Source organism: Calidris pugnax, unplaced genomic scaffold, assembly GCF_001431845.1.
Source record: "Calidris pugnax isolate Ruff unplaced genomic scaffold, ASM143184v1 scaffold217, whole genome shotgun sequence".
In the NCBI taxonomy this organism is placed as follows: domain Eukaryota; kingdom Metazoa; phylum Chordata; class Aves; order Charadriiformes; family Scolopacidae; genus Calidris; species Calidris pugnax.
The window spans coordinates 133,929-195,908 of NW_015090962.1; the positions used below are offsets into that span (position 1 = coordinate 133,929).

The 61,980-nt window shown below is 53.3% G+C and overlaps 4 protein-coding genes across 7 annotated transcripts; 2 read left to right on the plus strand and 2 right to left on the minus strand.

Annotated features, from left to right (window-relative positions):
• Positions 1 to 12,110: 12,110 nt before the first annotated feature.
• TP73 (tumor protein p73) lies at positions 12,111 to 41,213 on the plus strand. 4 transcript variants are annotated; one of them, XM_014952429.1, is made up of 12 exons: positions 12,111 to 12,232; positions 16,025 to 16,270; positions 32,906 to 33,092; positions 33,212 to 33,327; positions 33,897 to 34,006; positions 34,401 to 34,543; positions 35,161 to 35,249; positions 35,720 to 35,844; positions 36,068 to 36,225; positions 36,362 to 36,494; positions 37,426 to 37,519; positions 39,406 to 41,213. In XM_014952429.1, exons 1-12 carry the CDS (start codon positions 12,194 to 12,196, stop codon positions 39,724 to 39,726), a joined length of 1,761 nt encoding a protein of 586 aa, XP_014807915.1. In that variant the 5' UTR covers positions 12,111 to 12,193; the 3' UTR covers positions 39,727 to 41,213. The 4 variants fall into 4 exon arrangements, with proteins under 4 accessions (XP_014807915.1, XP_014807916.1, XP_014807917.1 ...); XM_014952430.1 differs by having other exon boundaries at positions 36,071 to 36,225; XM_014952431.1 differs by lacking the exon at positions 37,426 to 37,519 and having other exon boundaries at positions 39,406 to 39,546.
• A 3,833-nt stretch (positions 41,214 to 45,046) lies between these two features.
• On the minus strand, positions 45,047 to 53,111 carry LOC106894006 (inositol 2-dehydrogenase-like). Its single transcript, XM_014952422.1, has 9 exons — positions 52,855 to 53,111; positions 52,202 to 52,723; positions 50,921 to 50,991; positions 50,310 to 50,418; positions 49,156 to 49,286; positions 48,314 to 48,421; positions 47,295 to 47,413; positions 46,411 to 46,567; positions 45,047 to 45,637 (listed from the first exon to the last, which is right to left on the minus strand). The coding sequence occupies exons 1-9, from the start codon at positions 53,103 to 53,105 to the stop codon at positions 45,489 to 45,491; spliced, it is 1,617 nt and encodes a 538-aa protein (XP_014807908.1). The 5' UTR covers positions 53,106 to 53,111; the 3' UTR covers positions 45,047 to 45,488.
• Positions 53,112 to 53,226: 115 nt separating this feature from the next.
• CCDC27 (coiled-coil domain containing 27) lies at positions 53,227 to 56,548 on the plus strand. The gene is made up of 7 exons (XM_014952413.1): positions 53,227 to 53,459; positions 53,961 to 54,091; positions 54,311 to 54,388; positions 54,677 to 54,889; positions 55,763 to 55,867; positions 55,990 to 56,123; positions 56,415 to 56,548. The coding sequence occupies exons 1-7, from the start codon at positions 53,327 to 53,329 to the stop codon at positions 56,422 to 56,424; spliced, it is 804 nt and encodes a 267-aa protein (XP_014807899.1). The 5' UTR covers positions 53,227 to 53,326; the 3' UTR covers positions 56,425 to 56,548.
• LOC106893998 (leucine-rich repeat-containing protein 47-like) lies at positions 56,495 to 61,786 on the minus strand (the record flags this gene model as incomplete). The annotated part of the gene is made up of 6 exons (XM_014952415.1): positions 56,495 to 57,755; positions 58,689 to 58,778; positions 59,168 to 59,270; positions 60,090 to 60,205; positions 60,504 to 60,620; positions 61,328 to 61,786. Coding segments are annotated over 6 exons (1,113 nt in total), but the record flags the coding sequence as incomplete, so codon positions are not given.
• Positions 61,787 to 61,980: the final 194 nt, after the last annotated feature.

Genomic DNA, 61,980 nt, shown 5'->3' on the forward strand with positions numbered 1-61,980 from the left:
GGGGAAAGTAATTGTTATGCAAATGAGGCGCTTAATGAGAGCCGGGTGTCGTTGCCCGCCTTCCCGCGGCACCACCGCCGGCAGAGCGCTCCCCCGCACCCGGCGCTGTGCGCGGGCAGCCTCCCGCGCCCGGGCTCGGGCCCGCCGGCTAATTGCTCCTCCCGGCTAATTGCTCCTCCCGGCTAATTACTGCCAGCGACGGGAGAACAGGCGGGGTGTCCCCTAGGGTTCCCCAGCTCGGACAGAGGGCCTGCGGGTCGCGGCAGAAACACGCCAGTGAAGGGGATGCTAATTGGACTCGAATTAATAAATACATGCAGCCCCGATGGGGCGGCTGGGGGTCGGGACCCGGGTGTCGTGTGTGTCGTCCCCCCTCCAGGGGACAGATTCCTTGGGGAAACAGCCCCCCGGGGCAGTAGCTGCCAGCCTGGGTACAGGACAGAGGGTGTCTGTCCCCTAAAAATGGTCCTTCAAGCACAAAAGCTGGAGGCCACCCTGTCCCCTCGCTGCCACCCTGTCCCCTCCCTGCCACCCAGCCCTGGGGGGCACACGGGCATCCTCACTGGGTCCTGCCAGCCCGTCCCCCTCACATTTGGGGGGTGGCAGCCAGCCCCATGTGGCTAGCAGCCCAGCTCCCGTGGCCAGTGAGAGCGGCGCTCCGTCGGGAACCGACCTCTGTCTTGGGGGAGTGCAATCACAAATGCAAATCATTGAAAAAATTAAACCTCGGGAGGAGAGCGAACACCCGGGGCTTGTTTTCATTCTGGTTTAAGCATTTCAGCCCCCAAAACCACCTGGGGGTGTTGGTGGCCAGCTGGCTGAAAAACACCTGGGGCTTGTTTTCATTCCGGTTTAAGCATTTCAGCCCCCAAAAACATCTGGGGGTGTTGGTGGCCAGCTGGCTGAACGTGAGCCAGAAGGATGCCCAGGTGGCCACGAAGGCCACCGGCAACCTGGGCTGTGTCAGGAACAGCCCCTTTTGGAATATGATGTTAGTTTGTTATAATTTACATGCTTGGAAATTAACAGCATCTAGGCTCGAAATTTCTCAGCAAAATTGAGCTTTCTGACATCTGAGATCCCTAAAGAGACTAGGTGTGAGAGAGAGTTTGAAGTATAGTTCACACACACGAGGAAAAGGGTCAACAAAAACATAGGGGGCACAGCAAACAGGTTTAACAGCATTAAAATATCTGTTAATTCTTTGTCACAAAAGACTAGGTGTGGGAAAGAGTTTGAAGTATAGTTCACACGCATGAGGAGAAGAGTCAAATAAAACATAGAAGATGTACAAGGGGGCACAGCAAACAGGGTTAGCAGCATTAAAATATCTGTTAATTCTTTGTCAAAATCATTCGGGGCCTGTTTTCTGGCACTGCCCCTAAGGAAGGGACAGGAGGTGACAGCTGCTCTGCAGCCACCATCTGCCCCAGCCGGCAGCAAGTGGGTGGCTGTGGGTCTCTGAGTGGGGCCGGGTGACCCCAACAGCAATGACACCGCTCCCCGTTCCCCCCGAGCACAGGCTGTGGGGCGAGTGACCGGCGGAAGGGGGGCTTTGGGAAAGGGGTGACAGCGAGAAGGTGTGTCGAGCGTTAGAGTCTCCTGGCTGATGGGTTTTGATCAGAAATGTTCCATCTTCATGTCTTCACCCTCTGCCCCTCCATGTGCCTCCTGGCAGATGGCTTTTGATCAGAAATGTTCCATCTTCACATCTTATCCCTCTGCCCCTCCACGCGCCTCCTGGCAAACCATTTTTCCCAGCGTGGGGCACATCAGGGTGAAACGGGGGACATTGGCTGTCCCTGCACCCTGGGGGAGATGAGCTGGTCATTCTGACCAACATGAGCACAAAACCAACCCAACCCCATGAGGGGAAGAGCCTCCCTTGGAGGGTCTACGTCCTCTTCTTGCCTCCTCCATGTGGGTTAACCCCCAGCAGCTGCCTCGGCCGCAGCCGGAGCCCCCAGAGCCAGCTTGCCCCCGAGTCACTTTGGCACTGGTGACCAGTTTAATTCCCCGGCACGCTTGGCTGAGCATTCCCCACCCCCTTGCAACTGCCTCCTATTCCAGGAAGGAGCGCACGAGCCTTTGCCTCACTTTTCACATAGCTTTCAGCAGCTCCAATGTCATTGCCTAGGCGACCGGGACGCTACTTGATTGTAGGGCAGTAAATAACGTAGATCCTCAATCCCAGGCCGCTCCTGTCCACAGGAAACCTCCGGGGGAACTCGGAACGCTTGGGGAGCCAGAGCAGGTAGGAGGAAAAAAAAAAAAAAACACGAGAGGAAACCCCTTGCTATTTGTGTGTGTGAGTTACTCAGCACGACCTTCTCTGGAGCGCTCGATAACGCGGCTGGAAGGTGGTTTGTGGCTGCTTTGCTCTGTGGGCTGGTTACACAAGGTTAAAGAGTCTTGGAAAGTTTGTTCCCAAGTGCTTTAGATGGAGAGTTCAAGCACTTCTGGAGGAAAAAAGGGCCAAGACTTGAATGGGAAAAGCAGAGTGAGGCTGGGTACCGGTGGGATGCTGGGGCTGGGTACCTGTGGGATGCTGGGGCTGGGTGCTGGTGGGATGCTGGGGATGAGGGTACTGGTGGGATGCTGAGGCTGAGTGCTGGTGGGATGCTGGGGATGAGGGTACCAGTAGGATGCTGAGGCTGGGTACCGGTGGGATGCTGGGGTTGGGTACCAGTGGGATGCTGGGGTTGGGTGCTGGTGGGATGCTGGGGCTGGGTGCTGGTGGGATGCTGAGGCTGGGTGCTGGTAGGATGCTGAGGCTGGGTACCAGTGGGATGCTGGGGCTGGATACCAGTGGGATGCTGAGGCTGGGTATTGGTGGGATGCTGAGACTGGGTACCTGTGGGATGCTGGGGCTGGGTACCAGTGGGATGCTGAGGCTGGATACTGGTGGGATGTTGAGGCTGGGTACTGGCGGGATGCTGAGGCTGGGTACCGGTGGGATGCTGAGGCTGGGTGCTGGTAGGATGCTGGGGCTGGGTACCAGTGGGATGCTGAGGCTGGATACTGGTGGGATGTTGAGGCTGGGTACTGGCGGGATGCTGAGGCTGGGTACCGGTGGGATGCTGAGGCTGGGTGCTGGTGAGATGCTGAGGCTGGGTGCTGATGGGATGCAGAGGCTGGGTGCTGGTGGGATGCTGAGGCTGGGGGATGCTGGGGCTGGGTACCTGTGGGATGCTGGGGCTGGGTGCCCACTGCTGCATCCCTACGCAGGGCTGATGCTGTGCTGCCAGGGAAGGAGGGAGGGAGAGTTGGCTGGTTTAGCCTCCTGCCCCGTCACAAGCTGCCTGTCCGTCAGAGAGGATTTCTGTCCAACCTGCCTGCTCCTTGGAAAGAAAATTGTGAATTGGCTGCTGGAGCCCGAGGAGGGCTCCTGAGATTCAAGTGTGCTGCAGAAAAGCTCGCTTGCTCTCGGTCACTTTTACAAGCCTCGTTTTGCAGGGATGGATTTAATAATGGGGGAGAAATGAACAGTAGCACTGGGCAGCATTGGCACTGTGGGATTTGCCAGCATTTTGCAAATATTAACTTATTTGCTGTGGGCTGGATGAGCCTGATTGTTCTTGTTGTGCAGAGGAGGAGAGAAAGTCCAGGGACCGGTTCACAAGCAGCTTGGTGTGAGAGCTGGAAATGACTCTCAAAAGTCTTCCACTCTCAGGATGGGCCAAGAGTCTTGAGGGATGAGGAATAGTCCTGTTATACAGATTTTGTGCATTAATCTCCCTTTAAGGTGGCTGCAAAATGCCGTCACATTTCACTCTGGGCTGTCAAAGTGGCAGGGTTGGGATGAGTATGTTATTGTCACCTGAAATAGCAAAAGGTATTTTTAAGTGCCTAAAACTGAGGCTTAAGGTTAATGTTGAGATCAAAGATGCTCCTTCCAGAGCGTGCAGAAACTCAGGTGCCAGGCATCACTCTCTGCCCCTCGTTCTGCCCACGGTACCCGTCACCTTCCTTATAGTGGTGAAAGAAGGAAGTGGAATTTGTAATAATTCTAAGAATATATACAGACTGTGGCTAAAACACAAACCGTGGGCTGAATGAAGTACGACTGAATACATGCAAATTCATCTGCTCTGCTTCTCCAGAGGGTTGTTCCCCCATCTCGGGATGGTTACAATGGACCTCGGTGGGTGCTTCTCCTCTCCTTGTGTCCCTGGGGCTGAACCAGCTGCTTCAGCTCAGCTGGGGCTGACCTGGCCTTTTGATGGAGCCGGAGTCACAAACAGTGGGGAAAGACGAAGGACACTGAGTTTTTTCCACACTAATCCTTTGGAAATCACTTTGGTGGCAATTCCCAGGGGAGGTACAGAAGGAACCGGTCCCTGGAGCGACCCTGGGGGTGGCAGCCCCCACCTCAGTGCTAAATTGTCAGTGGGTGAGCTGAGCCCCAGCACAAGCAGAGGTGGTGGATCACCCTCTCACAGGCTTTGTCTCTGTATTCCCGTCCTCTTTTTTCCCCGAGTGTGGTTTCCCTGCAATGCCCTGACCAGCAACAGAGGGAAGCAGCAATCCAGGAACGGCGGAGTCGGCTGGGGAAGTAAAAATGGGCAAAGGACTCCAGCTGCCTTGGCCCTGGTTTGCACGTTTCGGTCTTTCTTCCTCTAGAAGCCCGCAATAAATCCGGTGCACGTCCTGCTGCAGGCTCCCCCAGCCACCCCGGTGACAGCCCCATCCCGCGTGGTCACACCGAGACTCCCCTGTCACCTCCCTGCTGCCTCGAGGCAGAAGGGACAGGGGACCCCTTGCTGCACCGTTCCCTAGGCAAAAAGATCTTAATTAGGTTTAATGAGCAGGTTTGGGTCTCTGGGGGTGTTAAATCCTCCTGGGGGAGGTTTGGCTAGAGAACTCCTTCTGGCAGAAGTCGGGGTGACATCAGGGGTCCTCCCTTCAGTGCTGGGAAGCGGGTGGCATCAGGGAGCTGTCACAGTTGTGGCAGAGGTGAAATAGTCCCCTCAGGGTCCTGGAAGGCTGGAAGGGGCAGAAGAGCTGAACCTGGGCTGTGGTGGATCTCAAGCTTGGCCGCTTCTGTTGTGTTGAGCCCCAGGTTAGTCACCTCCCAGTGCCATTTACGTAGCCTGTAGGCACTGGGAGGGTAATTACATCTAGTAATTCTTCTCTAGCAATGTGGAATTAGTCTCTGAGGCTCTTCCTAGTTCACCTTTAATTAAGCTGTGCCACAGAACCTCCAGTGCTTCCGATGGGGTGCTTTTACCTTCTGCTGGACCTCACCAGCTTCAGAGGTCCTGACTTCCCTGGATGTGAATGCCTCCACCGTTCACTGCATAATGGGACCCCCGACATAATGGGACTCCCAACGGGACCTTGATTTAGAGTAAATTACAGTGTCATTAGCACCGATGCCAAACCACGGAAACACAATTTGCAAAGTCTTTTATGGTTCTTTATCATCTTAGGTGCCCGCTGGCAGGCTGCCATTCTCACTGAGGAGATGCTTTCCTGGAATAATCACTTGGTACCAGGGAGTTTAGAGCCCAAGCGTGAGAAGATGCTGACCTGGCCTTGCAGTCGCCCCTTGTGCTTTCAAAGAGAAAGGGAACTTCCGAAACGCCCTTAAAATATTCAGATTATTTTTTTTTTTTCCCTTTTCGAAAACGAGGGCAGCCACGTGGTTAGAGCTGGTGTCACCCATCATGACCACGCAGCCGGGGCGGCGCGGAGGTGCTTTCTCTGCTGAAGCTCCTTCCTGAAGTTGCCGCTGCCCTGGAAGCAGCATGGAAGCAGGGTAAGGCCACCAGCAGTGGCTCTAGGCTTTTCCCTTCCTCAAAGCGGTTGTGTAGGTCGTTTAGTTTCTCCCTGTGTCCCCTCGTGGGGTGAGGAGGGATGGGGGGACACCAGCTTCTCGCTGCTGGCTGTTCTGTGATGGGACCCATGGGGCAGGAGCCTTCCTGGAGGAGCATCTCTGGATGCTGGCTCTCACAGATGCAGCAGAAAACAAGCCCTGCTTTCGTTTCACCTCCCTGCTGACTCGGGGGGGGCCCAGTTGACCCCGAGCATCACTCAGTTTGAAAGCAGCTGCCCCCGCGCTCGGCGGCTCCTGCCCCAAAAGCAGGAAGTTTTCAGGTTTTCACTATTAGATGTCGGTGACGAGTTGAAAGGAGATGCTCACGCTGGTGTGGGTAAAAGGAGTAGCTGGGTGGTGCCTGGGGCACATCCTTGGCAGGCAGGGCAGGGAAGGGGTCCTGCTGCTTCTGGGAAAGGGAGAAGGAGGAGGAGAAGAAGAAGGAAGAGGAGGAAGAGGAGGAGGACCGCATGGCGCGGAACCCAGAAGGGGCTCAAGATGGCTCCGTGACACCTTCCGCTCCCGCTGCTGGGGCCGGGGAGGTGCTGGGCACAAAGGGAGAGCTGAGGGACACTGCGTGCTCCCTTCCGTGGGGAAAGAGGCCAAAAACGTTGTCCGGGGGTGAGAGGAACAGGCCACATTCAGGATGACTCTGGCTGTGCCCACGCAGCAGCGTGAGGAAGGCTTTGGCTGAAGAATGGCCTTTCCCGAGAAGAAGAAGGAAGAGGAGGAAGAGGAGGAGGACCGCATGGCGCGGAACCCAGAAGGGGCTCAAGATGGCTCCGTGACACCTTCCGCTCCCGCTGCTGGGGCCGGGGAGGTGCTGGGCACAAAGGGAGAGCTGAGGGACACTGCGTGCTCCCTTCCGTGGGGAAAGAGGCCAAAAACGTTGTCCGGGGGTGAGAGGAACAGGCCACATTCAGGATGACTCTGGCTGTGCCCACGCAGCAGCGTGAGGAAGGCTTTGGCTGAAGAATGGCCTTTCCCATAGTGGTCCTGCCTATGGTCTGGGGTCAAGGGTGTTCAACCTCCCATTGCAGAGCAGGGGCAACATTCCTGCCTTTCATTTCTCAAGGGGTGTAACACTCCATTCAATAACACTTGCAAGCAGCTGAGGAGCGAGGAGGTCATTTTAATGTCTGAACAAGTGAGATTTAGGATATCTGCCTGGTGGCTTCACTGCAAACTTCACTATTCACCTGGGTGTCTTACCCGTCTTTGTGATTTGTGGGCATTTGCAACTAAAGCTGCCTGAGAAAAAATACATTAGCCTGTTGGCAAAGGATGTTCCTGGGTTAAAAACTTCCCCGTGCCCAAAATGGACAAACTGGGATCAGGGCTGAAGGGCTACATCAACACAGAGCACAGGCAGATGAGGATATTTCATATACCAGCATTTGGGGTGCAGCCTGTGGCCTCAACTTGTGGCGCTGCCTGGTTCAGGGATGGGAATGTCTCTCCCGTATTCCCTGGATTCGTGGAGGAGAATTGTCCCACTGAGAGCAGAGCCCACGCCGTGCAGGGCTGCGACACGGTGCCTTTGGCTCTGTTTCCTGATGCAAGAATATATATGTATATATATTATTTTTTTTCTTACCACCTCGCTTGGGGTTTCAGTTTGATTCAGAGCCGATACTCGAGAGTTTGGTTCAGAGCTGATACTCAAGAATTTGGCGTTGCTCACTGGGGAGCCCAGGCTCTCTGCCGAATGGAGGTGGCCCCGAGTGGTCACGGAGAACACTCCTGTGGAGCCTCCCTGGGGCTGGGGGAGCTGTAAACCCCTTACACAGGAGCCTTGAGTCACAGGGTGATGCTCAGCAGAGATGGGCTGACCTCCCAACACCCTGCCACTCTGGCCTTTCCCAAAATACCCATGTATTTGTAAGATATACCCACTGACAGGTGATGTCATCATCAGAAATACCACCCCTACGGGAAAATCTGGCAGTTGTATTTCATTATCTGTACTCCTGGTCTGCAGTGAAGGTGTTTCCAGCCTCCTCCTGTCCTCTGGTGTGAGATGTCACCCTGGCAGTGCTAACCCTGCTGCTTCTCTTTGTCCCTAGAGTGATTTATCCCCTGTCCGACTCCCCGTCGGTGAAGATGTCCCAGGCATCTCCAGCTGATGAAGGCACAACGTTTGAGCACCTCTGGAGCACGCTGTAAGTGGTGGTCAGTCGTTTGCTTTGAGGTTTATTCTGAGGCTCTGGCGTCGGTGTGTGACACTGTTCCTCACATTCAGGGCTCCATGGGGATGGTATCAGGGCCAGAGCACAGGTCCCCTCTCAGCTGGGACCTTTGCCTTGCCTGGGACCAAGCCTTGGAGGATGCGTTCTTACTCATCAGTCTTCGCTCATCAGGTCATGATGAGTGGCTGCCTAATTAAGATGGATAATTTCTAAAATTAAACATTTGGTCAGACCAAGACTACTTCAAGACACCTTGGCCTTTGAGCCTCATGGTCTAATTAAGTAAAGAAGAAGGACCGTGCTTCATTTCACCCTCTTTCCTCCTTGGTGTCCTCTCACTTAAGGACACCCCGAGGGGAGGGGGACACCAGAGACATTGGGTAAATGAAAAACTTCCCGAGTCTCTGCTTGCTTTGCCCACCAGGCAACAGTTTTCCTGAGCAGAGCCTGCTCTGCCACGTGGAAATAGAAGCGGCGGGTGGAGGGAGAGGTTGAGAAGGCACCAAGGTTCACGGGAGGGCAGGTTGCTGGTGGTGGTGGGGCAGGCTGTGCCGCAGAGTTGGGGGGCTGACTGTGCCATCCCCTTTCCCACAGGGAGCCAGACAGCACCTACTTCGACCTCCCCCCGTCCAACCACACCGGCAGCAATGAGGTCTCCAACCGCACAGAGGTGACGATGGACGTCTTCCAGATGAGGAGCATGAACGACTCGGTCATGGTGAGCGCCCGAATGGGACCTGCATCAAATGCAGGTCCGTGGTCCTCTCAGCGGGCTGGGGGACAGGGGGGCAGGGGGTGGGATGTTTGCTGGTGCACAAACCCAACCCAAGCCCCGTGCGTTGGGCTGTAAGAACCTGTGGTTGACGGCTGCTCCTCAGGTTTGCAGCGGATGCTTCCCCAAAAGAATGGCTACTTATTGATAGGTATTATTGCTGCAGGGGACAGTGGGGGCTCTGTGATATAATGGTGCTGGAGCTTGAGTTCCTCCAGAGGAGGGGAGTGTAATTCTCCCCGGTACAAACATGCCATGTGGTAAAAGCCATGTGTGAGCTGCTGGCGAGACAGAGCTGCTGGAGGGGCACCTTGTCTCCCAGGTCTGTGCCCTCTGGGCTGTGTAGGGAAGAGTGTGGCCAGGAGGTCAACGGAAGCCATTCTCCCCCTCTGCTCTGCACTGGGGAAGCCACAACTGGAATCCTGCGTCCAGTTCTGGGCTCTCCAGTTCAAGAGGGACAGGGAACTGCTGGAAAGATTCCAGTGAAGGGCAACAGAGATGAGTCAAGGACTGGAGCATCTCCCTGATGAGGAAAGGCTGAGAGAGCTGGGACTCTTTAGTCTGGAGAAGAGAAGGCTGAGGGGAGACCCTATTAATGCTGACAAGTGTCTAAAGGGTGGGTTGAAGGAGGAGGGAGCCAGACTCTTTCCAGTGGTTCCCAGTGAGAGGATGAGGGGCAACGGGCACAAGTTGGAACATAAGAGGTTCCACTCAAATATGAGGAGAAACTTCTTCACAGTGAGGGTGGCAGAGCCCTGGAAGAGGCTGCCCAGGGAGGGTGTGGAGTCCCCTTCTCTGGAGATCTTCAAGCCCCACCTGGATGCTCCTGAGTAACATGCTCTGACAAGCTCTGGGCAATCCTGCTTCAGCAGGGGGGTTGGACTGGATGATCTCTGTGATCCTTTCCAATTCTAAAAATTCAGTGAAATTCAGTTGCCCTTCCCTCCGAGAAGCTGCTCTGCCTCCGTCTAAGGCAAAGGGTTTGAAAAGCAGCCGAGCCCTTCCCTCTGAGAAGCTGCTGTGCCTCTGTCTAAGGCAAAGGGTTTGAAAAGCAGCCGAAGGGGCGTGCGAGATGGCCGGGTGGCTTGGGCAGGTTCAGTGCCACGAGCCTGGTGGCCTCCCAGGAGCATCCCTGAAGCGGCGCCGGCCCCGGCAGCATCTCCCTCCAGAAAGCGGCCGTTTCCCTCCTCGCCAGCTTGCGTCCCCCTCCCCCAGCCCCTTTTTTCCCTCCCTTTTCCCTGGCTTTCCCTCCCTTCCCCGGCCTTTGTCTGCGGAGGGCAGGAGCCTGGCAGAGGGTGGTGGTGCTAATTGGGGAGCTGCCCCTCACTGGGCTGGCCCTTTGTCTTTCTTCTTGTTCCCGGTGTCACCGGAGCTGAGCCCAGCGGGATTCGGAGCATCCCGGGATGTTGCCATGGCCGGGGGAGTCCTGGTCTTTGCTGGGCTGGTCACAGAGAGGGCAGAGCCAGCCTGTGCTCGGGATAACGAGCCAACAGTAATTATTTACTCTGGTCCATCGTGCCACCCAGTGATGCCCAGTGAGCCACTGGTGTCACTGCAGCTCGCAGCAGGGTGACACGCATGGAAATAAAGGCACAGATAAGGTGGTGCTGTCGGGCTGAAAGAAAGGCAGGAGAAGGGAGAGAAGAAAGCTGGGGAAGGGGGGCTGCTCGGTGTGCTCTGGGGGTCCTGCTGTGCCCAGTGTTCAGTGGTGATGGAGTGGGGTTGTGGGGGGCAATGGTGCTGGTGCTCAGGGGTGCCAGGTGGACACCCGAAAGCCCTGTCACCTGCCCTCCAGATGGGTGTGATGCTCCCTCTCGGCCACTGACCGACCTGTGTGTGGGTGCGTGCATGCAGAGCAGTGCTGGGAGGTGCAGGCTGGTTCCACCTTTCCAAACACATCGTGCTACTCTGAACCGCTCCTCCTCTTCAGCACACAGCCTTCTGTGCTGGGGTCTGGCTGAAGGAAACACCGTTCCCCCTTCTGCCTCCAGTCAGAAGGAAATCTGCCCAATCACTCCAGATATCTATATATCCATCTATCCATACCTGTCCATCTAGATATCTATCCATGTCTGTCTGTCTAGAGATCTGTCTGGCCATTTATCTCCATCTATCCATATTTATCTGTATCTATCTATATCTATCCATCCATCTCCATCTATCCATATCTACCCATGTCTATCCATCTAGATTTCCATCTGCCTCCATCTATCCATATCTATCCATCTAGATACCCATCTATCCATATCTACCCATGTCTATCCATCTAGATTTCCATCTACCCCCATCTGTCCGTATCTATCCATCTAGATACCCATCTATCCATATCTATCCATCTAGATATCTGTCTATCCATATCTATCCATCTAGATATCTCTCTATCCGTATCTATCCATCTAGATATCTGCCTAGCCTCTATCCCCATCTATATCTATCCATCTAGATATCCGTCTATCCATATCTATCCACCTAGATATCTGCCTAGCCTCTATCCCCATCTATCCATATCAATTTATATCTATCCATCTGTACATCCATCTATCTCCCTCTATCCTTACCTATCCATCTATATATCCATCTATCCATATCTATCCATATCTATTCACCTAGATATCTATCTATCCCCCTCTCTATCCGTATCTGTCCACCTATCCATATCTATCCATATCTATCCATCTATCTCCCCATCTATCCGTATCTATCCACCTAGATATCTATCTATCTCCCTCTATCCGTATCTATCCATCTATATACCCATCTATCCATATCTATCCATATCTATTCACCTAGATATCCATCTATCCCCCTCTTCCATACCTATCCATCTATATACCCATCTATCCATATCTATCCATATCTATTCACCTAGATATCCATCTATCCCCCTCTCTATCCGTATCTATCCATCCAGACAGGGATAACTCCGTATCTCGGAGCTGTGGAGCTCTCTCAGAGCCACTGCATCACCTGGTGGACACAAGGGCAGCCACCTCGGTCTGCTGGAGAAGGGTGCTGGCCGAATGGGTTTCCAGCCCAGTGGGGCTGCAAACAGCTTTCTGGGGTGAAATCCATCCGGATTCGATGATGGAGCTGGACCCCCGCTCTCCCCGTGGTGGGAATGGTTGGTATCGCCCAGTCCATCACTGGGCAAGCTGGGGCCTGCCCTGCGCTTTAATGAATAGTCATGAGGGACAGAAAGGGGTGGGCCCCCGTTTTGTTGTTGGATGCAGCCGGTTGACAGAACTAAGGGAGATGAAAAAAGCAAAAAAAGCCAACACAGGGTGGCACACGGGTGGCCGGCGCAGCATCCCTGCCGCTGCCCGCGCTGCCCCGTCCCGCCGCCCTCCCGCCCCGACTCCATGACTCCCGTGGCGGGACGCTTCCCAGCGCTCCCTCAATCCCCAGACGACTAAAATGCTGTACATCAGCGACCCGATGCAGCATTACACCACGGTAGGTGCTACCTCCTCTTTACGGGTTATCCCTTGCTGCCTCTTCTTGGCAACCGCCCTCCGCTCCGCTGCCGAGGCTGGACCTGGGCACAGCTCGGGCTCTGCTGCTGCCTGGGATGTGCCAGGAGCTCACCATGGCATGAGCCTTCCTCCATCCCATGGCTGTATGGAGGAGCTGAAGCTGCTCCAGCCCCACCGTGGACCGTAACTGGTGTGGGTGTGGGATGCTGCAGCCTCGGCGTTTCTCTCGCTTTGCTTGGTCCATTTAAATCTTTGGTGCAAAGGGTTTGGTGCCCGGGCTCCCTCGCCCAGATGGGAAGGGGATTAGCTGGAGCATCCTTCTGAGGAACTCCCTCTTATGCTGGGCACCACCAGCACCAGTTTCTCTTCCATTGGGGACCTCCTCATGGCACGGACCCCCAGCCCTGGGCATCCTTCCTCCCCTGGGCTAACCCCTCTGGGAGGGCAGAGCGGGTGAATCAGTACCTGCACCTTCATTTTTGCATTTTCATCCCCATCCTGAAGCGCCGAGGCTGCTTCCTCCATCAAAAGGCTTGTGTGTCTGCTCTCTGGCATTCCCAAAAGTCAGATAGGGGCAGAGATGCTGTCGGAGACAGAAAGGTGCGGTGCTGGGCTTCCCAGAAATTACTTCACTCCTCTTTTTTTGCCTCCCGTGCGTCGGTAGGAAGCACACAGGTAGGGGTGGTTGTGCAGGGAAGAAGTGCTGTTCCTTGGGAGGTCCTTGCTGCAGTCATGGGAATATTTACGGATGTGTGGGGATAAACAGCTCTGTGTATATGTATACATTTACAGATTACAAACACAAGGGCTGTGATGGGTTTGTTGACACGCGCCTTCACACACAAACACTCTCGCCTTCGTTTTGGCTTTTAAGGGAATGTTTCCAAAATTGAGTCAATTTTTAAAAACAAGTTGTCCTTTTTTCCCCCTGCACCTGACTTTGGGTAGCCCAGCCAGCGGATCTGCAGAGCTCTGGTACCCGGGGCGTTGCCTGGTGGTTTCTGCTGGTGGGGGGATGCTCTGGGTCTCCTTTTGTGTCCAAAGGGTTGGTGTCTTCTCCCAAGGAATAAGAAATAGGAAAAGAGGAAACGGCCTCAAGTTGTGCCAGGGGAGGTTTAGGATGGATATTAGGAAAAACTTCTTCACCAAAAGGGTTATTGAACCTAGAACGGGTGGCCCAGGGCAGTGGTGGAGTCACCATCCCTGCAGGTATTGAAAGGCTGGGTAGACGTGGTGCTGAAGGACGTGGGTCAGCGGGGGTTTGGGCAGTGCTGGGTTGAAGGACTCGATGATCTGAAAGGTCCCTTCCAGCCCAGACAATTTCCTGGCAGGAGATGAGCAGTTCAAGGAGCACACGTGCCGAGCTCTACGAGGGCAGCTCCAACAGGCAGGTGGCCCAGGGCACGTGTGCGGACTCTTCCCTGGGGCCCTTCCCTTCTCCCGGGGGAAGAGAACAGCTCAGGCGTGATGCTCAGGGATTATTTGGGCTGTGGATCAGCCCTGACAAGCCACAATCCCTTTTCCCCCTGTTGCTCTTTCCCTGGCCCAATCCTGAGCTCTGCTTCCCAAGGGTGACTTCTCCTGCCCACCATCCTGCCCACCACCGAGGCTGCCCTGGCCCTGCTCTCCCCGACGGCTTTCCACTGACAATTAACACCCATTTTGCTGCAGTTTCTTGTGACTTTTCCTCCAGGTGAAGCCTGGGATGACGGAAAGCTTGGATGGGGGTGGTTTTGTCTTTGGCAGGGCTATTTATAGAGCGGCGGGAAGGAATAGAGGGGTTTGCGCACATATTTTTAGGGGAGAAAATGGTTGTATGCGTAAAAGCAAGCCGGGTCTTGTTCAGCATTCCTCCAGTTAGTCACAGGCTCCAACGACCTTGCGAGAGATGCAGACAACAGGAGAACTTCCCTGGAGAAGGATGATTGCCTTTAAACCATTCTACATCGTAGACGTTTGGGTGAGGTTGGGATCCCAAGTTAAAACACGTCCCGTGATTCCTAAGCCGTGAGCCTCGCCGCCCTTCGGAGGAGAAGGCTGAGCCTGCTGGTCGTCCCAGTAGCTCCCAGTTTCCCAACTGGTGCTGGTGGCTGGAGGGACGCAGGGGTAGGAGCTGGGTGAAGGGGGGACCACAGGCGGGCGGCCCCGTTCCTCCTCCGGGGGATGCAGGGGCAGGAGCTGGGTAAAGGGGGGATCGCAGGCGGGCGGCCCCGTTCCTCCTCCTCTGAGGGTGCTGCGGGCAGTCAGGGTGACAAGGGACAGTGTCACAGCCACTGTGCACGGTCACCGGTGGAGCACACCCCACTGGGACAGCCAGCCTGGCTGGTGGCTTGCAAATACTGGAAGAAAACCCTTGAGTAAGTGGAGAATTGCAGATTTCTGGGGAAAAAAACATTCCACTTGCTTGGAGAAACAGTTAAGTGTGGAATATTTTTTTTTTTTAAGTATTAGTTTATGTCTGTACTGTAGAAAAAAATGATTTTTTGGGTGTCTGATTTTCAGATGAAAGATTAAGGCCACGATATATTTTTTTTTAAATATTAGTTTATGTCTCTACTTAGAAAAAAATTACATTTTGGGGTCTGATTTTCAGATGAAAGATTAAGGCCACTTTATCTGCGTGGCTCCTGAGAGCGTAGCTTTGCTTAGGTGATGCCTGCAGATAAAAGAGCTGCCAGCTCTTACTGGAAGCGGCTGACAGTAATCGTTCTGAAGAGGAATAAGAGGAAAAAAAATAAATTGTAAAAAGTCAGGATGAGGTCCCACGTGTCTGGAAGGAGAGCCCGTGCCTGCCCCAACGGGTAGGTTTGCTCTGGGACCTCGCTGCATCGCAGCCACGCGTTGGGTAGGTTTGAGGTTTTTCCCCAAATTGGAGCTGGATCAGTGAAAGCCACTGACAGCAAACATCCCGGCCGGGCAATGAATTCCACAAACCACCATTCAGAGCTGGCTCCGCTTAGAAAAACTCTTCCCCAAGTGATGTGTGTGTGTGTGTGTGTTCACTGGGGACAAGTGAAGGAGGGTGTCCAGAGAGCAGGTCATCGAGGGCTGGTGGTCACCGGGCACTGAGTCCCAGGTGGCTTCCCCAAGCCCTGATGCTCTGCCCACTAGAAAGCCAGTGTGGAGCAGAGCCCTGACCACAGGACGGGACATCTTCCAAACCCCAGAAAATCCCTGACATCTTCCAAAAGTGAAGGAGGGTGTCCAGAGAGCAGGTCATCGAGGGCTGGTGGTCACCAGGCACTGGCAATGAGTCCCAGGTGGCTTTCTCCAAGCCCTGATGCTCTGCCCACTAGAAAGCCAGTGTGGAGCAGAGCCCTGACCACAGGACGGGACATCTTCCAAACCCCAGAAAATCCCTGACATCTTCCAAACCCCAACAAACCCCAGAAAATCCCTGCCCCGTGCCCCGCTGGCACAAGGGTGGCTTTGCACAGCCGGGTGCGCGGGAAATCCAGGGCACCTCGCTGCCTCCCGGGAGGATGGAGCGGGTGGAAGGGGGTGATTTAAACGTGTTGGGGTTTATCCCTCGCACAAGTGGTGACCTGTTGGGAACCCCAAGGGACCCAGAGAGGCTTTTTTGGCCGGCGTTCCCTCAGGCTGGCCCTTTAAGGAGGCTGTAACAGGACACCCCGGAGCCCCCGCAGGATCAGGATCCTGCCGGAGAGGTTTCCATCTCTCTAAAACTGGCTGGTGTTTTCTATTTTTTTTTTTTTTTTAATTTTTTTTCTCCCCTCCCTCCCTCCCTCCTCCCCCTTTTCCCTTCCTCCAGTCCCAGTTCAATTTGCTGAACAACAGCATGGATCAGAGCATCGGCAGCAGAGCAGCCTCCGCCAGCCCCTACAGCTCCGAGCACACCTCCAATGTCCCAACGCACTCGCCCTACTCCCAGCCCAGCTCTACCTTCGACGCCATGTCCCCAGCGCCCGTCATCCCCTCCAACACTGACTACCCTGGTCCCCACCACTTCGAGGTGACCTTCCAGCAGTCCAGCACCGCCAAATCAGCCACCTGGACAGTAAGTTGCATGTCTTCTTGTCTTGGTTAAGAGAAGCGATCGTGGCTACGGAGGCAGCTTTTGGCCATCACCCCGCTGTCTTGGTGGTGTTTGGCATTGGGCACGCTGGCACGGGGGGCTGCAGGATGTGGCCACCACCCCATGGGGACTTCGGCCACACAGGTGGCCCTGGAAAGCAAAACGTGCCAGGAACATCAGTGCTCGCTTTTGGGGGGATTTTCTCCAAAAGGGCTGTCAAGCCCAGAAGTTTGAACGTAGCTTCTCTCGCAGCGATTTCCTAAACTGCGGGTGGATGTCCCTGAAAATCGTAAAGCTGGAGAAATGTCCTGGGGAAGGACCTGCCTTGTTCTCATGGTGCTTCCCCACACATTTGCCGGCTGTCAGTGGGCGAGACGGACCCTTGCTCGCATCTTCTGGGGTCATCCTTAGCTTTGCTGGAAATTCTTGCTCAGTATTTATAACCCTTTTTTCATCTCGTATCAGAAAGGTAACTTAATCTCTAGAAGTCACGGTAGAATATCAGAGCAGGCTTTTAACCTCAGAGGGTGCCGTGGGGATGGGGGTGCAGCAGCCCGGTCCTTGGAGATGCCGGTGGGGTCCGTGCTGGACCGGTCACATCTCTGCAGCCAGTGGAGGAGTCCTCTGCAGCCCGGGGACCCAGGAACCAGGCAGAGTCTGTGACGGCTGCTTGGCTTTTTGTGGTGAAAAGTCCTAAATTCCCATCCCGGCTCCTGCCTCCTCCTGTCCCTATTTTTAAGAAAAAATGGCACTTTTGGCTGGTGCCGGAGCATTTCTGCGGCGGACGCCTCTGAGCTGCTCCACCAGCACACACCAGGCAGGTGGCTTTTCTCCTCCAGGAAATGTTATTGGAGCAGAAAGTCTGGGATGAGACAACTGAGACAGCGAGGGAGTGACAGGGTTTCCTCTCGGGTGGTGGTTTGACATTAGGGTGGAACAGGCAGGATGTATCTACCTGAGGTACGAGAATGACTTTGAATTTTTGGAAGCTGATGTGTTTAATTGCCAAGACAGTCCTTCCCGGGGCAGGAGGAAAGTGTTCCTGGGATGCTTTGGTGCAGGCAGTGCCCGGGCTGTGCCGCGGTGCCCGTCCCGGTGTGTGATGGTGGGAGAGGGCAGGAGGGGATGAGCTGTGGTGGCTGTTGTGGTCCTGGGTCTGTCTCCTAAGAAAACCAAGGGGTGGGCAGAGAGGGGAACCCAGCAGCAAGCTGGTGGCTGAACACAGCCAAATTCATGGCTGGGACAGCGAAGGAGCATCCCAGTGTCCGGTCACCGGAGCATCCCAGCTGAGCCACGCTGCCCAGGGGCTTGGGAGCAGCACCACCATTAAATACCACTTGCCCTCGTAGGGGCAGGTTAAGTCCTCACTGTTTTCCACTATTTTTCCACTTGAGATGCTGCTGAAGGATGCATTTCATTTAGGTTTGGAATAATCTGAAGGTCCTCAGGGTAGGATGTGACTCCGACCCGGTCCTATCCCTACCAGGGGATAACTCACAGCAGGTAAGGGTAAAGCTGCGCAGGGAAAGGAGACATTCCTGGGCCACAAAAGCATCCCAATAGCAACCCAACTCACAGGGATGCAGGGTGTCTTGTCCCGGCACGGGGGGCTGGGAGGCATCTGGTGTCCCCTCACCGCTGTCCCCAGCTCTCAGTGCCCGGGGGTGGCTTTGGGATGGAGCGGGCAGGGCCAGGCTGGGTGCTGCAGGGACCTCCAGAGACAGAGAAGGCACCTACTAAAGGTTCTCCCTGTGCTCACTCTAATTAGCAGTAATGAAATACCCTCCCCTTATCCCAGGTGATGCATGTTGCAGCCGCAGGGAGTAGATCGGAGGAGCCACTAAGGTGTTTGTGGCTGGTTGTCCCCAGAAGAGCAGAGGGAAGGAGCCCGTGACAGCCCCTTTTCCTTGCTGGAGATACCTGGGATCATCCCACAGCCCTAAACTGGGTCTGGACAGTCTCAGCATCACCCCGAGCTGACCGTGCTCCTGGAGGTGGTGTGTCCTACAGGAGCTGGGCTGATGAGGCCAGGGTTGCTTTTTTTCGTGGGTTTCAAGGTCTCCTTTAGTGGGAGCAGCCAGTGCCACACGGATGCTGTAGGTGCCCTCCTGTCCTCGGGGGGCAGCTGGACCCAAGGGATGCCCGGCAAACACACCATGGGCAACCATCAGCACCTGCAGAGGATGCTCCCAGGATGGGAGCTGAGGCTGCAGGGTGGAAGGGAGGACCCTCCTAGGATGTGGTCCAGAGCAGAGGAGTTAAATGCTTTAATACCAGGCAGGGCAGTGGGTGAGATGGTGCAGAGCTCTGACCCAGGTGGGAGTTGAGGCTGCAGGGTGGAAGGGAGGATCCTCCTGGGATGTGGTCCAGAGCAGAGAAGTTAAATGCCTGAACTGGCTTTAATACTGGGCAGGGTGGTGGGTGAGATGGTGCAGAGCTCTGACCCATGATGCTGGGGTGACTCTGCATCCCCCAAACACAGGCTGGCCACCGGGCTAGTGGCCACCAGCCCAGATCTCACTGCGCTGGAGCCTGACGGAGAGCAGAATGGGTGGGTGGTGTTTACCTTGGAGAGCTTGGGGGATGTTTCCTCCAAAACAGGGACCGCTGAGGTGGGTGCAGATGGTCCAGCTCCCGAGGTTGCCACAGGACGAGCAGTCCTGCTGCAGTGACTGCCAGATCCCCTCCATCTCCTCCTGTCACAGCCACCCGGCTGCATCTCTGGTGCCTTCCTCCCACTGCCGCGCTTGGGAGCCTGTCCTGGTTAAACAGGGAAAGGAATTCAGAAAAAAAAAAAACACATGTTTTATATTGCCAGTCAGTCAATACACAAATAATGGTGTCTGTGATTCTCTACATAAATTGTGAGTGCGTATGTAGCAGCGGTCAAGTAAGATTAGGAAAGAAAGCTAAGTGTACAACTTACCTACAACTCCCTGAAAGGAGGGTGTAGAGAGGTGGGGGTCAATCTCTTCTCCCAAGTCACAGGCGACAGGACGAGAGGAAATGGCCTCAAGTTGCGCCAGGGGAGGTTCAGGCTGGATATTGGGAAAAATTTTTTCACGGAAAGGGTTCTCAGCCATTGGAATGGGCTGCCCAGGGAGGTGGTTGAGGCCCCATCCCTGGAGGTGTTCAAAAGACGGGTTGATGTAGTGCTGGGAGATAGGGTTTAGTGATGGTGTTGCTTTTTGTTTGTTGTGTGGGTGTTTATTTTTGTCAACATTAGGTTGACGGTTGGACAAGATGATCTTGAAGGTCCCTTCCAACCTAGAAGATTCTGTGATTCTGTGTAGGGTCAGCGGGGCTGGGGATGGTGACATCCGACAGCTTGGTGGTGGTCCAGCCAAGGGGAGCCAAATTAACCATCTTGGTGCCCTAAAGGACACGTGTGGTTGGATTCTGTGAAAGGACCAACAGTGAGATGCGCTGCCCACCTCATCTGTAGCTGGGGAGGTCTTTGCAATATTTTAACTGCACTAAATAATTTTCACCAGGGCTGTTGCCATCATTGAGCCCAAATTGGGCAGAGCACCCTGCCAGGGAGGGTCTGGGGGCAGCGGGAAGCTCCCCCATCCCGGGGGAAGGCTCTGCCAGACCCCCAGCTCTGCAGACCTCCTGCGATCCAGGGCTGGATCCTGGAGAACCCGGCCGAGGAGCTGCCAGCTGGCACCCAGGTGATGCCAAACCAAACAGTTTGATGCGAGTCATCTTCTCAAAAGGATTTGGCGCCGTTCTAGTTGTTTGATACAACCGTGAGCTGTGGTGGATGGGAGTGTGGAGCCCCAAGAGACTCCTGGTTGTAGAGGGTTTTGACTGAATCCCTCCAGCTGTTCCTCCAGGGGATGTGGTGTTATCCATTCTCCTACACTTAGGGAAGGAGGCTCCTAAGGAGCCAGGACTACTGGCCAAGGAGGGTTTGGAGGTGAGGTCTCTACTCAAGGTGGGTGGTTGCTCCACAGGGGTTGGGCAGATGAGCATCACCTGGTGCTGGAGGTGCCATCTGCAGTTCTGGTGTCCACACTTCAAACCCTCCCTCCACTGACAAAACAGAAAAGGTTTGGGAGGGAGATCCAAAGAAGATGAAAGATTTGGAACAGATGCCTCGTTGGGCGATACCAGAGAACAATTCTGCATGAAAGGTCTCCACGAGAAGAGTAAGGGTGGCTCCATCGCAGCCTGCACGGGAGATGGTTTCTGATAGCAGGCAGCTCTTTAATCTAATAGAAGAAGACATAATGAGATCCAGTGCTTGGAAGCTGAAGCCAGGCAAATTCAGACTAGAAACGAGGTGGAAATTTTTTTAACAGTGAGGATAATTAACCATAGGAACAATTTACCAAGGAATGCGGTGGATTCTCCAACTCCTGAAGTATTCAAATGAAGAGTCTGCATATCTGCTGGGAGATAAGCTGCACTTCAAGCAGGCACCGTTGGCTCCACGCAGAAGGAGTGGGCACAGAGACCGGCAGCGCAGGGACCTGAACCACAGCATCACCATCTGCTCCCTCCAGCCTTAAAAAGCCGAATTTCTAAAATTTAGGAAAAGGGTGAATGGAGAAGGGGCGAAGACTTGGGACGGGGGTTCAGGGCTGGCGTTCCCAAACCACGGTCTGTCCTTGCAGAGGGATGATGCTGGCCAGGGGGTGGGTGACACTGAGTGTCCCACACCTTGCCCTAAACTCCCAACCCAAGCGGCCACGCTGCCCCGTGCCGCAGGAAGCCCTCCAAGGCTGCCTCCACCTCCCTTGTCATTTTTAACGGCCTTCTTATCAGCGGAGAGCAATGGCCAGATGCTGAAAATAAGGTTTTCCCCCCGTAGGTTGGAAGCCCCCCTCTGGCAGGCGGGGAGGAGGATGGGGAGCTGTGGGGCTACAAGCCGGGGCACGCCGACAGCCCGCCTGTTTGTTGGAAGCTGTCAGGGCTCTGGGTGCCCCGGAGCTGCCCGTACACGCTCGAGCTGTGAGCCCATCTCGGCTGTTTTCTCACAGGCAGCCCCTCGCCACGCCGGCCAGCTGGTAACTGATAGATAATTAGTATTTTTCTCAAGTCGGGCTTGCGGCGGATCAGCCCTCCCTCCCCTCTAAAACGCTGTCACGTGCCCCAGAGCCAGCAGAAGTGTTAATAGAGTCTTTGGCCACCCGTGGCCTGGCTGCAAAAGGACACGGGGGCTCATCCCCTGGCACGGGGCATCTGCCCAGGCTCGCACGGAGCCCCCAGTGCTGGGGGGAGATGGACAAACCTCTGGTGGGGGCTCCCCTCACCCAGACACGGCCACTGGGGGGGTCCATGCCATGTCCAGGGTCTCTCCTGCTGCTTCAGGGAGCAAACAGCCTGGCAGAGGTTTGGAGAAGCCTCCAGAAAGGCTGGAGAGGTTCGGAGGTGAGGTGAGATGCTCCTGCTGGGATGGACACCCAGTTGCCCACGGCAAACCTGTCCCCCTCCCAGTGCTGGGCCAGTGGGAGACTGCCCCATTGAACTGGTTCCAGGTGCTCTGTAGATCTGGCAGCTGGAGAGCAAGCACGGGGGAAGCAAACCATCAGACATGGTTTGTCTGATGCCAACTGAATGAGGATGGAAATAATCGGTGTGGCAGGAGATAGGGTCTCCCTCCCTGGCTGCTCTCTGAAGCCTGTGGGGGTACAGGGGGTTGTAAAGAAGAGGGGAAAAAACTTCCAGGAGCATCTATAGAAATGAGCCCCTCCTCAAACTCTCCAGCACCTTCCCGTATTTTGGGGAGGTACCTGTCCAACATCTGGAGATGAGGAGGGGGCAGGCACGGCTCAGGGCAAACCTGTCCCCCTCCCAGTGCTGGGCCAGTGGGAGACTGCCCCATTGAACTGGTTCCAGGTGCTCTGTAGATCTGGCAGCTGGAGAGCAAGCACGGGGGAAGCAAACCATCAGACATGGTTTGTCTGATGCCAACTGAATGAGGATGGAAATAATCGGTGTGGCAGGAGATAGGGTCTCCCTCCCTGGCTGCTCTCTGAAGCCTGTGGGGGTACAGGGGGTTGTAAAGAAGAGGGGAAAAAACTTCCAGGAGCATCTATAGAAATGAGCCCCTCCTCAAACTCTCCAGCACCTTCCCGTATTTTGGGGAGGTACCTGTCCAACATCTGGAGATGAGGAGGGGGCAGGCACGGCTCGGTACACTCTGTCACTGAGCCATAAACATCTTTGTTTTTATCCAAGTAGCTGGGCAGAAGAGCGTGGATATTTTGGCACGCCAGAAGCAGGAAAGCAACCTCAGCATCAGGCTGCTCCAAAGCCCGGGGAAGCCAGCCCACTGGAGGCTTTCCACCAGCTCGTGTAGGGCGTGGATGAGGCTCCAGGAGCTCCAGACACAATGGAATTAAGAAAAAAAAAAAAGGGAAAGGAATTCGGTGTGTGATGTTCCAACACGATCCCACTATCAGCTCCCCTATCTGGAAGGTGTATGGTATGCACAGGTCAAGGGAATGACTTACTGGGAAGGGTAACTTCCAGCGGGAAGGGAAGGCTCCCCTGCAGGGACCGAGGAGGTGGGAGAGGACGCGCCGGGGAGATGAGGATGCTCTGGCCAGTTCCTCTGTGCTGGATCTGAAACACACAGGGGAGGTGGGGACTGAGGGACCTGCTGGAGGAGCTGAGGTGATAAATAGGCTGCAGGAGATGCTTCTCCATGCTCTGGCCCAGTAGTGACCTTGGCACTGGCCGCAGAGAGGAGGAGGAGGATGGTGGCCACAGCCTGGTGGGTTGGCCAGCAGCATTCCCTACCTTGGCTATGTCCTTTAGGAGCAAACACAGGACCTGCTGCCACAGCCCTGGGAGCAGAGGGTTTTACCCCATGGGGCTGCATCCCAGACCACCAGAAGTGTGGCTGAAAGCCTTCCTGGGAGCCCCAGCACCTAAAAGAGGGGGCGGAGATGCTGGGTCTGCCCTTGGTAAACCCTGTCCTCTGCCTGTGCCCACTCCAGGTGTAAGAGCACAGGAGAAGGGGCTCCCTCCCTCCCTCCCAGGGATGCTGCGAGGGGCAGGGGAATGCTGTGAGAGGTGGGGGGTCGCTCCCCAAGCCCAGGTACCACTGCTGTGGCTCCTGCATTTCGTTTCCAGCAGCAATTCCCAAGCCCAGCTCAGCCTCCACGTCCCCCCGCTCCCAGCCAGCTCCCTTCGTCTCATAACGCAGCATGAAATAACCACTTTGCTGGATTTTCAGCTGCCTTTTTGGGTGAGGGGGGGGATCTCCAGCACCCAGCCACAGAGGAGGAGTCAGACCTACTAGAGGAGAACAGAACAGCCCTGGAGCATTCCCTGGTCCAGCCGTGTCCAAGAACAACCGTGATCCCAGTTGGGAGTTATTTTAGGGATGCGCACACCAGGGAAGGGAGGGAGAGGACTCCTCTGGGGGAGAACCAAGATTAATTAGCAGTAATGGCACCATAATAAAGGCAGAAGAACGAGGCTGGAGCGCAGGCAGCCTCTCCTCTGTCTACTGTTGGGGCAGCCCCAAGGTGTCCCTGGTGGTCCAGTGCCCAAGGGAGCAGGGCTGGGGGTCCTGGGGGTGATGGGGGTCCCCTGCAGCCACCAATGGCTGGGGTGAGCAGGGGGGCACCTTGAGACCCCCTGCATCCCGGGTACGGCTGGTGGTGCCCCAGCCATCACCCCAAAGCATCCCCATAGTAGTGCAGGGACTGCAGACAGGGCAGTGTTGGGGGTGTCCCTTCCAGCCATCCCCAGGCACCAGGAGATGCTCTCCACTCGGCCACCAGCCACCCACTGGGCAGATCCAAACCCAGCTCATAGTAAACGAGCCACAAAGTAGCTTCGGGAGGAATTTCCAGCTCAGCGAGAAGTTATATAGGCCGGTGATTAAAAAAAAAAAATGGTTATTAAAAAAAATTAGAAAGAAAAAAAAAAAATCATTATTAGCCAACTGACCCTTGTTTTATTTAAGATAGAACACATCTCATACAAAGCCTCCTTTCATGTGCCCATCCTCTACCATTGATTCTGGTCTGGGAATGAGATGTAGCCTTTCTACTGACTGGTTACAGAACTAATCATAACCCTCAATAACAGGAAAAAAAAGAAGAATAGAGAAATACCTTTTTAAACTGCAGACATTTAAAAAATGTATTTATTGCCTGAAAGTTTATCATAAAAGTAAAGCATGAAGTACATGTGGTATATATAGAGCAAGGCAGTTAGTGTACGTTACAGCAGAAGGATGCAGGAGCACACTGTTACTGTGGTTAAGCTGCAGACACTCAGACAATTAGGCTCACAGAACAATTTTAATGCCTTGAAGGCAGTACAGCCCAAATCGCCCCAGTTGTTAATGCTGGGGGACCTCTCGTTATTAACCAAAACCAGTAGAAGGCAAAGGGCAAAGATGACAAAGAAAATAAATCAATGGACAAAAAAGCAAGACAGAAAAAGGTGGAAACGTTAACCTTTTGAATATCCACAGGACTCACTACAGAAGCACCAACAGAGCGAGCTTCCTGCAAGGGTAGAAAGAGAGATCACGAGGCAGAAAGAAGACTAAGAGGCATCCATGACAGTTTCTCAGAGTTCTCATATCTGGAGAATATACTTTATGCCATAACATAAGCAAACGAATGCTACACATTTCCGAATAGCTACTCTGGCATGTGAACAATGGAGAGTGTGTACCTGGCCTTTCAAGCAGACTCTCTGTTGTGTTTTTGGTCTGCATCCAAAAAGTGCAGATTACACACATAAAGGGAAGATAGTTTCAAGATAGTAGATGTATTTTTTTCCTTGAGAGACTTAAAGGTCAGGATAGAATAGGATAAACGGAAGAGTTTAAAGCAGAGAGCAGACATTTGAGAACTCTCAACCTTACTCAGTATGGAAAAACTGAGCAATAGGCATGTGATCCTCCAGTTTACTTTGCTGATATATAACATATGACTTCTGTAATCAAAACCGTCCTATCTTGTGTATATTTATTGTCGTATGTAGGACTATTTAAACAGAATCACAGCCTGTGAAAAAAAAAAATGGAAAGAATCTTTTTATTTTCCTATGAAATTGTAGGGTTATGTGGCACCTGTACAGCAGGCTCCTCTTCCGGTTCCTGTATATTGAAGACAGTTGCAGCACTGTCTGCTCCCAGCAATCGACGAGCCATTTTCTCCTCATACGTTAATCTCTGAAAAAAAATAAAAGGGGGATGAGGAAGAAGGAAAAGTAGAAAGAGAAGTTCCTATTTCTCACTAAGAACTGGAAGGCAGTGAGACAGAAAGCAACGCTTTAAGTAATGTTAATAAAAGAGAGCAGCAATATGTTTCTAACAGAAATTTTCTACTGCGGTTTGTAATGCATTTTTTTTGCATTACAAGTGGCTCTTCTGGCTTAAGGAACCTTTGCCCTGACTCTGCCATTTGTTTCCATCCTCTTGCCAGGAACATGGGCAGGAATGAGCAATAGGAACTGCTTAAATCAGCATGGCCATCAAAAAAGTGCATGTCAAATCATCCCAAATCTTACTCCTACTTGTTCTGCTCAATTTTTACATTAGAACCACACGGCAGAAAATTCTGCCAAAAATGCTAAGGAGATACTACACTACTGGATTATTTTGTCAAAAATATGACAGCTTTACAGAAAAACATACTCTTAAAGGGTTTTTGTTTCTATCTGTTCTTACTCTTTCAGAAATTAAGGAGATAGCTTATAAAGGATACTTTACACTCTGAAGGTAAAGCCAAGTTAAAAGAAAACCTTAAGTGTACAATTCAATTACTTCATTATTATTTTTCTTTCTACATTCAGTAACACATTTCAGGCACTTAGCTACTTTCTTACAAATCAATGTTAAAAAAAAATGTCAGTGAATGAAAGGCAAACTCACTACATGGTGAAATGCCTCATTTAAGCAGAAAAATGAAAAAATAATAGAAATTGTAAAACATTAAATCTACTTAATGCTTCCAATTTTTTTAAAAAAATCTCATTTAAATTAATTTTTAAAAGATGTTATATTGTAGCTAATCCAGCAGGATGAGACTCATGAAAACTAGGTACCAATCTTGGCTTGGTTACAAATGTCTAAGCAAGTCATGAACTTTTCTTCACTCTCATTTCTTCTGTGATCACGCAAAGTGCCCACAGCCACGATTACACAAACAGAATTACCCAAGACAGGTATCTGCCAGGCAAAAGCCTCAAGGCAAGCACAGAACCAGAGTTTACACGGTTCAAGCTCCCACATCATCTGATCCCAGTTTTTTTTTTCTTTCCTTGGGCCATGTGGGCTTTCTCAGGACATTCCATTCATTTGTCCAGGCCAAACATCTCTCTCACTTTCCAAAATAGGCATTGACAGTCTTGCTCAGCCCACCTCCTATGAAAAAACAGGAACTTATACACTAGGAGAGTGATTCTACTTAACCACTACAGAAAACTGCCAAACCCCATGTACTCAATGGAGAAAGGTAAGTACAGAAGCACGAGCCACACTGAACATTTTCCCTACTTCACTCCATTGATCTTACTAAGAATGAGAATCTGGCAGCTGTGGACTAGACAGTCTGACTCAATGGGCTGCCTTGAACTACGACACCACAGTCCACATCTCAGACATGGAAGCAAACTTAGCAAACGTCACAGAGATGGCATTAGACTTCACCCCAGCAGATGAGGGCTGACATTGAAAGCTGCTCGACTGCAGAAAACCCCAGAGGAACGTACATCCTGGGAGTTCCTGTGAGGTTTGGGTTGGTTGCTCAGTGCTATCGCTGTTGTTCATACCCAACCACCACCCACACAGGCACGTGAACCTGTTGTGCTCCATAAATGTGCAAAACCAGATGCTCTCTGGCATTTTCCTGCTGTTGTTCATACCCAACCACCACCAGCCACACAAGCACGTGAACCTGTTGTGCTCTGTAAATGTGCAAAACCAGATGTTCTCTGGCATTTTCCTGTGAACAGAGGTGGCCCCAGTCACACCATCACGGGGGGACGGCACCGACGGTCCGGGGGGTAGAGCAGGAACTGGGAATGAAGGCAGGAGGTTCAGTCACACCGTCATGGGGGGACGGCACCGACGGTCTGGGGGGTAGAGCAGGAACTGGGAATGAAGGCAGGAGGTGCCCAGGGGCAGGATGTATTCCTAGTGCTCTGGACTTGCCCTGCAGGACACATCATGGTAGCGGGGAAGGGAGAGAGGCTGAGATGGCATTAGACTTCACCCCAGCAGATGAGGGCTGACATTGAAAGCTGCTCGACTGCAGAAAACCCCAGAGGAACGTACATCCTGGGAGTTCCTGTGAGGTTTGGGTTGGTTGCTCAGTGCTATCGCTGTTGTTCATACCCAACCACCACCCACACAGGCACGTGAACCTGTTGTGCTCCATAAATGTGCAAAACCAGATGCTCTCTGGCATTTTCCTGTGAACAGAGGTGGCCTCAGTCACACCGTCATGGGGGGACGGCACCGACGGTCTGGGGGGTAGAGCAGGAACTGGGAATGAAGGCAGGAGGTGCCCAGGGGCAGGATGTACCCAAGCTCTTGCGTAGGTGTGAAAAGCAATCCTGGGTTTGAGGTCTGGAAGTGCTGATGCACCGGGGCTGGGAAGGGGTTCAGGTGTCCTGGGATGCTGTTCCCCTGCCCAGGAGAGACGGGAGCCTTGGCTGTGACCCAGCTGCCATGTGGGGATGGTTTGGAGAGGTCAGAGCATCCAAACGCTGTGGAAGGGGGTTGGATGTGAATGAACAGCCCAAGGTTCACCCCTAGCACGGGTGGCCATGACAAAGGAAGAGGTTATGGAGCAGGGAGGTGGCTGCACTGGTCTCAGTGACTAAATGCCAGCATTTCAATCTCCCAGGTTCCATTTGCAACTGTCTCATCTTGCACTTGAAGAATACATGGTGCCTTCATGCTCTCAGCAAGCTGGCTGGGCACACCTCAGCTGCAGCTCATAACATACCAGTAAATCAGCTCAGGCAGGGGGCTGGGAAGGGGTTCAGGTGTCCTGGGATGCTGTTCCCCTGCCCAGGAGAGACGGGAGCCTTGGCTGTGACCCAGCTGCCATGTGGGGATGGTTTGGAAAGGTCAGAGCATCCAAACGCTGCCAAAGGGGGTTGGATGTGAATGAACAGCCTAAGGTTCACTCCTAGCACAGGTGGCCATGGCAAAGGAAGAGGTTATGGAGCAGGGAGGTGGCTGCACTGATCTTGGTGACTAAATGCCAGCATTTCAATCTCCCAGGTTCCATTTGCAACTGTCTCATCTTGCACTTGAAGAATACATGGTGCCTTCATGCTCTCAGCAAGCCGGCTGGGCACACTTCAGCTGCAACTCATAACGTACCAGTAAATCAGCTCAGGCAGCACAGCCCTGCACTGGGGTGCAGCTGGGGCAGGTTATTGGTGAATACAGATCACCCCATAGGAGCAGAGACACCTACTCTGCTGGGCATCCAGGCAAAACCTGCATTTTGCTGTCCCCTGTGGAGACTGTGCATTGCCAGGGGCTCTTCCAGGCTGAAGACCCATCAGGGGATGGAGAACCTCCTGGGATCCTAAAACCATAATGCTCATTTCCCTTGGTGGCCATGAACGGGCTGGGGCTGTGAGCCCAGGAATGCTTTGCCCCAGCAGGGAAGCCTGGCCATGCAGGGCACAGCCCTGACGTTTCTTGCCCAGAATTATCAGCACGGAGTTCCTTAAAAGAATAGTTTGTTATTGTGGCAGGATCTTTGAAGGCAATCCTGGAGCTGTTAAGACACGATAAGGTTATCAGTGGAGGCATGCCTGCGTTGAGCGGCAGCCTTTCTCCCTGCGGGGCAATCACTCTGCTATTTAACAGAGATTTATCCATGTCATAACATGGTATAATGAGAGAATTTGTTACCAAAGAACTTGCCATAATGCACCTCTGCTCTTCCAGAGCAGTTATATTTCCCAGGCATGTCGAGGGCTGCCCGGGAATGTCTACATGAAAGGATCCTTTGACAGGAGTTGTCAGTATTTTAACACCTGGCAAGGAAGAGCCCCCCCCTCCAAATAACCCTTGTTTTGCCATGTTGTCTCCTCCAAAGGAGGGAGTGAAGCCCCCATACTGTGGGCGAGCAGCTATGGGGGCCACGGCCACACCAGAGCTGCTGCTTCCAGCCAGACAGAGGGGAGTAACCACCTTCCCAGTGGGACCCAGTTTGGAGACAATCCCTGCTGGAAACATGGGATCACAGCTGGAAAGTCAACCTGGCCATGGAGTCAAGGTGTGGTCAGCATCATCAGGGTTTCAGTGCAAAATGTGGGGATTTCACTGAAAGGTAGGGTTTCTAAGCATCTTCTCCCTCCAGCAAGTCAACCTACCTGTGGAGTCAAGGTGTAGTCAGCATCATCAGGGTTTCAGTGCAAAACGTGGGTATTTCAGTGAAAAGTGAGGTTTCTAAGCATCCTCTCCCTCCAGCAAGTCCCTGTGCCTCCAATACCCAGGATTATTTCCTGCTGCCAGATCCAGCTTCACGTCACAGCTCCCGATCACACCCACCAGTGACCACAGCATCTCCCCCTGGGACCTGTCCCCCACCAGCCCACCCCCTGCTCTCCCTGGTGGCTGGTACCTGCTGCTGGCCACGGGTCCAACACATCCTCCCCCTGCAGGAGCTGCTGCAGCCTCCCTGGGCAGGAGCCTCTCCCTTTTGTACCTCCCTTAGAAACACCACCTGAAAATGCTTTACCTCGTTTGCCCCCGCAGCAGTTCCCGGGGTGGTAGGAGCCCACCCAGGCTCACTGGGAGCCACCGTGGGCAACAGGGGCTTGCTCAGCCCATGGCTGGATCCCCTCTCTCCAAATCCCTGAAAGGAGGGTGTAGAGAGGTGGGGGTCGGTCTCTTTTCTCAAGTCACAGGCGACAGGACAAGAGGAAATGGCCTCAAGTTACACCAGGGGAGGTTCAGGCTGGATATTAGGAAAATTTTTTTCACTGAAAGGGTTCTCAGCCATTGGAATGGGCTGCCCAGGGAGGTGGTTGAGGCCCCATCCCTGGAGGTGTTCAAAAGAGGGGTTGATGTAGTGCTGGGAGGTATGGTTTAGTGATGATGCTCCTTGTTTGTTGTGTGGGTGTCTATTTTTGTCAGTGAGGTTGACGGTTGGACAAGATGATCTTTAAGGTCCCTTCCAACCTAGAAGATTCTGTGATTCTGTGAAAGGGCAGCGGGATGGGGAAGCACAGATCCCTCTGCAGACCCTCCTGATGTGCAGGGACATCGGGATGGGCTCAGGGCAGTGAGGAGATGAGGACTGAGCCATCCCTGGTGCCCTACCAGCCCCGTGCTCGCTGCCCAGCCCTGGGGTCCCCCAATTAGGGCAGCCCAGGCTCAGGACCCCCCAGGAGGGGCAACTCATAGCCTGGTGGTGGAGGGAGCCTCGTTGGCCTCTGTAGCACACCTGTACTGGGATGGCTGAGGACAAGCTTTAACCTCCTCACAAACACTCTGCACGGTGGTATTTTTTTGGCACGGGGCGGTGTGTTGTGGGGATGAGATAAAATACTTTTGGAGCAGGAACATGCCCTGCCATGCAGGGACTGGCTTCTCCCCGTTGCGGCAGGGGTGGGCTCCTGTTATAGCAAACACATTCTTTGTGAGGTGGAAAACCAGCGTGGCACTGGCGAGGTGGAAGGGAATTGCACATCCCCACACCTGGGAGCCGACACACGCCTTTACTGGAAGCTGAAGGCTCTGCCTTCCCCCCCACCTTTTCCTGCAGCGAGGAGCAGCCTCCCCACCCCCTGGCACTGCCAGCCCAGTCCTGCTGCAGATGGTGGCTTCTGGTGGGACTGGACCCAGGATGGTCCCAGAGGTGATGGACACCACGGCTGAGGGGCTCTGCTGTGCCTGGACCCGTCCTGGGGGGAGGCAAGCAGGGCTGGCTCCCCAGCACACTGCTTCCATTCCCATTTTCCATCCCACCAGGAGCTTCCCCCGAGCTGAGCAGGTCCAAGGGCCTTAGGAGAGGAGTTTGCCCCTTGCTCTTACCCCAGCAAATCCCTTGTGGCCTCATGAGGAGTGGTTTTGGTGGCCACAACATGTTTCACTGAATTTCACTGAATTTTTAGTCCCCCCCACCTTTTCCTGCAGCGAGGAGCAGCCTCCCCACCCCCTGGCACTGCCAGCCCAGTCCTGCTGCAGATGGTGGCTTCTGGTGGGACTGGACCCAGGATGGTCCCAGAGGTGATGGACACCACGGCTGAGGGGCTCTGCTGTGCCTGGACCCGTCCTGGGGGGAGGCAAGCAGGGCTGGCTCCCCAGCACACTGCTTCCATTCCCATTTTCCATCCCACCAGGAGCTTCCCCCGAGCTGAGCAGGTCCAAGGGCCTTAGGAGAGGAGTTTGCCCCTTGCTCTTACCCCAGCAAATCCCTTGTGGCCTCATGAGGAGTGGTTTTGGTGGCCACAACATGTTTCACTGAATTTCACTGAATTTTTAGAGTTGGCAGGGACCATAGAGATCATCTAGTCCAACTGCCCTGCCAAAGCAGGACCACCCAGAGCTTGTCAGAGCATGTTACTCAGGAGCATCCAGGCGGGGCTTGAAAATCTCCAAAGAAGGGGAATGTTTTCCATCAACAAGCGGCTCCGGGCGCTGCAGAGCATCCTCCTCCCCTCCGTGAGCCACCGCTGTCACTGCGAGTGGCTGCACAGGTGGGGACAGACCCTGCCTGTGTCACACCTGCTGGTCAGAATTAAACCCCAAGGTCTTGCATAATTAGCTGTGATTCTGTTAATGACAGTAAGCACGATTTCCTTGGGCTGTGGTGCGTCGGCGCCCTCAGTGCTCCCAGCCTGGGGCTCAGCCCGGAGCTCTGTGCCTTGTTGGGGGTCACCTTTCCAAAATGGGCAGAGGGATGTATGAGCGAGGGTTTTCAGCTGGTTTTCAGCAAGATTTCCCCTCAGCCACAGTGTAGCCAGGGCTCCTGCTTTGCCCGAGCACGTCGGCTGAGCTGGGGAACCCTTCCTGCAGCGCCCAGCCCCGCACCCGGTCGGTGGTTCTATATGGTTTATATGGATACAATGCAGAGCGGGTGAATTTGGTCATATTTAAATATTTCCAGGGGAAAAAACAAATATCGAGCCTAGAGATCACAAAGACAGGCTGATTTTCCTGCTGTCAGTCCCCTACGAGGCGCAGGGAGGGCGCAGGAGCGGTTTGCAGCGCTGTCATCCCTCATGGAGCTGCCGAGGATCCCGGGTGCCATCCCCTTCTCCTGGCACACGGAGCAGCTCGGGCACCAGCACTGGCCCTCCAGGGGGGCTGCGGTGCCACGGACCATAATTGGCTTTATAACAAGTCCTTATTTTAATTTGCTGCTTTACTGCTGTGGTGGCATTTCCCTGGGAGTGGGGAGAAAGCGGCGGGTGGGTGAGAGGAGTCGAGGGAGGAGGAACATCTCAGTGGACGCAGGAACATCAGCCTGAGCCCAGCCCTGGAGTGGAGAAGGGAGCCCTGCATTTACCCCACAGCAGCTTTATACCCCCAAAATCAATGTTTTTCGGGTCGAGCCAAGCTTCATCCATGGCAGAGCTCAGTTTAATTGCAGGTAGAGCAGCACCACCTCCTCCACCGCCCCGTCAGGCCGGTGATGGGTGTCCCTTCTCTTCCAGTACTCCCCCCTGCTGAAGAAACTCTACTGTCAGATCGCGAAAACATGCCCCATCCAGATCAAGGTGTCCACCCCCCCTCCCCCGGGCACCATCATCCGGGCCATGCCCATCTACAAGAAGGCAGAGCACGTCACCGAGGTGGTGAAACGTTGCCCCAACCACGAGCTCGGGCGCGACTTCAACGATGGTGAGTGATGCTCTGGGGGTGTGGGGGTGTCAGGGGGCACAGCTGGGGCTGGGGGATGCAGTCGGGGCTGGGGGGGGGACATCGCCAGGTCCTACCACAGTGGTCTGTTTGCCTTGCAGGCCAGTCAGCCCCCGCCAGCCACCTCATCCGGGTGGAAGGCAACAACCTCTCCCAGTACGTGGACGACCCCGTGACGGGGAGGCAGAGCGTGATGGTGCCCTACGAGCCCCCACAGGTATCCGGGCTGGGGGGCGGGTCAGGACCCTCTCTCTGGGCTACAGCAGTTCTGCCCATGCTGGGGGTGAACCCGCTGGTGATTGGGCACGTTTGTGTCCCCAGCAGGAGCCCTGCTGGCTGTGGCACCTCTGAGGCCACCCCAGCTTGCTCACCGGTGGCCACTGCGTTCAAGCATCCTCAGCTCCCAGCCCCGTGAAGCATCCCAGGGCATCCTGTTCCTGGGAAGTGGGGTGCAAAGGGAAATTCCTTCCAATCCAGCCCTGGATTGTCCCCACAGTCATTGTACTGTCCCCTCTTCCCAGATAGGACCCCCCCAAACACCTCCCTTCCCTGGTGAGCTCCCCCTCAGAGCTCCCCTGTTCGCCCTGCCAAGGTGCCAGCCCCAGGCCAGGAGCTGGAGGGTCCCAGTTTGCCTCCCCCCATCATTTCCTGGGGGTCCCAGCCTGCATCCACCCCCCCCAATCACTCCTGGGGGTCCCATCCTGCATCCACCCCCCCCTCCATCACTCCTGGGGGTCCCAGCCTGCCCCCCCTATCACTCAGTGCCTGCTCTCCCCTCCCGGGCAGGTGGGGACGGAGTTCACCACCATCCTGTACAACTTCATGTGCAACAGCAGCTGCGTGGGAGGAATGAACAGGAGGCCCATCCTCATCATCATCACCCTGGAGACGAGAGAGTGAGTGGCTGTGGGAGCAGGGATCCCCTCGGCTATGGGGCTGGGGTCCCTCGGGAGGGAATCCTGCCCTTCAGGGAGCACCCCCAGGGGATGGGGACGTGGCAGCACCCCAACAGCCTGGAAAAGGCTCTTCTCTGCCCATTGGCATGGAGGGACCGGGGACCCAGCCCAACGTTGGCTTCTCCCCCTGCAGATGAAGCCTTCTTCTGCCCCAGGAGCAACTCTTCCCCAGGAGAGAGATGCTGAGGGGCTCCCTGCACTCAGTGCCCGGGGGGGCTCAATGGCACGGAGGGATGGGGTGGCACTTTGCTGCTGTGGGTCCTGGTTTTTCTGGACCATCACGTGCTGGGCTGAGCAGAGAGTCACCAACTTCTCTCTCTCTCTCTCCTCCCAGTGGCCAAGTCCTGGGAAGGAGGTCGTTTGAGGGACGGATCTGTGCCTGCCCCGGCAGGGACCGCAAGGCGGATGAGGACCATTACCGAGAGCAGCAAGCCCTGAACGAGAGCGCGGCCAAAAACGGCAACACCAACAAACGCAGTGAGTCCCTTCCCGGGGGACAGAGCTGGGGGGTCATCAGGGTGCTCCCGGCCAGCACCCCCCTTTCCCATTCTGCCTCAGCTCCTTTCCCATTGCACCCACAATCACTGCGCTCCAGAAGTTCGGGCTCAAACACCCACCCAGGCACGACGCTTTGCCTTTTTCTGAACTAAATCTAAAATCTCATAAATAGGAGATTTTAGATTTTGCAAAAGTTTGTGCAGGGCTTTCACATCCAGATAAATTTGTTCTTCATTATTATAGAATCATAGAAGCAATCATTCAGGTTGGAAGAGACCCTTGGGATCATCGAGTCCAACCATCTCCCCTACTCTACAAAGTCCTCCCCTACACCATGTCCCTCAGCACTGCATCTAAACGGCCCTTAAACACAGCCAGGGATGGTGACTCAACCCCCTCCCTGGGCAGCCTATTCCAATGCCCAACCACTCTTTCTGTGAAAAACTCCTTCCTAGAATTATTGCTAATAAAGGGACACCATCAACGCCAGAACCCAGGGGAGCAGCCCTCATCCTGCACGGCAGGGAGCTGAGGTGCCCCCCCACGTGTCCTGCCCTCCTGGGGACAGCCTGGAAACGCTCTTCTCTCCCTTCCAGCCTTCAAGCAGAGCCCCCAGGGCATCCCGGCACTGGGGACTGGTGTCAAGAAACGGAGGCACGGGGAGGAGGAGATGTACTACGTGCCAGTAAGTGTCAGTGAGCTGCACTGGTGGAGAGCTCGGCTCGGGATGATGGTGACATCGTCCCTTCTGCCAAAAATTGATCATAGAATGGTTAGAGTTGGAAGGGACCTTAAAGATCATCAAGTTCCAACCCCCCTGCCATGGGCAGGGACACCTCCCACTAGAGCAGGTCGCTCAAAGCCCCATCCAGCCTGGCCCCCATCCCCACAAATGCTCTGGGGATGTGATGCTGGGCAGGACGGGGCTGCACGGTCTCCTGCAGAGCAGCAGGGATGGGGGCTGATCAGGGACCTAGAGCCCAGGAGCAAAAGCATCTGTGATTTCACATGTCCAAGGGGGTTCTGGACCCCCCCACAGTCCCTGGACACCGTGACTCTGCACCTTGTGCAGCTGGATGGGGAAAAAGGGCCACAGGGACAGTGATGAGGTGGGACAGGAACCAAGCAGAGCCCCGGGCTTGTTCCCTCCTCCAGGTGCGAGGCCGGGAGAACTTCGAGATCCTGATGAAGATAAAGGAGAGCCTGGAGCTGGTGGAGCTGGTCCCGCAGCAGCTGGTGGATTCCTACAGGCAGCAGCAGCAGCAGCTCCTGCAGCGACAGTGAGTACGGCCAGAGCAGCCCCCCGAGGGCAGGGGGAGGCTGGGACCAGCCCTGGGGTGTCCACAGCACCTCTGCCACCTCCAGACCACCATTATTGGTGCAAAACACCTTCTCCTCCTCCCAGAGCCCCCTGTGGGGAGGTGTGATGGGCCAGAGGGGAGCCCTGGATGGGGCATGGGGGGCTCCATCCCTCTGCTGACCCCCCCCCTTGCTTTCTCCAAGCAGGACCCAGCTGCAGACCCCGTCCTCCTACGGGCCCGTCCTTTCACCCATGAATAAGGTCCACGGTGGGGGAATCAACAAGCTGCCCTCCGTCAACCAGCTGGTGGGGCAGCCCCCCCAGCACAGCTCCGGCCCCACACCCGGCCTGGGGGCCATGGGTAAGGTCCTCCTCACCACCCCGGGCATCCATCCCCCCCCTCTCAGGGGCTCTGCCCACCTGGGTGGGGTCCCTGCCGAGGGACTGGGGGGGTTATCCCAGGAGGGGTGATGTCTAATGGCTGTGTTCATCACCAGGACCCGGGATGCTGAACAGCCACCCCATGCAACCCAACGGAGAGATGAACGGGGGCCACTCCTCCCAGTCCATGGTCTCCGGGTCACACTGCACCCCCCCGCCGCCCTACAACCCCGACCCCAGCCTCGTCAGGTAGGGAAGGCGACCCGTGCCCTGTCTGTCTCCTCCCCCGGTGTTTCTTGCTGTCCCTCCCTCGCTCTAACCCTCGGATCTGTCTCCTAACTGCTCAACTGGCCACTGGTCCCAGCTGAGAAATCACTGCTGGTGAAATCTCATCTCAGAATCCAAAGCCCAGCTCCCTACCCGATCACCCTTGTGTACCTCTACCTGGGTAATCCATCCTTGCTTAATTAAAAATTAAAAATGCATCCAAACGAGAGTCTTTTCCCTCCTGTCAAACCAGCCCGTAGCTTTGTGAACTCCCCCTTCCTCTGCAAAGGGCTCCGGGGATGCGCTACCATCCAGGTGCTTTTTAACCTTTTAAAGGCCACTTTTTAACATTTCAGTCTTGAAAAAGACCCCGAACATTGCGACAGACCCTCCTTTAGCAGGGGATTTGGACTGGATGATCTCTCTGGTCCCTTCCAACTCTAAAAATTCAGTGAAATTCAGACCCTCCCGAGGCAGGGGGGCTGTGCTGTGGGGCTGCAGCCCCCCCCTGATGACGTGCAAACCCCCTCCTCTGTCCCACAGAGCAGGGACTGGCTTCGCTGCCCACACTCAGGCATGACCCCCCCTCCCTCTGGTTATTCCAAGTTATTCAGCTGAAGCCTCCAAAGAGCAGGAGAATAACAAAATGCAGTTTTAGGAATGAGACTTGTCCCAGGCTTCACTTTGAGGTTAGTGGCAAAGGAGGTCACGCTTGGGGTGGCAACAGCCCCAGAAAAAAGGCAGCTGGGATACCCCCAGGGGAGATCTGCCACCCCCCTGCCTGCCCCAAGTGGGGTTGGGGGCACTCATCATAGTCCCCCTGCCTCCCAGTGACCCCACACAGGGCTTGGGGCTGCAGAGCTGTGGTTCCGGAGAAGTTAACGCCACTTTATTTTCCAAATTTTTTCTGCAGTTTTTTAACAGGATTGGGGTGTCCAAACTGCATCGACTATTTCACCTCCCAAGGGTTACAGAATATTTACCACCTGCAGAACCTATCCATAGAGGTAAATGCTTTGGGGGAGATCTCTTCTTACCGCTCGTTTCTCTCAGCTGTCCATGTGAAAAGAGAGGGCAAAGCCCTTGGAAAGGGACGGGGAAGCTCTGGACCAGCCCCTCACGCAGAATATTTGCTCCCCAGGATTTACCCCTCCCATTCCTGCATCCCCCCGGGCTCCTGAGGGTTTGGCAGGAGCTCTGTCACCGGCAGCAGCCACCTGAGCCTCAGTTGGTTCCTCCAGACTGTCAGGCAGAAAAAAGCTAAGGGATCCCCGGGTAGATTTTTCCACCTAAAACACAGAAAACCCAGCTGAGGTGCTCAGTGAAATAACCCCAACCCCCTCAAACCAGCAGGAACACGGCAGCCCAGCGAGTTCTAAATCTGATCTTACTCTTCCCCTGATAATCTTTAAGGCAAAAGAGGCTGAAATAAGGGAGTCAAGCCCAGGGCTCTTGTATTAAGGCAACCCTGGGATGAAATAGTCCAGGTCAGGTAAAAGCTGGTGTGAAAACCAGCAGAAATGCTAGAAATGCCTGAGTTTGCACAGAGCATCTGCTGCTGCCTCTCTCGGTGACGATGTCGAGGGTGGCACCGGCTTCCCCAGCCCATCGGGGTAACGAGGAGGAGAAAAAAACATTAAATCTTAAGCCCCTTTGAGCCGTAGCAAGCCCTGCAAATCCCTGAGCTGGTGTTTTTGGCTCCTGCCCTGCTCTTGTTTTGCCCCGGGCAATTTGTTTTGGTCCCTGGTGGGGAGCAGGACCTCGCTGTGACCACGCAGCCCCTGGAGACACGATGGTTTTTCCTTGGTAGCTGGGGCCAGTTGCGTAACTTTAGCCTGGTCTTGGACCAAATGTTCCCAACTAACCCCGTGACCCGTCTGCAAGCTGGCGAGGGAGGCGTTTGGTACGGCCAGAACGTGTCCCAGCCCCTGAGCTGTGTGTCCCAGCAATTTGTAGTTACTAATTACGTACTCGTCTGCTCTGGTTAACCCTCACCCCGGTCTCTGTGTTTGGCGTTGACGTGGATCTCTGGCACCTCTTGCTACGACGGTGATGGCTGGTGCAGGGCCCCCCATCCCGAGGTTATTGGTCTCATTTGGCTTTATAACCACAACCTGTTGTCCCACTGGTGTGTGACACCGGTCCCTGGGGCCAGTGCTGCTCCAACCTCCTGGTCCTGGACTGGAGGAGAGTCCTCAGCCCAGAAAACACATGAGGACACTTCACACCCTGCTTTGCCACTGGCGTCCCATCAGTTTGATCATAGAATCACGGAATAATTCGGGTGGGAAGGGACCCTAAACCCCCCAAAGTGCCACCCCCTGCCCTGGGCAGGGACACCTCCCACCAGACCAGGTTGCTCCAAGCCCCCTCCAACCTGGCCTTGAACCCCTCCAGGGATGGGGCAGCCACAGCTTCTCTGGGCAACCTGGGCCAGGCTCTCACCACCCTCACACCAAAGAAGTTCTTCCCCAGATCTCATCTCAATCTCTCCTCTTTCAGTGTCAAACCCTTCCCCCCCATCTTATGGCTCCCCTCAAGAGTCCCTCCCCATCTCCCGTAGGCCCCCTTTAGGGACTGATCTGAACCCACCCCCAAAAAAAAAATCTAGAAAAACCAATTTCCAACCTGGAAAGCTTGGTTGGTTTTTGGTTGGAAAAACCAACACCAATCTGCAGTGTTTGGTTGACTGGCCATTGGACACGAAGGAGAAATCACCCATGGGCTTGGGGCCATGACCAGGGGGAGGTCCAACCTGGCCACCGCTGGGTGCTTTGGGCAAAATGCCCACGGTTTCTCCCCCAAAACACGATCTTGGGGGTCTGGGATTCACTCCTGTGGGTGCTGCCACGTCTCCACCGGCCATGCCTTAGAGATGATGGTGTTCTTGCAGGATCTCGGAGCACTGAAGATCCCGGAGCAGTACCGTATGATCATCTGGAGGGGTCTGCAGGAGCTGAAGCAGAGCCACGACTACGGGGGGCAGCAGCTCCTACGCTCCAGCAGCAACGCCTCCACCATCTCCATCGGCAGCTCGGGGGAGCTGCAGCGGCAGCGGGTGATGGAGGCCGTCCACTTCCGCGTGCGCCACACCATCACCATCCCCAACCGCGGCGCCCCCGACGACTGGGCGGACTTTGGCTTCGACCTCCCGGACTGCAAATCCCGCAAACAGTCCATCAAGGAGGAGTTCACGGAGGGGGAGATCAACTGAGAGCTCCTGGAGGCGGGGGGGTCTCCAGGCGGCGGCAGCAGCAGCAGCAGCGAGGGACGCGGAGGTTGAGGGGGTGGAGATGAAACCCACCCACTCCCCCACCACCATGAAAAATATTTTCAGGCTTGGGGGTGGCTGGAAAAGTGTAATTTTGTTGTCTGGAGGGGAGTTGTGAGAGTGAGAGGAAGCTGAGCCACATCAAGGAGGACATGGTGGTGGCTTCAGTGGAGCTGAGGGGACAGAGGGCGGCCATGACGGGGGGGGGACCCGCTGGAGCTTCACGTTGGCTTGGGTTTTCACTGATGGACAATCCCCACAGCCAAAGGACACGATGTAAAGACGTTTTCCTCTCAGCAAGACCAGCCTTTGTCACTGCTTCTGTGCTCTCCGTGGTGTCCAGACCCCATGAGGCTCCGTCGCTCCCCAGGACTCGGCCCGTCCCGGCTCCGCAGAGACAGGGCCGGGGGCTGCCACACACCCCCCTCCCCAGGGACTGCCAAAAAAAACACCCCCTTCCTTCTTCGTAGAGCAGAACAGAACCCCTTTGTCAGTCCCCGACGCGTCCACGTACTTAAATATTTGTGTATATAAACAGAAGCAAATGTACATACAGTGTACTCATCGTGCTGTAAGGAGAAAAAAAAAGAAAAAAAAAGATTTATTTTCATGTAAACTATAAAAATTGATACTTACTCCTGAGACACCAGAGTGTCAAGTAAATTAATTTCATGTTCTAGCATGTAAACATGCAGAAAATCGTGTCTCCAGCCTTATCTATTCAAAATTCCATTATTTTTTTTCCTCCTGGGAATACCTTTCCTGCAGTTGGGGAGCCTGTGAATCCTCCCGGGAAGGCAGAGGTGGGGATGAGGGGGCACAGACAGGCCGGGCTGGTCAGCAGGAGCAGGGGAGGTGACAATCTGATGCCACCTTGGAGCCAGGAGGTGGACACGGGGAGCTCCATCTCCCCCCGTGAGCTCTCTCTGGTTGTGTTTGCTGTTTCTGGTCATTCTGGTGTGATTTCTCTGTTGATTCAGGCTGGAAAAAAACCCCTCTGTAGAAAGGAAGGGCAGAGGCAGGTGTGTTCCCTCCCTCCCCTGCTCCTGACTCCACACCTGGGGAGGTGACATCCCACAATATGTCCCCCCAAAGGTCTGTCAGGGAGAGGGGCAGGAGCTGCTCCTTCTGCCCCCTCAGCCCAGGGTGGCTCCAGATCCCAGGCAGCCTGAGGGAATCCATGGAGGAACAACCTCCCCAGAACCTCCTGCATCTCCTCCCGGCACTGCCCCTGCCATGGAGACCTCCAGAGGACAGGGCTTCAGCTATTGCAGCCTGGAGAAAAGAGGGGTGAGGGGAGACCCCACCGCTCTCTACAGCCCCCTGGAAGGAGGGTGTAGCCAGGGGGGGTCGGTTTCTTTTCCCAAGGAACAGGCGATGGGACAAGAGGAAATGGCCTCAAGTTGTGCCAGGGGAGGTTTAGGATGGATATTGGGAAAAATTTCTCCACCAAAAGGGCTGTGAAGCCTTGGAATGGGCTGCCCAGGGCAGTGGTGGAGCCACCATCCCTGGAGGGATTTCAAAGCCGGGCAGACGTGGTGCTGAGGGACATGGGTCAGTGGTGGGTTGGTCAGTGCTGGGTTGGACCGATGGTCCGAAAGGTCCTTTCCAACCCAGACGTTTCTGTGATTCTATTTCCCATCTGCCTTGGGCTGGGGAAGGAGCTGGGAGACCCCTGGGGGACCCTCAAACCAGTAGAGCCAAAGAGTCCCAACGATGACATTCAGGGCTCACCTGGGAGATGTGCCTTCTCCCTCTTCAGGCCGGTGTTGGAGGATCCATAGGTGCCCCAGGGCCAGGTCCTCCCTCTGCCACCCTCCTCTTGGTGCCCAGGAGCAACTCTGAGCCTGGGGGGAGCAGGGGGTGGCCTCTCCCCCCAGTGACAGGAGCCACCGGTGCCAGCACAGCCTCCTCCAGGTCATTCTGTCCCCCCACAGCACCCACGGGGACCCCAACTCCCTCGGGCTGCTCAACTGTGAACCTGTGTCCTGTGATAACGGCTAATTAAACGGCTAATTAAAGCACTTTGATGCTTTAAAGGTTTTGAAACAACCATTCACGGTCTCCTCCTTAACCAGGAGCACTGATGCTCTCCAACACGCTACGAGTGGTGGTTTTTATAATGTTATCTTTGGAAAATGTGTTATTTTTATAGCTGTGGTTTCTATTTTTTTTCCCCTCCTGTAACACAATAAAATCCCAGCACCTGGCAATGAAAGTCTTGCTTATCTTGCAGGGAAAGTGCCCTCCTGTCCCAGCCTCAAAGCCTAAAACCTCAAAGGGCCTGGACTCCCTTTGCTCCATCGAGCAACCACGAAGGTAGAGACTGAAAACAGAGAAGGAAATAGATAGCAATCTTTATCTCTAAGACAAAGGTTTTCTGAGTTCCAAAAATTACACCGTTAAAAACAATTTCCATGAGAGAACTCTCTTCAGTTATAAACACCACTGCTATTTCTAGCTTTTGTCCTATATTATTGCATATGTAGGAACTGGAAATTGATTGAACTAAAGAGTCTTGTGAGAAGTGTCGTTTACAGACTAACACTCAAGGCAAGAACGTTATTTTAATACAATTAAAAAAAAAAAAGCTTTCAACTACCTTGAAAACTGGCACGTGAGAGACAAGAGCAGTGAAATCTGCCCGTCTGCACCTGCCCAACAATAAAAAGGTACAAAGAACCTGGTTAAAAGCAGACTTGCCTGTTGTAGAAGGCACTATCTTTTCCTGTGGTGTGTATCCCACACCTGCTGGACTGCAGAAAAGAAAATTACCTTTAAAATCCATCATCGGATGCTCTTCCTACACTCAGAGAACGTGATTATTAATTCAATTTTGCTACTAAAATGTTAACATACAACGTTGGTATTTAAGCAAGGAAAGGAACAGCCTCCTGACAGCTACTGAAGGACCTGCCTGGTGGCTGCCTGTCTCAGGAACAGATCCTGCACAAACTCACTGCTCACACTGGGAAAAGCTCCTTCACAAGGCAGTGTTCACTGCTGGAACACCCCAGCGTGTTGCTCCTCCACGGAACAGCCTTAATTTATAGCCTCACTAGGAAATCTCTCCTCCCTCTAACGTCAGGGCTCCCCCTCTGCCTCCTCATTTCCCCACAACTCAAGAAAACGAGAGCAGAACTTCTGGTGAAAAAGATTTAGAAAACCTGGTAAAAAAAACAAACAATAAATAGGAGGCAGGTTCAGCAGAGAAGTCACATTCCTGCCTGTACTGAGGGGAAATGAGCACGGACCAGAGGGATGCTCCTGGGGTTTTTTGGAGCATCACATCTCACCTGCAGAGCTGTCAGGAAAGCCACCTGCCTGCCCTGCTCCCATCACGGCTGGTGATGGTCTGACACCACCTCACCATGTCTGTAAGAACATCACTCTTCTCCCAGGAAAATGGAGCTGCAGAGCCCTCCAGGGCTGGATGAAACCACCCCAAATTTCTCGAGGGCTCTGGCTGAGGCACTAAGAAACACCCACAGCCCCAGCGCTTCCTGGCTCAAAACGCCTCCATCTTCTGGGCATTCCCAGCAGAAAGGTCCAAACCCCAAGTCGATAAGACTCTTCCCCAGGTGGGAAGAGCTCACTGGAGCACAAGGTTGTCCTTCACCTCAGGAGACAGCAGCAACGTGTCACAGGATCTCAGTCTTGATGACAGCCGAGTCTATGGCTTCGTTGCGCAGGTCAACAGCAGACCCGTTCCTCCAGGACTGCTCCGCAGCTGCAGCCACCTGGATGGTCCAGAGAAACTGCTCTTTGGTTACCACGGGGGGTTCCGTGCCTGCAGGGACAGGAACAAAGCACTGGATGAAACATGGGGTTCATCTCTGCACATCACTGCCCACCACGGCGTCCCCCTTCAGCTCCCAGACCTCACAGAGGGGTGTCAGAGTTTAAAAAGAAAGATTCATCCTCCTTTTCTTTCCTGTGACTAAAATCCTGTATTTCTGCCAATGCAGCCAGCAGGATAGAAATATTTTCACTCCTTCTGGGCAGCCAGGCCTTGAGATGAGGGTCTCCTTGCTGTTAGAAATGGCTGCTTTCCCCACAAATCCCACTAAAGCCCAACATAATTTTTCCTCCCAATTTTCTTCTCGGAACACAGTTTCAGATGGACAATTCCAAGCCTCACCCGTCTCACTGAGGTGAAAATGAGAGCAGCAGCACACCCTGCAAAGCCCAGTCCTTCCTTTCCATCTGTCCTTCTGTCCTTCTGTTCCTTCTGTTTCCATCTGTCCTTCCTTTCCATCTCAGCTGTTGGCACGGCCACGGAAGGACCGGCTCCAGCGGGGGGCTGAGGGCTCCACACGGGGTTTCACCCCCCTGCAGGCACCATCCTGCTCCTCCAGCACCCACTGAGGACATTGGTGCTTCTCAGCCCACGAAACCCCACGTCTGCTTATGGGGAGCTCCCTCACCACCTTCTCATCACAGCCTTAAATTTAACCACGGTGAACCTCAGCCCTAGCTTTCCACCTACTCGTTTCTTTTTGGGGTTTCACAAACCAAGACCAAACTGCAATTGCTGTTGGAGCAGCTCCCGAGGGAAGTTTTCACTGAAAGCACCACCAGGGATTAGTGTCAGCTCCCTCCTACCTTTCAGGGTTCGCAGGAAGTGTCGGAAGAGCTCCCTGTGTGCCTCTCTGTAGCGGTCAGCTTGGGTCTGGGAGTAGATGGGGACCGAGGTCCCCTGCTCCGAAATCCCCAGAGGATTCCGATTATCCACCCGTAACGTCCCTTGAGAACCATGAACCTGCAGGGAGGCAGCAGGTGGGAGAGAGAACAATGTTTTTAGGTTATCAGGCTTTTGATCCTAAACACCTGGCTGCTCTACAGAAGCCCTGGGTTGGACTCAGAGAACGTGATTATTAGTTCAATTTTGCTACTAAAATGTTAACATACAACGTTGGCATTTAAGCAAGGAAAGGAACAGCCTCCTGACAGCTACTGAACGACCTGCCCAGCAGCTGCCTGTCTCAGGAACAGACCCTGTACAGGGTCCTGCACAAAATCCCAGCTCACACTGGGAAAAGCTCCTTCACAAGGCAGTGTTCACTGCTGGAACACCCCAGCGTGTTGCTCCTCCACGGAACAGCCTTAATTTATAGCCTCACTAGGAAATCTCTCCTCCCTCTAACGTCAGGGCTCCCCCTCTGCCTCCTCATTTCCCCACAACTCAAGAAAACGAGAGCAGAACTTCTGGTGAAAAAGATTTAGAAAACCTGGTAAAAAAAACAAACAATAAATAGGAGGCAGGTTCAGCAGAGAAGTCACATTCCTGCCTGTACTGAGGGGAAATGAGCACGGACCAGAGGGATGCTCCTGGGGTTTTTTGGAGCATCACATCTCACCTGCAGAGCTGTCAGGAAAGCCACCTGCCTGCCCTGCTCCCATCACGGCTGGTGATGGTCTGACACCACCTCACCATGTCTGTAAGAACATCACTCTTCTCCCAGGAAAATGGAGCTGCAGAGCCCTCCAGGGCTGGATGAAACCACCCCAAATTTCTCGAGGGCTCTGGCTGAGGCACTAAGAAACACCCACAGCCCCAGCGCTTCCTGGCTCAAAACGCCTCCATCTTCTGGGCATTCCCAGCAGAAAGGTCCAAACCCCAAGTCGATAAGACTCTTCCCCAGGTGGGAAGAGCTCACTGGAGCACAAGGTTGTCCTTCACCTCAGGAGACAGCAGCAACGTGTCACAGGATCTCAGTCTTGATGACAGCCGAGTCTATGGCTTCGTTGCGCAAGTCAACAGCAGACCCGTTCCTCCAGGACTGCTCCGCAGCTGCAGCCACCTGGATGGTCCAGAGAAACTGCTCTTTGGTTACCACGGGGGGTTCCGTGCCTGCAGGGACAGGAACAAAGCACTGGATGAAACATGGGGTTCATCTCTGCACATCACTGCCCACCACGGCGTCCCCCTTCAGCTCCCAGACCTCACAGAGGGGTGTCAGAGTTTAAAAAGAAAGATTCATCCTCCTTTTCTTTCCTGTGACTAAAATCCTGTATTTCTGCCAATGCAGCCAGCAGGATAGAAATATTTTCACTCCTTCTGGGCAGCCAGGCCTTGAGATGAGGGTCTCCTTGCTGTTAGAAATGGCTGCTTTCCCCACAAATCCCACTAAAGCCCAACATAATTTTTCCTCCCAATTTTCTTCTCGGAACACAGTTTCAGATGGACAATTCCAAGCCTCACCTGTCTCACTGAGGTGAAAATAAGAGAAGCAGCACACCCTGCAAATCCCAGTCCTTCCTTCCTTTCCATCTACTCAGCTGTTGGCACAGCCACGGAAGGACCAGCTCCGGTGGGGGCTGAGGGCTCCACATGGGGTTTCACCCCCGCCCCTGCAGGCACCATCCTTCTCCTCCAGCACCCACCAAGGACACCAGTGCTTCTCAGCCCACGAAACCCCACGTCTGCTTACGGGGAGCTCGCTCACCACCTTCTCATCACAGCCTTAAACTTAACCACGGTGAACCTCAGCCATAGCTTTCCACCTACTCCTTTCTTTTTGGGGTTTCACAAACCAAGACCAAACTGCAATTGCTGTTGGAGCAGCTCCCGAGGGAAGTTTTCACTGAAAGCACCACCAGGGATTAGTGTCAGCTCCCTCCTACCTTTCAGGGTTCGCAGGAAGTGTCGGAAGAGCTCCCTGTGTGCCTCTCTGTAGCGGTCAGCTTGGGTCTGGGAGTAGATGGGGACCGAGGTCCCCTGCTCCGAAATCCCCAGAGGATTCCGATTATCCACCCGTAACGTCCCTTGAGAACCATGAACCTGCAGGGAGGCAGCAGGTGGGAGAGAGAACAATGTTTTTAGGTTATCAGGCTTTTGATCCTAAACACCTGGCTGCTCTACAGAAGCCCTGGGTTGGACAATCCAGAAAAGAGTAGCTTTTAAAATGAGGAGTTACACCAGCACAGCCTCTCCTATGGGTCAGACACGACAGAAAACATCAGCTACGTGTTGCACTACAGCAGCTTCCACTTTTGTGATACCTCCACTTTGATTTCTCCACCTGAGCAAAGCTCCTTTGTTAAGTATTTAACTGCTCTGACTCCCCAAATCCAGCCCACGCATCTGTTATAATTCATGACTTTAGGAATTGACAGGCAATTTGCCTCTGAGTTTACATTTTTCTTCCCTTTTCATACCCTTAACCCTTGGCTTGGCCATAGACCTAAAAACACCCTACAAAGACAATAAATGAACTGTGTGACAACATTTCAGCCAACGCCTGCTGCAGTGTGACTGCACACAGCTTAAACCCCCAACAGAATGCCTGTAAACAGAGCAAAATTGGGATAACAAGAGAGATTGGGGGTAGTGGATTAAACAAACACAAGGAATCCATTTCTGCCAAGGCGCAGGGGTGCTTGTGAAACGTGCTCACAGGCGTGTTGCACAGGGCACAAGAGGCATGGTGCCAGGTGAACACACGCAGGGGGAGGCTTGTGCTGGACTGTGGGACTGTGACAGCCTGGACTGAGAAGCAGGAAGGCACCTCTAGTCTCTGGTCACAGCTCCTGGTGCAGTGCTGGCTGACGTCCAAAGTGACGATGGCTCCGCTGGGAAACTTCATGCTGATGGCTACCGTGTCTGCATCCTTCAAGCAGGCCATGTCTGAGGGACAAAAACAGGCACCCGCTCACCCCAGGAACAGCAAAACTTCAAGTACTACGACTCAAAAGGGCTCTTCTTCCTCCAAGAGGCCACGCTGGCTCTACAACACCTTCAAACAGGAAGCATCAGGGACAACAAAGCGCTTTCTGCCACGCAGGGCAGCTGGTTGCCTTCACCAGCACTTCTGATGGGGAACACCAGCCCCTGAGCCCGAGCTGCCCCCCTTCTTCCACCCACCACATCTCCCAGTGCAGCCCATTATAACCAGCAGGCAGCTGGAGGGAGGCAGATGGTACAAAACCCACCCTGGGGTGCTGTGTTTGTTGCATTTCAGTGTTTCACCGCAGATCGCGGCGCTGCACCCTCCGCCTCCTGACAGCGCCCAGCCAAGGCTGGCAGCAGCTGCAATTACCTTAATTAAAACTTTGCAATTTCCATTTGAAAAATAGCAGCTTCTGGTAACCCAGAGTGTGCCCATCAGCTTCGTGCAACCCAGAGTGAATTCCCATCTTTAACTGTGCCCAGATGACCAGGAAAGTGCCAGAGAAAGCAAAGAACTGGAAGAGACTGCACTGACTCTGGCTCCTTATTTTCTGTGCTCTGCTTTTCACGTGGCAAACTGGATATCCCTCCGTTGCCACACAGAGTAGAGTTCAGCCATACTTCTTAAAGCAACTGCTTCACATCAGCAGGGAACTGGCAAAATTCAGAAATCACCCCTAAACACCCAAAACAACTTCTTGGAAAACTTGCCTTCTATTTCGCTAGACTATTTTTACAACTGTTCGATGGCAGAACAATTATGTCACGGCTACCCATGCTCTCATACACTCCTTCTTCCCAATTTTAGCCCTGAAGTCCAGAGATACTCAGTAAACTATCAAAAAACTTAATTCTTACCTGCACAGAATGCGTGGCCCAGTGAAAATATTGTATCTGGTGCACTCTCTCCCAACAACAAACTGACAATATCGATATCGTGCACGGCAGCGTTATAAAAAATTCCACCTGGAAGAAGCAAAACTGGGCATGAAGGTCTCCATGTTTAAAAACCACAGTCACTGTACATTTCTGAACAGCACTGAGATTCATATGAAAAGCCCCCTACATCAAAGAAACTCATACTAAAAGCAAACAGAAAAATGTGACAAAAATAAAGAATGGTAAAGAAAATGCTCCTCAGAAGAAAACCCCATCAGCTTAAGGCCACACAAACACAGTGGACTTTCACTGAATTTCACTGAATTTTAGAGTTGGAAGGGACCATAGAGATCATCCAGTCCAACTCCCCTGCTGAAGCAGGACCACCCAGAGCTTGGCAAGAGCATGTTACTCAGGAGCATCCAGGTGGGGCTTGAAGATCTCCAGAGAAGGGGACTCCACAACCTCCCTGGGCAGCCTCTTCCAGGGCTCTGCCACCCTCACTGTGAAGAAGTTTTTTCTCATATTTGAGTGGAACCTCTTATGTTCCAACTTGTGCCCGTTGCCCCTCGTCCTCTCACTGGCAACCACTGAAAAGAGTCTGGCTCCCTCCTCCTTCAACCCACCCTTGAGATACTTGTCAGCATTGATAAGGTCTCCCCTCAGCCTTCTCTTCTCCAGACTAACGAGTCCCAGCTCTCTCAGTCTCTCCTCATAAGGGAGATGCTCCAATCCTTGAATCCTTTCCACTAGAACATAGGGCAAGATACATTTCCAGTTCCATTTTCCAGTTTGAGAAGGAAGTTTCCAGCAGGAAGTACCTGCTGTTTTGAGGAAGCCCAGAGGTGCTGCTGGGTAGACGCTGCTGGTGGTCGATATGCGGTGGATCCTCCCCAGCGCCCGGCTGTCGCGGACTTTCTTGCACAAGAACTGCAGAGAGGGGTCAAAGCGCCTTGGGAGAGAGAGAGGGGGGGGCTCTGTTCAGTATTTGGAAGAGGGGGAGGTCACCCCAGCCCCCTCTACCACCGTGGTGTGACCCCCAGCGACGGCAGCCAGCGGTGAGAATGGGAGAGGAACCTCACCGGACAGGCTGGGTCAGACACAGCTTTATAAATTCTTATTTTGTATGAATTTGGCTTCTTGCAACCAAGTCTCAGATCAGCACTTGGGAAGACTTAAGGTAACAAATTTACTGAATTTCACTGAATTTTAGAGTTGGAAGGGACCATAGAGATCATCTAGTCCAACTCCCCTGCTGAAGCAGGACCACCCAGAGCTTGTCAGAGCATGTTACTCAGGAGCATCCAGGTGGGGCTTGAAAATCTCCAGAGAAGGGGACTCTACAACCTTCCTGGGCAGCCTGTTCCAGGGCTCTGCCACCCTCACTGTGAAGAAGTTTTTCTTCATATTCAAGCGGAACCCTTTATGCTCCAACTTGTGCCCGTTGCCCCTCGTCCTGTCACTGGCAACCACTGAAAAGAGTCTGGCTCCCTCCTCCTTCAACCCACCCTTGAGATACTTGTCAGCATTGATAAGGTCTCCCCTCAGCCTTCTCTTCTCCAGACTAAAGAGTCCCAGCTCTCTCAGTCTCTCCTCATAAGGGAGATGCTCCAGTCCTTGAAATTTAATGAAGAAATTGCAAAACCTCCAAAGGGCTGCAGAGATGTGGACCCCAACTGCCCTGGGCCATTCTAAAAAACCTCAGAGCTTTCACATCTTGAAAGCTTCATCCTTTGAGTTCCACTACATCCATTCAAGTGGGCATTTATTTTAAATCTCATGACAGCTAGATTTTATCTCCATGAAGCATGAAGAATTAATCCAACACAATTAACTCCCAGATGAACAATGTTAACAAGCAGCAGCGAAACTAAGTTTATTTGAGGACAAATTCAGGAAAGCCTGAGGAGCCAACGCTACTTTCAGACACGTGCTTCTTATCGAGTATAAATGAAAAGAAAAATGCTGGTCTTACTTGTAGAATCCACACACCAACGGTCTTCCACATCTGTCAGCTTCATCGAAACAAGCTTCCGCCGTCCGCCTGTCAAAACTGGGCAGCCTCTCACAAAACACACCTTTTCCTGTGCAAAATGGAAGAGAGAACAGGACTGAAGGCAAAACACAGTCTGTACAAAATCCCTCTTTCCTGCAGTAACATACAGACGGCATCATCACAGTCTAGAAATCACGTTTGATGAAACCACAGCATGGCTTTGTGTTTGCCGATGCCACGAACTCTCCTTTGGCCCCCAAATGTGGTTTCACTAGCTGGTGACAGACCCCAAAAAGTGCCACTGCTTTGACACTCAGCTTTGCTTTGAGCCTTACTGGTATTTTTGAGGACCAGACACTCCGCACGGCTGTACTGGGACCAGCACACAACAAACTCCATTGGTGTTAAGCCATTAACATCAGTGGACTCATTTCTCTTTAATCATACAATTAGATAGTCTGCAGAGCCCCAGGGACACTGCTGAAAGGAGAAAGCATTCACATTTAAAGCGCTGAGCAAGGACATAAGCTCTGCCTCAATGTGTGCTACTGACTACAGACAGAAGCTGGGTTTGCAGCCATTCCTCTTACCTGCTCGTAGAGCATCTATTACAACCTCGGAGGCTTCTTCAGGTGGTGAACAAATAATGGCTCCAGAGACCCTGCAGGAACCAAAAGAGAGACCTTCAGTGAAGACAGGGCTTTCACCAGCTCCTTTCAGTTAGAGTTATAATTGCTGCCTTAAACGTGGAGGAAGAGTTTAAAAAAAGACATAAAATGCCATTGCTCTGGAAGAGCACGTTCTGTTATAAAAGGAACTCAGTACCTGTTTGCAAGGCTGAAATACGGGGTGAAAAATCACAAGTGGCACCATGGAATTGCATTGCTTTTCCTGCATCTTAAAGGAAAAAATCTTTCAAAGGTGTCTTTTGAAAGCAAGTTAAATCCTGTGAGTTAATGCATAGAGTGGAATTGAAAGTATTTATGCGGCAGAGCTGCTGCACAAGTGATGGGTACATCTCTGCTTATTATCATTCTTGTTTCTAATATCAAATCCATCTTTCTTACCAGCTGCCTTTCACTTCTGCAATGATATTTAAAACACCGTTCTGAGAACTGACAGTAACCACATCACTAGATGTTACGTGTTCAGTTCAACTGTAAAGCAAAACACCACAATCTCTGCTGTTTACAGCAACCCTCCCTTATCTCAAAGCTACAACACAGCCTCCTCTGTAACCAAACCTGCAGGCAGCAGGAACCAGCAACCCTCGCTTATCTCAAAGCTACAACACACCCCCTCTGTAACCAAACCTGCAGGCAGCAGGAAGGCGTGCTGTTTATTGCTCTATGGGAATGGAGGAAAATATTTTTTATATTTCTCAACAAAGCAACTAAACTCCTCAAAGATATTTCTTATATTTCTCAACAAAGCAACTAAACTCCTCTGAGTTTCCATCGCTTCTGAGCCAAGCTAAGCTCCCCAGGGATTTCTGAAGCACCTGTGACACCCTACGTAAGGTTTAGCCCCCAGCAGCCCCTCAGTCTTAGAATCATAGAATCATTCAGGTTGGAAGAGACCCTTGGGATCATCGAGTCCAACCATCTCCCCTACTCTACAAAGTCCTCTCCTACACCATGTCCCTCAGCACTGCATCTAAACGTCCCTTAAACACAGCCAGGGATGGGGACTCCACCACCTCCCTGGGCAGCCTGTTCCAATGCCCGACCACTCTTTCTTGCTCCATTCCCACACGTGGGGCAGGACAAGCACGGTCGGGGTCCCCGGGGGCACAGTGGGATTATCTGGAGGGGGGAAGCAAGGCTGGTGGCAGGGAAGGAGCACGCACAGGAGCTAGCGGCGGACAGTACCGCTGATCGTTGAGCGCGATATCGGCGTCCCGCTGCCGCAGCACCCTGGTGCCAGCCAGGAACTCGGCGCCGAAGGCACATTCCACCTCCTCCAGCTGATCCTCCACGACATAGAGCAGGCGGCAGCCGTTCTCCTCCATCAGGGTTTGAAACAAGGCTTTATTAACGAGCCCGATGCCAAAGAGGGCGAGGCCGACGCCGCTGCCGTGCCGTACGGCGGGTGCCGGGCTGTCAGAGGCCTCAGGGGCAGCCCCTCTTTGGGCAGCCTGCTTCGAGGGGGCAGGAGCGATCCTCATGTGGAAGGGGGCAGGCGCCGAGGGGCGGCTGGCGGAGGTGGAGGGCGTCGGGTCTTCCTGGGGGGTGCCAGCGACGACGGGGTGGTGGGCAACCAAGGGCTTGTGGTAGGAGGGTGGCGAGGGGACGATGGCGCTGGTGCCGGCGAGGATGAAGGAGGGCTGGGAGAGCAGGGAGGGCGCGTCGAGCTGCAGGGGGAGGCCGCCACCGCCGTCCGCACCTGCAGAGCTGGGCGAGAGAGAGGGACGGGGTGAGCCACCACCGCCGCCGCCGCCGCTCCCCCGCGCCCGGAGAGGGTCCCGCGGGGCGGGGGGGGACACCCTCCCGCGGCTCCACCACCGGCGGGACCGGGCACTCACAGGAGGAGCGGGGCCCGCAGGCCGTGCTGCCGGAGGAGGCGGCGGTTGCGGTAGTGGCGACCGGAGGAGAGATGCTCGAGGATGCGGTCGCGGCGGACCCGCATGGGCAGCTGGCAGGAGGTGCAGTACAGCGTCTCCACCACCACCGCAGCCTCCCCGCCGCCACCACCGCGCTCCAGGAGGTGCCGTTTCACCGCCAGCTCCGAGAACTCGGCCGCGTAGTCGTGAAGCGTCTTCTTCTTCCGCCCCATGGCGGCGGCCCGGCCCGCCCCGGAAGCGGAAGTAAAGGCGCGGTCCCGCCCCCTCACCCCGCCCGCTGTTGCCTGGCAACCGGATGCGGCCCGGCCCGGTTCCCCGCCGCGCCGGGCCCCGCGTCTGACAGCGCCGGGAGAGGGGAGGAACCGTGTCCCCCTCCACCCCTGGGAGGACACCGCCAACTCCCCTCTCTCCACGGGAGCCCCGGTCCCTCTCCATGGAAGGAGCGAGCCCGGACGCGGCGGCCCCCGGGGTCCCGCAGGAGGCAGGGGTCGGCGAGGGGCAGAGCGCCGGCCCAGATCTCCGAGAGGAGCTGCAGAAGGCAAAGCACGACTACAGCATGGCCACAGGTACCTGTGCTAGAAACGTGTCGTTATTCGAGTTCATCTTCTGCCGTCCTGCTCTTTTTACTGAGAGAAAAATGGAGGTTGGGGTCTGGCGAGGGCAAAGCCCGCTCTCCATTGCTGCTGGCAGAGTTTGGGGGAAAGGCTGCTTGTTTTGAAAACACTTTCCCCCTCTCCCCTTCGAATTGAGGGGCAGGGGAAGCCCTGAGCAGCATCACACACCCCCACTTTAGTGCTTCCTATCAGGCCCTGTGGGTCCCCCCGCAGCTCCTACCTCACCCAGCGCAGTTCAGTGCAACACCCATCACAGCAAAACACTACAAAAGGCATTATCAACCACCATCACTGCAGCTGCAGCGTTAATATCACCCAGGGCCTACACTGGGACAGGTATAACAGCAGCTCTGCTCAGGCTTTACCTCAAAAAGGAGGTAAAGCTCAGGGTTTACCTCAAAAATTCGGCAGGGATCGGCTTTGCTTAAACGCTTGTACTCCCCAACTTCCCAGGTACCATCTCTTCTTTGCAAAGACAACTGGAGTTCCAAGAATCCCAGCTGAGGAGGATCAAATCTGAAAAGGAAATGCTCCAAAAGAAGCTCAGAGAGCAGGAAAATCAGCTACAAGCCATGGCTACCAAGGTACCGCCCCGAGGTGGCCATCCTCGTTCGGAGCTGGCAGCGGGGAATTCGGGCTCTGTGCACCAATTCCCCTCCTCACAGACAGGAGCTGCACCTCTCAACTGCAAAACTCAAGTGTCACGTATTTTCTGGGGAATTCGGGCTCTCTGTTCCCCTCCTCACACACAGGAGCTGCACCTCTCAACTGCAAAACTCAAGTGTCACGTATTTTCTCCTAAGATTTGCAATCTGAGAGACGAATGGAAACACGACGAAATGATGATGGCCACAGAGGAAGAGAACGGCAGGCTTCGACAGGTAAATTTGCCACAAAGCCACTATAGAAAATCCCACTTTCAGCTGCTTGGTTGTGCTTGGTTTAGATTTGGGCCAGTTTGCCACATTAAAAAAAAACCCCAATCCTATTCAATCCAGAAATTTAAGAGAAAATGCCAAGTAATAATAGTTACCAGTACTGCAGGGCTGTTAGTCTGTAGGCTCTGCCCAGGAAATACGAGGAGTGTTTGGACCAGATACTGGGAAGATGCATCTGAGCCAGCTTGCTTCCTTCCTCGCTAGAATGGTTGGATTTCTGGATCTCCCCAGGTTGTCAGAGAACAGGAATCCAAGCTGGCAGAGCAGAACCAGCTGCTCAGTGAGTTACAGGAGACCATCAGCCAGCTTCGGGCTGAGGCCCTCAGCAGCCGGCGCCGCATCCGGGAGCAGCAACAGGCGCAGGAGGAGATCCAGAGCCAAGTGCAGACACTGCAGCACCGGGAGCTGCAAACCAGAGTGACCCTTGAACGCATCACCAGCAGAGTAAGTACAGCCTCCCTCCCTTCTCCTGCCTCCCTCCTGGGAGATGCTTCAGCCATTTCACACAGAGAATCTGAAAGCTCAGAGAGGTTCTTGGGGCGGGAGATGCACCAGGGCACTGCAGTCCTTTGTTCTCAGGGCCTGGATTCCCTTCGTAGCCACGGGGCCAGAGGAGCAGGGAACTCAGTCCATTTGCTTCCCAGCTTTTTAGCATGCTCCTATGTCACTGACAAAGCAAACAGGCCCTAAATCATAGAATAGAATAATAGAATTGTCTAGGTTAGAAGGGACCTTTAAGATCGAGTCTAACCATCAACATAACTGATAAAACCCATCACTAAACCATGTCCCAAAGCACTATGCCAACCCCTCTTTTGAACACCTCCAGGGATGGTGCCTCAACCACCTCCCTGGGCAGCCCATTCCAATGGCTGAGAACCCTTTCAGTGAAAAAATTGTTCCTAATATCCGATCTGAACCTCCCCTGGCGCAACTTGAGGCCATTAAATACCAGAAGCCCTTGAGAAACTCAAGTTAACACAACAGCTACATCTCCGGATTTCTAATATCCTTCCAGACTCAAAGTCACAGATACCACCTTAGAGCCATGTCCCACAGGTGTGTGTGCCTGGTAGCAAGCACAGAGCCCAATACCTGGGTAAGGAGCTTAACCCACCCAGAAACACATCATTACCCCAGTACTTGCAGTGAATCCCAGTCAAACTGCCCGTCCCTGCACACAAAGAGACCTTCCATTTCACCCTTCACTGGTTCTTTGTCCAAATCTGACAGCACAGTCTCTATAAATCCATGCAAATGCCGAAGAATTGTGTAAAAAGACTAAAACTACCTATTTCTTTCCTCTTTTATCAAAAGTTTGAGAGATACCGAAGCAAAATCATCCAGGCTACGTTCAGTGTGGCAGGCAGCAAGCCTCCCCAGGCCGAGGTGACGGACGAGGAGGTGCTGGAGGCAATGCAGGTACGTGGCTCTTTCTGGCTCTGCTTCCAGCAAGGGCAAGGGATGGAGGAGGTGAGAGACCACCCTGAGGTGCTGCCGTCCACCTAATGCTTTCCACCCCTTTCCACATCCCTCGTTTTCAGAAAATCATTAACGAATGGACAGAGCTCCACCAGCTGCTGAAACAGAAAGGCATCAAGGTCCCATCACTCCACAGCATCGACACATTGACTTCGTCGCCTGCCAGCACTAAGGGGAGGAGGAAGAGTCCCATGAGGTAGCTTTCACCACCCAAAAAACAGCAATAATGGCAGAGCCAAACACGTCACCAACCTCAGGCTCCCGTTCCTTGGGTTGCAGACGGTGACATTACTAATACATTGAACTAATTTTACTAAAATCAAGTGCTGCAGGAATATATAATTCAATTGTTTAAACCCTCTCAGAGCACAATTCACTGTAAATCACTGGTCTGTAGATATACTCAACTTCACAGGGAAGCTTGAAGCACTACTAAGGACTTTTTGGCTGCAGGTAGCTAGAAAACATTAACTCACCATTTTTGCAGTACACAATAGCTGCTGTGCCAAGTTTGTATGATTACTCGACTGGAAAATTCACCAAGGTCTGAAACAAGTGACAGTGACATACGACGGCAAGAACTGTTTTATTTTTCCATTCAATATGCAAGGCCCAAGACGTGGATGTATTTGACACGGTATCTGGAAGGTCAGTTAGAGCTCTGTAGAATTTTTAACAGAAAAAAGCCAATCTGCAGGTCACCTCTGCTCACAGGGAGCTTTGCATCCACACAGGTAGCAGCCCCGATGTAAAAGCCACCCAGAGACTGCAAGAAAGGGAGCTCTGGCAGTGTCGATGGAAGGCAGCATCAGCCTCTGAGCAGAACCAAACTTCACCAGCAAGAATAAATTCAGCCCTGGATGGACAGTGACCCTACGGGTGCACAACAAGGTCACCACACCCCGTATTTCCACCAGGATGGACAATAGCCCTAAAACCCACCGGGACACACAAACCCCTGCAGTCAATTCAACCGACTCCACTTAAAAACGGAAGCTGCGTTCATGCCTGAATACAGGAACCACCACTTCAAAACTCACTCCTCAAGTTCTGACAGCAACTAAAGTTTTCACGACTACTCCAGATAAAAAAGTGAAGTGGTGCAGGATGAGAAATGGGCGAAGCAGTTTTGCACTCTGTGCTCAGTACCGGTCCATGCAGCGCCTCGCTGAGTCTCAATGCTCTCCCCTACCAGATCCCTCAGTTTAGCTGCCAAAATAATAACCCCGCTGAAACACAGGAGGAAGAAACCATGATCTGGCAGGAGAATACCACTGCACTCCTTTTATAACCACTAAGATGGCAGAATAGTTTTCTCTACCAGTTTGTGCATTCTGACTTGTGATACCTTCTCCAAGTTTGCATTTGAAGACGCCGTTATCTACCGAGTCAGAACTCTGATGACTTCTTTCTACTTAAGGCTGGAAGAAGGCAATACTCCTCGCCGTAGCTGGATCAGACTTGGCAGTTTGTACACACCCAGGTGGGGCGTGCCGAATCTTTGCTTTAAAAAAACCCAGGACCACCTCACCACGTACCACTTGCATTGCTGAATATGGAAAAAAAAACAATTGAATGACTTTCTGAGCTTTGACAGCTGCTAACGTATTACAGTCAGAAGAGAGGAAACAGTGGTCAGGTCAGTTTTTGAAGGATAAAGTACTTTCAAGTTTCCATCTGTGTCCACCACTCGAACCTGCTCCACTACCAGTGGCTGCACGTTCTGGCTGGGGTTCAAATTCCCTGGTCCACTAAGAGTATCAGATTCGTTATCCGAGCCCGAGTCTTCCTTATTTTCCAAGGTAACTCTGTTCAGCTCTGCAATTTTCTGTTAAAATGAAAATACAGAAAACAAGATTAATTCTGCAGCTAAGCCCTCTGAGCAACTCCAAGTTGCTCCCAAGGTGTGGATCTGGCCAGGCTCTGGAGGAACCTCTGCATGAAAACATTCTTCAGCGGGTTACAATCTGGAAACAGAAAGGGCTTTTGATGTTCTCAACTCCTGGGCTCTCCAGGAGGTCCCACTCCTTCTGAGCAGTTTAATTTTTTTGCCCAAGTTCTGTATTAAAGCAGTGGATTCTGAGCAAAAGGAGCCTGCTGTAGGATCAGCACTGAGGAGTTTGCTTTTGGTCCATCTGAAACTGTCTCTGTTACCACTTTGTGTAACTACACAAATCAGTTACCCCTCACCTGTGTATTCTAAAGGGCAGGTTAACTGGACAAGATAAAATACACTTATATCTTGCAAAACACTGAACAGCTACTATCCTGTACTCACCTTACACCAAGTATTACCCCTCTCAGTACAGAAGCTTTTGTTAAATCACGTTGAACAGCATTTAATGAGACTGTCCTGCTGCTAATGAAGTATCTGAAAGATAATTCTGTACTCATGACAGGACCCAGCAAGCTAGTTTTTAGGCAGGCTGAGGTGAGGAACCTCCCTAAAAGAATCTATTGGCAGCACCACCTGAAGCCATAAGATCACTAACAAGGGGCAGGGCTGAAAGTCAAAGCACACATTTCCAGTTGTGGCAACACAACATTGTTTACCCTGGAGAGTTTTGAGGTCTGACAGTCGGGACACAAGAATGTAAAACCCTTCTGTGATACTGCAAGAATGGAATAGTAAGTGAAAGAGAGGGAATAATAACACTTCTAAAATAAAAACTTCTGTATTCTTCTCAAGATGTGTGAGCAATGAAAATTCTGTTAAGCAGCACAGCGAGAACAGGCAGGATTATTTAACTGAACTACTTACCAGAATTAGTGTGTCCATGACGTCTTTGCAGATCTGTAAACTGGTGTCGCTGGTCACTTCCAGAAACAGATCCCGGGTTTCTTTTCTGATCTGTAAGGATTTCACAGGTAAAGAGGTAAGGAATGTGATCACACTCATCCACAGTCACTCGGCAACACGGCCATACACAGAGCCAGTGACTGCCTGTGGTGGAACTGAACGAAAGCCTAAGTCCTGCCTTTCCCTACAAGTCAAAAACCAGATTCTTGCCCTTCAGAAAAGCTGTAGTGCCTTCCAAACAGCCTGCCAGAGCTGGACAGATTTCCAAGGGTAAAAATATAACTGCAAGGTCCATCAGGCCCTGACAGAGAAGATTCAGGCTTTGCAGATGTATAGTGGGAATGCAATCACACCTTTCACCAAACCGCGCGTATAAATATCTCTCAGCAGAAACACTGCTTAATCCTGATTAACTTATTTCCACCAACAGGCAGTATTACCTTTGTTTTCTCACTATTGGTTATTGGTGGGAAAGAAATCACAACGCCTTCGGCATCCACCAGGCAGGGGTAGTTATCTTTGCCATCCAGTAACTGGAGATACCTGCCAAGAGACACACAGCAGCAGCAAGTGAGCAACAGAAACCACAGCTGGACACGGTGGCAGAAAACAGTGACAAAAATGACTGTGTTCCTGAGCCACCAAGGAGTGAAAATGGTACCGTGGTGACAGAGCTGGGGAGAGCCACCATCTGCTGGAAATGATGGGCCAGAACCACAAAGTAACTCACGTTTTATTATCCCTGCTGCCAAAGTAGCTTCTGATCCCTTCAGAGGCCCCACTGCTCACACAGAAAAACCCACTGCCCGATTCCTCCAGATGGCTTAACTTCCCTCTGACTTACTGTGGTGATACCCAGCTCTGCCATCACGTACCTGGCACATTCCCCCAGCCATGTCAGTGAGGGATGTGGGTGGCGATCTCTGCCTGAGCAGTAAACCCTGCTTCAAACTTCATCTCTTCCCAAATCCAGACTTACTGCTCCTCAGATTTGCTCAGTTTACTGAACGTGCACAGCATACACTTCTTTCCTCTTTGTTTCCCTTCTGTTGGCTATTCTACAAATATTTGGCACCTCTAAGAATAATTTATAAGACAGTGATTTGCTCCTGATGCACCTAGAAACAACGGAAGGCTCTCATCATCCTTGTTTCACTCCAGGTCACTCTTTGTGCAGAAGTCCAGCTCAATGTTTCTCATCTCAACCCCTAATGCTCGTGCAGGGTTCGTTAGCCCCACCACCACTACAGAACGTGCTTCACATTACACCTCAGCACACGTTCTCTGGTGCTGCTTTTCCCTACAAATGTATGTTACCAAACTTCACCCGAAGAAAAACCAAGAAGAGGTCAGAACACTGACTTGTGCAATCCAGAAACGTTCTGACGCTTCTTCTGCTTCCTCTGCTCCTCAGCTTCCAGCTGGAGCTGGCGGAGAAGGTCCTTTGCCTTGATCTCCTTTCGGCCCAGGGGCGTTACCTGCACCATATGAGGAAACAAACATTTGAATTCCGGAGAGACTCAAACACCAAGGTTATTAAAACTCTCCTTTAAGCAATTCCGTAATTAAACCCACACTTCTGTGCGCCCTCATTCCTAACATCCTGTTTGAGCAGCCCTGTCACAGCAAGAAAATTAGTACAACTTCTACATTAAAGTTCCTGGAATTAGTTTTCTAGGTTCTATGGGGTAACAAAGAAAATTCTTTCCCTTCTCTAGAGTTCCAGAAAGCAAAAGGAAAGAAAGGGGAAAGGCCCATTGATGCCATTGACCCTACCTTCAGCTCCTCGGGGGGCTGAACATCATAGAGCAGAGGACCTTTGATCAGCTGCAGGTCGTGGGTGGCGATTGTGGCTGCTGTCCTCTTCTCACAGATGTCTTCATGCAGCTTAGTCTAAAAGAAAGAACACCATCAAGTATACCAACAATATCAATGTGATTTATTCCTCCTGGGGTTCAGACTCTTCTATATTTAGTGTTATCAGTGACTTGAGTAACCCTTTTGCGTTAAATGGAGCCCTTCTCTTCACCTGTGAAATGATTTTATCAGAATTACAAACGAAAGGTGAAGGCAGTGAAGCACAGCACACCGCATGTTTCCCTACTGAGAAATAAGCAGGTTTAAATCAGAAAACAATCACAAATACGTGACTCTCATAATTGGAAAGAAGCCAACGTCCCTCTCATGGACAGGGGCAGCGGGAACGGCTGTGGTTACGGTGCCTGGGCTGGAAGGGTTGGGATGTGGGATGGTTTTAGCTCAGATGAGGGAACCTGGAGCCAAACCAGGGCATTTCTACCATGAGTGCGGGTTTATTAGTGGTTCTCAACAGGTCCCACAGCACTTAACAAGCTGTTGTTACAGAGGGAACGCAAACACATGTGCATTCATCGCCCTCTCATGGCAATATCTGAGCTACGAGGTTCTTCACAAAAACCAGTTTTGCTTATTGCAGCCTGAGGAGGCAGCACGGCCATCCCTCGCTGCCCGTCCCTCAATTCCAGACACTTCTCTGCTGGAAGGAGCCTAGAAGGGTCCATTTCCCACTCTGCTAACAACATTCCCATCACAAACGAGTAACACAAGATCTCAGTGCTTACCTGTGCAGACAAGAACCTCTTCAGAGCATTTCCTGGTTTCAGGTTGACTCCCTTCAGCACGCAGCACACAATGAAGGCTCGAACATCTTTGACGCCCGGGCTCGCTTTGACCACCAAGGGTGCTGGGTTTTCGGAGACGTGCAGCACCTTCACCAGCAGCTTGCTCGCTTCCTCCAGCTCGTCCTGCTCCCCGTCCACGCCATCCTTCCTCTGTTGCTTCTCCCTCTTCTTCTTCCTGGCCTCCTCTCTGCCGCTCTCGGCTTTCCCCTTCCCGCGGCCGCCGGCCCGCAGGTACTCCAGGATGGCCTTCATCTGGCAGCTGTTGACCATCTTCTCCAGCCGCTTGTCCTTCAGCTGGTTGCCCTTGAAGTTGGCTTCCTTCAGGCGGGGGCAGTCGGCCAGGGCAGCGGGCAGCTCCCGCAGCTGGTTGTTGCCCACGTCCAGGCTCTGGAGGAGAGAAGAGAGACGGGGGTCAGTGGGGATGGGGGTCAGTGGGGATGGTGAGGATGGGGGTCAGTAAGGATAATGGTCAGTGGGGATAGTGGGGATGGTGGGGATGGGGATCAGTAAGGTCAATGGGGATGGGGGTCAGTGGGAATAGTGGTCAGTGAGGATGGTGGGGATGGGGGTCAGTGGGGATAGTGGTCAGTGGG

Excerpts from the sequence above, each read along its gene's own strand:
- TP73 (XM_014952429.1), top strand. The coding sequence starts at position 12,194 with ATGCTGTACATCAGCGACCCGATGCAGCATTACACCACG. Across the intron at positions 33,328-33,896 it reads TGCCCTACGAGCCCCCACAG|GTGGGGACGGAGTTCACCAC; the intron begins GTATCCGGGCTG and ends CCTCCCGGGCAG. Across the intron at positions 37,520-39,405 it reads TGCAGAACCTATCCATAGAG|GATCTCGGAGCACTGAAGAT; the intron begins GTAAATGCTTTG and ends GTGTTCTTGCAG.
- LOC106894006 (XM_014952422.1), bottom strand. The coding sequence starts at position 53,105 with ATGGGGCGGAAGAAGAAGACGCTTCACGACTACGCGGCCGAGTTCTCG. Across the intron at positions 50,419-50,920 it reads AATAGATGCTCTACGAGCAG|GAAAAGGTGTGTTTTGTGAG; the intron begins GTAAGAGGAATG and ends CATTTTGCACAG. Across the intron at positions 49,287-50,309 it reads TTGGTGTGTGGATTCTACAA|GCGCTTTGACCCCTCTCTGC; the intron begins GTAAGACCAGCA and ends CTCTCTCCCAAG.
- CCDC27 (XM_014952413.1), top strand. The coding sequence starts at position 53,327 with ATGGAAGGAGCGAGCCCGGACGCGGCGGCCCCCGGGGTCCCGCAGGAG. Across the intron at positions 54,092-54,310 it reads TACAAGCCATGGCTACCAAG|ATTTGCAATCTGAGAGACGA; the intron begins GTACCGCCCCGA and ends TTTTCTCCTAAG. Across the intron at positions 55,868-55,989 it reads AGGTGCTGGAGGCAATGCAG|AAAATCATTAACGAATGGAC; the intron begins GTACGTGGCTCT and ends CCTCGTTTTCAG.